The sequence below is a fragment of the Pezoporus flaviventris genome, unplaced genomic scaffold (assembly GCF_033815535.1).
Source record: "Pezoporus flaviventris isolate CSIRO_AGI_PZ_B2104156 unplaced genomic scaffold, CSIRO_AGI_Pfla_v1 ptg000002l, whole genome shotgun sequence".
NCBI classification, from domain to species: domain Eukaryota; kingdom Metazoa; phylum Chordata; class Aves; order Psittaciformes; family Psittacidae; genus Pezoporus; species Pezoporus flaviventris.
This window is the reverse complement of record NW_026892550.1, coordinates 73,914,078-73,986,166: the sequence shown is the minus strand read 5'-3', so window position 1 is coordinate 73,986,166 and position 72,089 is coordinate 73,914,078. Positions and strand designations below refer to the sequence as shown.

Sequence of the window (72,089 nt, the reverse complement as noted above, 5' to 3'; positions counted from 1 at the left end):
CCAGACGTTGGCCCAAAGCACATAGTCCTCAAAGATCTTGGGTTGTGGTGTTTGTTCTTACCTTCCGCATCCCCTGGAGCTGGTTGGTGGATTTGTGCTTGCAGGTGCCCATCAATGTTGTCATTAAACTCAAATAAGCCAAATGACCCTGTGGCGTTGAGGAGCAGGTTTCTGTTTTGCGTATTTCCCACATGTTTAAAACCACAGTACCTGTAAAGTAACAACAACAAAGTGTTAGAAAATGTCTTCTGTATTTTTCTTCTCAGATCTACTTGTTCAGTTCCGAAATACTAATGCATTATCCAAACAGGAGCAGCATCCTTCCCTGCTGCTTTCCGAGGAGGTGTGCTTGCTTTCGTGCTTAGAGCTGATTGTCACTGAGCTTAGTTGAGGAGGATGCACAGGGTATCACAGGACCAGCTCCTCTTTTGTTTCCAGTTTGCTTTCACATACAGAAAGTAAAGTCAGAGGTGGAATGACTTCTTTTCCACAAGAGAACAAAAGGGAGAAGCCTCTCTCAGCTGGATCTTTCTGCACCATACTTGAGGCACAGAGCTGGAGAAGATGTGGTATAAAGCACAAGCCTGTTCTCTGTTTTTGAATGGCAGGATAATTGACTGGTGTTTATTACAGTTGGAAATGGGTAAATACTATGTGTAGTCTTTAAGGAGTTTTATCTGCCTCAAACAGAACTTGGGATGCCTTTGGCCTGAATTTCTCCCTCTGCTGAAAGAGATGTTTATGGCAGAAAATAGTTCATCTGTTGTTCCTCCTTTGTTCCCCAGACTTTTGAGGATCACAGGCATCTGTTTCTAACCCTTTAAATGAACCAAAACAGACTCCCAGTTTAACTATGTCTTTTAAACTTGTAAGAAATGATGTTCTGATCTTTTCTTCACCTGAGGATGTCTCTCCATCCTATTCTTAGCAGGAGTGGAAAGAATCAGATACTCATATTGAGAGTTAGATATTTCTTGTGCTTTGTGTGGTTGGACTGAAGAAATGATTGAAGTGACTTCTAGGTTAGGACATGCATGCATGTCCAGAAGATAAATGGAGCATGAAACATGAAGTTCCCCTTTTTGTCTCTGTAAGTAGTGAGTGTCTCTGCAAGTATGTCTTAGCTTGACAGTGAGTCTTTCCTGCTCATCTTAGATAGATACCTTTATTGGCCCTGAGAATCTTATGTAGGTCTTGTGCATAGAGGTGTTAAAAGCAGGAGACACTGAGGAAATCTGAGAATGCCTACTGGGGCAGAGGTGTATGTCAGTGTTGCGGGGGGGACAAGTGTCCTGCAGAGAAAGTCAGGAGAGTAGGATGTTGACAGAAGCACCTGGGTTGTGTGGGAAAAGCTGTGACCTAAAGGACTCAGTCAGGTGTTGCCAGCAGCATGTAAAAGTTATTGTTAACTGAATCCTTAACAGAAGTGCTAATGTGCCAGACAGCATCCCAGACTCCTAGGGTCAGGAAACAGCAGGGGTAGTATTTCCTGTTGGTATCAATCTTGAATAGTTTTAGATAAGTAGCTGTGAAAGCAGAGGAATCCACGTGTTGCAGAAATGCTGGTATGCTCCAAGTAGGGGTCCTTTAATGTCTACCTTTAATGTACCTTGTTAATTCAGTCCCTATCTCCTTTTTCTGTGAGTTACACAGCTTCTGTTCCATACCTGGCTTAAACTGTTTCTCTGAACTGGCAACTTGGGCTTGATTTCACAAAAGGTCTGGTGCAAGGGGTCCGCCAAAGATATGACATAGCCAGAAAGAGCAGAAATGACAGACATGTAAGAAACCAAAGATGGGCAGCCTCTAAGGCTGCGAATCACAGTGGAAGCCCCCACAGAGACGTGCCTGGGTGGGCATGGTGAGGGTACCCAAAGCTGGCTTGAGTTCAGCTCATCTCGTTCTCCATCCTCTTGAAATAGAACTGGTGCAGGGCAGCAGCTCACCCACATCCAGTACCTGTATCTCTGGTCTGTTTCTAGAAGAACTGCCTAAGGAAGATGATTGAATATAATTTTCCCTTAAAATTATCAATACAGGTTCAGTTTCCATATTCTTTATGATAACAACCACTGTGTTCTTGAGAAGCCACAGGTCCATAAGGTCTTCTCTTTTCAAAACCCTGAATAACATGGATGTTATTCAGCCTGAGGGTGAGGTTAAAATAACCTAATAATGCTGGAAGGGGCTGTTGTTTGGTCCTGTCAGAGACAAAAGAATAAAGGATGACATAAAGGTAGCATCAGGTGTGTGCATATGATGCTTTAAGCTTATGTTCAGACTGATTTTCAGCTGCAGGGTGTTACTAGTGCTGAGGTTTCTGCACTGGTTTCTCTTATTCATGATGAGAGATGCATTTCTGTATGTACTAGAATTCAACCTCCGTGTATGCTCATGGTGGTTTATATTGAGCATAAATTCTCTGATCCTAAAAAAACCTTGTCATTAATGACAAAAGCTGTGGTCACTGAGTGCTTGGATGCACACAGTTTCCTGTGCTCTAATAGTGCAGCTACCTCATGGAGACAAAAGTATAGTGTGTATAAATTGCCTTTTATCACCAGCTTGTCCTGTTTATTTTTCCGTGAAAAGGTTAGGACAGCTGAAATAAGTACTTGAGGGTGAAACAAGGCCAACTCCATCAGGCCCCTGTGTTATTCTCCACATCCCAGTTACACTCAGCAGCACCATAAAACTTTTCCATTTTGAAAAGGTGCTTAAGTTCTGCACTCAGCAGCCCCAAACGCCAATAATTTTCTGCTTCTGGCTGTCACTCGATACAGCAAATAGGGTGTGTTTACAGTGGCACGCGGGAAGTCACACATAGAGCACATTCCTTGGAATCCTCTTTGTTTTATCAGTGCGGAAAAACCCACAAAGATTTGTATTATTGCACCTGAATAAATAGTGCTCTGCAACACTTTCCCATGGAAGTCAGTGCCTGTGACTTGTGAGGAGCCATTCATGGGCTTTGTCCCTGCTGGTTCTGTGGACAACAACAGTCTTGGCGCCCATGCCATCTGACCCAGTGTCACCGAGTGCATGTTTTGGGTACTGATCTTGAAAGGCCAGCTGCTGGCCACCAGTAGTTTTTTGTGCAGCACTGTTTTTCCAGCAAGCAGGAGTTGCAACTACCAGCATAGTTTTAGTAGCATAGACTTGCCAAATTCTCCAAATATTTTAATTTCATTGTAATGCATAATAGCAGGTGTACAGTGTGGTTGCCAGTTTCTGCTTGCTGGCTAGGAGAGTAAATGAGCCTTTGCAAAATGAGAATGGGATTTAATTGATATTTTCAGAAATGGCTAATAGCAAGCTGAGCACAAGATTCACCTCTTAGCAATTGCAGTTTGGTTGCTCTATTTCCATGTGGTCACCAGAGAGAGGAGAATGCCTTCCTTGGAAGTTACTCTCAGCTGCCTGGAATGATAAGAAATGTGTTACTTGAGAAACACGGTTTCCATATCATCCCTCATGTCTTGACTTCAGGTCTTTCTCTTTTATTTTTAAACTCCCCTACCCCCTTTGAGTAACTATTCCTATTTGGGTAAAAAACACTCCTTGTGTAGTTTTACCATGGCTGGTCTTCTTTAATTTAGAAGTCTGAGCAGACACAAAAGCCAGATTTCCATATCCTTGGCTGTGGAGCCTTTTGGGGCTTATATGATTTGACTACTGCTGAGCTGAAGTCTGATTTGGGAGCCAAACTTCTTTTTTGTCTACACTGTTCTCATAGAGACCAGACTTTTGCACTAAGCAGGGTATATTGCCAGAACATGAAATTGCACCTCCTGCACACTGTTATGGAAGAAGTCTCAAAATTACTGCCTTCAAGCAGGTCAACTGCTTGTGCAGACAGATTGAGGTTACTATAAAGATGTTCTCAGACCTATATGTGACTGTGTATATGTTCAGCCTAGTGAGAGAGGATATGTTATTTAGAAAGGAAGGGGAAAGGGAGGTATCATCCCTCACCTCAGATCTGTCTTAATTCCTCTGAAACTAATGAATGTCTTGTGATTTCTCTTTGGACAAACCATTCTCAGTACAGTTTCTTCAGAGGAACTGTAGGGTTTCCTCAGGCCAAGGGCTGGAAGTGGCCTCCTGCACCTTAACAAGCCTGGATGGAGCTAAGTGAAAATGTCAGTTTGTCTGCACTTCTTTTGAAATGGCTGTATAATGTCCAGTCCCAGAGGACATAAACTATCCTTTCTCAAAGGGTGATCACAAGCCTTACGTGTTAGTGCTCAGTCTGTTTTTCTGGTTCTGCCTCACTCTTGGAATGTAGCTTTTGGATTTATTTATTTGTGTATTTAAGACTTGTTAAATATCACAAGTTTAAATGGCATAAGCAAAGCCCCTGAGGGTTTCACAGTCACCAAGTCAAGAGCAGAGAACTTGTTAACATGGAGAAATTTGTTCAGTAGAGCCATGGATTCAAAGCTGGTGAACAGATTGCTGCAGCCCTGCAACAGAATGATTTCTTTTCCTGCACTGATTGTCAATGACAGGATGTTTTGGGGGATGATCTCACTAATGTCAGCCTCTTAAGGAGAGCAATGTAGCCCCCAAATCTGGACTATCAATCATGATTGGTGGTAGACAATGCAGGCCTTTTACAGTACCAGAGGATGTTGTTACACTGCAGGGTACAGAAGCTGTTTACACACTGTGGGACAGATTTTAAATTCACAAGGCCAGGGTGAGCTCTCACTGAAGGCAATGAAGCTTTTGCTGGATTTTCTTTCTGGAACACTTTAGGTCATCTGCTTTTGCCAGATGCCAGAAGCAGAACTGATCTTCAAGGACAGCAAACTTTTCCCAATCCCTTTTAATCAGCAGCTCCTTTAAGCCGCCATATCGAACTGTTAGAGCAGGTCCAGAGGAGGCCACATGGATGATCAGGGGCTGGAGCACCTCCCATATGAAGACAGGCTGAGCAAGTTGGGGCTGTTCAGCCTGGAGAAGTGAAGCTGCATGGAGACCTCAGAGCAGCCTTCCAGTATCTGAAGGAGGCCTATAGGGAAACTTGAGAGGGACTCTTCAATCAGGGACCATAGTGATAGGATGAAGGATAATGGGTTTAAACTGAAACAGGGGAAGTTCAGGTTATATCTAAGGAAGAAGTTCTCTGCTGTCAGGGTGGTGAGGCACTGGCACAGGTTGCCCAAAGAAGTGGTAAATGCTCCATCCCTAGCAGTGTTCAAGGCCAGGCTGGACATAGCCTTGGGCGACACAGTCTAGTGTGAGGCATCCCTGCCTATGGCAGGGGGTTGGAACTGGGTGATCTCAAAGTCCTTTCTAACCCAACCCATTCTGTGATTCTGTTGTCCAGATATAAGTCATGTGTTGCCTGGCTATTACCACAGGCAGAAGCACAGCTGCCCATTGATCTGTGCATTGGCTGTTGGTGATGGATGTAGCTCTTGGGCAGTGCCACTGGCTGGCTGGATGCCACCTGTGGCTTCTGAGAGCCATTTCCAGTCAGGATAAAACTGCATACACAGTTCTGCAATTTCAGTTGTGCACACATTTCTCTTGGCCACATACCAGGAAACTGAGTCAAAATCTGCCATATACTTAAAACTGTACACTGTTGCCCAGAAGCTGTGGTGATTCATATTGTCTGAGTGTGTAGGTCCTCCTTTTCTTTTATCTGCCGAGATCTGAGGTTTATGTTCCATTTGGGTTTAGCTTGAAGACATCGCTTTGGAGTGTTCCCTCAATCAAAAATGCAGTTTACACAGTTTTCAGCAGTTTTCTCCAAAGGGAGCATCCAGGATTTCTCTCCTACATGCCTTGCAGTATTTGTGTTTGGGGAAGGATGTGGAGTCTTTATGCTCAGTTTCTGAGGACTTTCATGTTTCCTGAATAATCCTTTTTCTCTGCAACATTTCAGAATGACCATGCTGACAGCTGGACTGGGAACTGCAGCCAATGTTGTGTGTAGCAGGTGAGTAACATAGACAGCAGTGGTGTGACTTTTCTAAGGCTAAAACCCTTTTTTTTTTCCTGGCTGCACATTTTTATTGACCTGCCCATGTGCCAGGACAGACACAGAACCCCACTCCTGCAGGTGAGAACAGACCATTAGTATTGCTAGAATGTCTGAGGAAATGCTTGGAGATCCATCTGATTCATCTTGGAGGTCAGGGAAGTCTGACAAAGAGGTTGATCACTTCAATTTAAGCATCCTCCAGAAATATCTGGGGGCTGGGTACTTGGCTTGGGTATTTCTTTAACAAAACAAGGGACTTAACTTTTAACAGCCAGGGATAATTCTTGTGTTTACATAGCAGAGCATTTCATCAAATGCCAAATTCTTTAAAAAAAAACAAAAAACTACAGGTTTAAAATGTGCTTATGCCAGAATTCATGGCCGACGGGGAGAGAGATTGGAGAGGAGATGAATTCCCAGCAAGATGGCTACCATCAGCTCTAAGTTAAGAAAGGTTTGGACATTTGGTCTTGTCACTCCCCAGGAGCCCAGAGAGGCAGCGATTTCTTCCTGGGATGCTGGGGTTTCTCTTCAGGTCCAGGCCAGAACTGCTGTGCAGCTGTGCTGAGGGACATGGTGCTCTGAGCTGCAGGAGGCCAATCCCTGTGACTGCCTGAGCTGCAGCTTTTCCAGATCCCTGATATATAATGAGAATAACCAGTGTACTCCTCTGTAAGATACTGCTCTAATCAGTGTGTTTAACCCGGGTTGTCAGTGTGCCTGATACCTGCTGCCATCAGGGAGAATAACTCTTCCCTGCTTTGTGTATTTCCAGGATCTGTTTCCCTAAAGGTGTACTGTTCTGTAGCTGGAAGGTAGTCAGACATAGCTGGACTGAGATGTGCTGTGACAGAAGCACATCTAAACAGGCAGGAGGAGATATGGACAGAAATGGTTGTCCGACTGTCTTCCTCGTTACCATGTTCAGAGCAGAGCTTGCCTGCAGAAGAAGCACCATCATGAGGTGGGTACCTCATGATCTGTTTCTCTGTATTACATCTTTTCATAGCCTGAGTGTTATTCTAGCTTGCTAGCCCTTTTCATCCTTTTTAGACTTTTCAATCTAAGAAATTGATTCTCTTCTCCATTTGTCCTTTTATCCTGCTGCCTCAGTTGCTTCACACAGCCCCTGCAAGATAGGGCTGAGCATTGGGATTTGGATGTGTTACTGACCACCAGTGTGAGCCTGCAAGCTGAGAAGCTGCAATAGAGCACAGCCTGAGCAATGTAGTAGAGTTGGAGATGCTTTAACTGCTCTTCTCACTTGCTGTGGTTCTTGGCACATAGCAAATGTGGAGATTTGGTGACTGAGACTGTAGCTTTCCTTCTTTGCAGAGCAGATGCTTGTGGCTCCCTGTGGAGCATCCTTCTACTCTCAAAAACAGCTGGACTGAAGCACCAGAGAATACTGCCAGTGAATCTTAGAAGTATAGAATGTCCCTGGAAGTGTTCACAAACCATGTAGATGAGGCCCTTAGTGATATGGTTTAGTGGTGGCCTTGGCACTGCTGGGGTAGTGGTTGGACTTGTGATCTTAAAGGTCTTTTTTCAACCCAGTTGATTCTGTGATTCTAAGCTTAACAAACTACAGGGAATTGTTGCTGCCATGAGCCATTACTTTTCACATAGTGGCAAATAAAGACCTTTTTTGTCGCAATTTACCTCTTTTTGGAAGCCTTCCGTACATAAAATAAAAGACTGTTGCAGTTACGAGTGCTATTTATGAATTTTTGTCACCACTTCATCTTGTGAAAAATTAAATGGAAATGTTGAGACTTTTAGAGAAAATGATTGTCCAAGCTCCCATGGGTGAGCATGGAGCTTTCCTTGGAAGCTCCCTGGAGCTGTGTCCCAGGGCTGGGATCAGGTCACTTGCGGTACCTTGTGTCTGGGTTTCGGCTGGGATAGAGTTAATCCAGCCTCAGAGGATGTGCACACCTGAAATGGCTCAGTGTGTGACTACACTGAGATCCCATTTCTCATGGCAGGTATTGACTCAGAATGTGTTATGTGTCTACTAATGATGTAAACTAATTTAAATGATCCCAGACAGAAATTGAGGATTTCTGTGGCTTGCTGCACGGTTTCAGAGCCAGCTGTGACATTCAGTGACCTCTATGAAAGTTGTGTATCTTGAGCTTTCCTTAGATTCCAGTGTTGTGCATACCAAGGGGAAAAAAATGTAATTGGAAATATGATTTATCAAGAATTTAAAACAGTTTCATGTCCCCAAGCCTTCATACTTTTTTAAAATTCCATATTTGCAAATGCACAAATACCTTTCTAGATGTTTTTCTTCCCTTTAAATTTAATGTATAATTGAAAAAATATTTTAATCTACCACAAATAATTTGCATACATGAATTATATGCCAAAAATAGTCTGCATAAGGTCAGGCTGTACATTTATTTCTTCATGCCGTGTTATATCGCCATATATGCCACAATGGGACAGAACAAAGATAGATTGGCACAGACTTTCAGGAGAGGGCTGCCCCCATTTTTAACCCCCCATTGAACTGCAGGTGAGAATTTCAGCAAGCAAACATCAGGAAAATGGCAGGTTTGCATTATAGAGATGTACAAGTACTGGTCTGCATGTGGAGTTAGTTTTCTAGAAGCAAAATTGCACCTGCAGAAGAGGATCACAGTTCTCCCTGACCCACTGTGCTGCTGGCTTAAGGAGTTGCACAGAGGAGTTGCACAAAGTAAGTGACAAGTCTTTGAAAACCTGCTGAGGCCCTCCTGGAAATTGTGCTCTTTCAGAGCTCCCCTCTCCTCTGAGAGCTATTGTGGGATAAGTATTGCTGTCTGCTCTGATGCATTTTTGGGGGGTAGTTTTCTCTGCCCTCGCTCTGGCTGACAAATTAAAATGTTTTCCTGGCAGTGGATTGACTCAGTATAATTTATGGCTGGGGCTGCCTAGGCCCTGACTTTTGCTTGCTCTTCATCAGGTTCATCCTGTTTGTTTGCTGACTTGTACGACTGAAAATCTCAGATTTCCTTCCCTTCCCCACTTCCCCTGAAAACTTCTTGTAAATCGTAGAATCGCAAACTGATTTGGGTTGGAAAGGACCTTAAGATCATCCAGTTCCAAACCTCCTCACACTAGACTATGTTGCCCAAGGCTCTGTCCAACCTGGTCTTGAACACTGCCAGGGATGGAGCATTCACCACTTCTTTAGGCAACCTGTGCCAATGCCTCACCACCCTTACAGTAAAGAGCTTCCTCCTTATACCTAACCTGAACTTACCCTGTTTAAGTTTGAACCCATTGCCCCTTGTCCTAATGCTACAAATCACTCTGTTGGCTTAGAAAACAATGGAATGTTCAAAGGTTTTTTCAAAAGACCAACTTAGGGATAAAAGGAAGAATTAAACTTATGAAGGATAGGAAGAGGATTGGCTGAGAGGCACCAGAAACAGGTATAGGGACTGGTGAGATATTTGTGAATTTTGTGATCAATTTTGACCTACTCAGTGTTAAAAAAGTAGTCAGGAATGCATGTCTAGATGGTTCTGTTGGTTAAAATAGCTACATTTTGGTGTTGTGAAAGTATATAATGATCTATATTAATGGGTGTAACATGACCAGTATTAATGCCCACTAAAGTGAGCAGAATGGCTTCCTTGAAGCTCAGGTGTGAACCCCTGCCCAGTGAAAGCCTCATGCTGTGCTTTATAGAGCAGGAGCACAAGGAAACACAGTGGCCTCCAAATAATCCCTCCAAGTAATGCCGCTGGGACTTACCCTACTGAATGGGTGCACTACTGCCTATACTATAAAATATAAAGTTACAGTGTGCTTAAAGAGACTGGAAGAGATAAGTGTTAGAAAGTTACCTGAAATCATACGAGTTTCAGAACAGAATCATCTCACTGAAAATTGTAGATAGCTTCCCTAGTGATTTGATATGACACTGTTTGAAGTTGGAAGAGATGTATTGACATTAAGCCATCTGACAGAAGCAGCAGCTACCTCCCTCTCACCCACAGAGTTCCTTCTAGGAAAAGTGCTGCCTTTCTATTTGCGGAGTGAAATACTTAAAATGTTAGGCTTGAGGTAGGAACTTGAGGCCAGTGCACAAGTGCTAACGAATTAAGTATGGTATGTGAGGAGCCTAATGGAGTCTGGAGGTCAAGTCAAGTATAGTGTTTGCATTCTGGAAGCACTTTAAGAAGCACAAACTTCTTTTCATGGTTCATAGGAAGAAACTTGGGGTTCCATCTGTTTCATGCCAGAACTGAAATAAGCTCTAAAGCTCTCCTTTGTAATTCTCCAAAGGCATTCTGTGAGAAAATGATTTGGAAAATCCTCCATATCTTGGATCTCCAGCTGAACTGTTAACTAAATTACATTTGGAAGACAAACTTCCACTTTTAATCCCAGCCATCCACCCAAAGCAATTCAAATTGCACAGAGCAGGGTTCGTTTTCTTTGGTTTTGTGTCTGGTGATCAATGAAATGGGCTCAGTTTGACTGTCAGATTTCACCAGAGACAGGCAGGGTTGGCGATTAGGAAACGGGTTTATTTTACAAGTGCCCACCAAAAAATGGAATATGTGAGTGAGAGCAAGAATTCATGCCGAAGTTGCAAAATCCATTGCTGTGCTAGAAAATATCTGCTTTTCCTAGGAAGTTTTGTCCTTGATTAATTATTAGCAGATAGGGATTTAGGAGAAGACCAATGCAGTCCTTTCTGTAATACTTATATGAACACATAGAAACTTGAAAGATGGAATTTCTGACCTTTTTTTTTAATATGTGGAGTAGTATAGGAGTAATGATTTTCATTAAACTGTAGTGATTCTTTGTGGTTAGAATTCAGCCATGTGTTTCTCATGATGGAACAAACACAAACACAACGGAAGGCCACAACTAATCACTTTCCAACTTTATTTATCAAATTACTGTGATTACAGAAACCATTTTCCAAGCACATAATCGTGAAGTTTGTTTAAAAATTACTCTTAAATGCTTCCCTGCATGTTCTACATGTGTTCTCTGTTTCTAACTTCCAATGTCATATGTCACTAGCAAGTCAGGGTAAGACAGACCAGCTATCATCTGTGTATAGATATATCTCTGGCTGCATCACCATTAGCCTTCAGAACTTGAGATCAGAAATTCATGCAAACATCAGAACATAAATCAGCTATTTGGCAGGAATACCAAGTAACACAACCATGTCAAAGCTTTATTAAGCATATTTGTTAAGAATCAATGTTTCAGTATGTTGTCAAAGCACAAATAGGGCATAGTTAACAGGAGGCTCATTGTTGAGATATCTCTGTGTGTCATTGCCAAGATAAGGCGAGAAGGTTGGGAGGCTGGTGGCCACTGCTTTTGGCTCAGCTACTGGGATGTGTCTTTGTCACCATGCTGAGGTGTGAGGCCTGATCACACCTGTCACCATGTCTGTGGCTTGGATGAGACCTTGGGGTGAAGGCTGCAAACCACATCATGGGGATGGAAACTTGTTTGTCAGACTTTCCCATCGCCCCTGGGGAAATGTTTAGATGCTCAGGAACAGAAAAAGTTGCAAATGGGTGCCTCGGGAGCCACAGGTCTAAGTTTATGGGTTGTGTAACAGCATAAAACCGTGGTGATTTGGGGCTGATTGACACTATTAACAGAGCATTATTGTGTTTGGATGGCATGGTGCAACCCTGAGCACTGCAACCTATGTGCAGGTAGGTTTTGTTTCTGCACAGAATGTTTCTGTGACACAATTTCCTGGTGTGCTCTGCACCGAGCTGAAGGGACTATTGCCTTCAGAGCAGGACAGGGCCGTCATGCTCACTGTGCCTGAGCAGTGTATTGACTGTGAGGCCCCTGGGCTTCCTGGGGAGGTGTTCTTTCCCCCTGCTGCAGGCAGGAAGCCTGCCTGTGGAATCACATTCCTTCACACGGTGCATTCGTGAGCCAGCCTGGAGCAGGCAAAGCACATGCTCCCAAGTCACCAGCTGTGGAGATGTAGTACCTGCTGTGCTTCAGCAGCCAATTACTCAAAGCCATAATATTTTTGCTTCTGAAATGAGCTACTTTATGAATTATACAAAAGGAAATGATCAGTGTTGACAGCTGATTCTTTTAAATGGGTGTAATCAAAAACATCATTAAAAATAGGCCTGAAATTCACCATTCCATAGAGCTGACTCTCATCAAGTTTTGAAATGCTATTAGCATTAGTAGATCTTCCGTAAGATTTGGAATTTTCCAGGTATGGCCATGTCTTACTCAATAAGTCTCAATTTCTTCTCCTCAGAAATAATTATGATTGCTGGGCACTGCACCAAGATTTGCAGATTATTTTGAAGATGTCCTGATCAGCCGATTAGGGCATGAATGTTTTCAACTTTATTTTGTAGGTACAGCACCCTTGTTAATGATCAACTTTGTTTCAATCCTGACTATTAGTTAAAAAAAGAATCAGCCTTGATCTCTTCAAAGACATCTGTGCATTGCTGTGGAACTGAACATAACTGAGGTATTGTTCACCTCTGGTTTTAGCTTTATGGTGATGAGAGTTTTTATCCTGTAGAGGTGCAAAGAATTTTTTGAAAGCTTCAGTAAGGGGGACCCAGCTCACTTTGATAACAGCCTTGCTTCTTCTGTGTTCACTTGCTCCATGAAAATACTACAGGATCTGATGTATGTGTTTGTGAGACTGTTGATAGGTCAGTCCTTCCCCATCCTCTTCAACTGCAAAGATGTTCTGCACATGGTACACTTAGCTGTGACTTGTTCAGAGCTTTCCTCAACCTTTCATTTTCCTGGGAAATTGTGTGGATATTGTTGAAGTAACAGTATTGGCACTGTTTTGAGGAGTCTCCTGAAAGTAGCTTTTCCTCATCTCTTTGAGGGTTCCTTCCCCCCACCTGCCCCCATTTACTCACAGCATTTGTTAAGTCATATTTTATTTATTGGCCTTTCCATGAAGCTAATGACAAAGAGTCTATTTTGCTCAATAATGCAGAAAAAGCATTTCTACCATCTCTCAAAAATACCTCATGAGCATAGCAAAGGATGAATGCTGGAAGATGGGGGGTGCCTGGAAACTCAAAGGCATCAACCAACATTGGGTTTTGTAAGGGCCTATGAGAGAACAGGAGGAAGAGCTCAGGAGAAACACAACAGTGTTTGCCTGAGGGTAGATAATGGAGCCTTGAAACTAGACTGTGAACCATTCAGTCAAAATACCTTCACTTCATGGGCATGTTTCCTTATGGTTTTTTTCCCTTTCCACACTGAATGGCTGTTTTCTGTCTCTCTCTCTCCATGCTGTGGGACATGAGCCCTTCTCTGTTTCTAGTTGTGAGTGCAGCCCTCAGGGTTGTTCACATAGCCTAAATGCAAGTTTGCATGTTGGTCCAAACCTGAAGGGACTGCCTGTTGGACTTGAAGCTTTGATAGGAAGGACAGACAGAACTGCAGATATCTTTGAGATGGTTTGCTCTCAAAATTTACCATCTACTTAGTTAGCTTAGTTGGGATTCATAGATTTTATTTTCTATTGTCTTGTCAAAACTGGACAGACAAGTGCGAGAGAAAGAAAAGCCTCAATTTGCATTGAGTCAAGCTACATTCCAGTTCAGTATCATGGCTGGATGAATATTAGAAAGGGAAGCTTGTACTGGTGACCAGTGGCAAGTACTCAGCTTCTGGAAAACTCCAAGCCATGTTATAGGTAATGTGTTTTACAGCATTTATCAGCAGTAACAATATGATTCATCCCACTCAGCAAGAAAAATGCATTCCCTGTATGAAATTAACTGTCCATTCTTTATTGCAGCTTGCAGAAGTTTTCCAGCTTCATAATTTCCTTCTATTTTTATCTTAGATTGGTCTAATTTTGCCTTTACAATCTGCCAGCCTTTTCTCACAATTATCTGCTCTTTAAAGAGATGCACCCTTTTTTATATATGTGGAAAAATACCTGTTACTTTCCTCATGAAAATCCATGTTTGTTGTAGCCCTGGTTTAATAATTCAAACCCTGTTTACTGTACAGTACTTTAAGTAATATTTAATAGCCCTGTTTGTGAAAACCTGTGTTACATGGGGAAATGCAGTTAGGGCAGCTGAAGATATGAACATGACTAATAGAAATTCTCACAAATAACAAAAAAAAAGTCAACATAAACTGAATGTTGGCTGGCACTTGACTGTGTATCAAGAGGGTATCAAGATGTGTAGAAAACTTAAAAGGCAGTGGCTTATAAAATATGGCTTTCAGACTTCAGTGATCCTAGCTCAGGAACCTATGCACCATTCCCCAACTTAAAGGTCTTTAGGCTTAAGGTTTTTCCTGACTAATCTGTTTTGGGTTTTTTTTTCGTAGAATCGTGCAATGGTTTAGGTTGGAAAGGACCTCAAGGTCATCTAGTTCTAATCCCCTCCTATGGGAAGGACGCCTCACACTGGACCATGTTGCCCACAGCTCTGTCCAGCCTGGCCTTGAACACTGCCAGGGTTGGAGCAGGGAAGATGGCAAGTGGTGGTACTTGAAAGGCAAATCTTTGTTTCTCCGGACCTCCAGCACTGCCTGTGTAGAGTCTTCTGTGCCTTTGAGCATCCGTGTGCTTCCTGTGAAACATCACCAGTTCATACCTGTGTCTTGCAAATATCATGTGAAAGGAACATTATGATCCATTCAGATAATAGAAAGGTGAGATAACATCTGTCAGTCTGTCTTAAGTGAATAATCAGGACCACATGTGAAAAGACTCTGAGACTTCTAAAATCTCCATAGTTGATCAGGAGGAAAAACAAGTCATTATAATTATTGTTATTCCATATTTGCATGGCTGCTCTTGGCCTTTCCCTTTTTTTTTTTTTTTTTGCGAACTCCCAGAAGTTGCAGTGAGGGCTGGTGCTTGCTGTTGGCTGGGGCTCCACTAGCTAGAGCCTGGCACTGGGCTGCTCATCTTTCAGCTAGCATTGATGCCCAAGCTGACTGCAGCAGCCAGTGAGATAGAATCATAGAATCAACTAGGTTGGAAAAGACATTTAAAATCATGAAGCCCAAACTTTAAACACCATCACTGTGAGGAAAGTAGGAAAAGAGCTTCTTCCGGCTTCCAGTCTCCGTCCACTCAGAGGAGTGGTCCTTGCTGCCCGCCAGGTATGCATGGTGTGATCTGGCTGCGGACTATCCTTGTGACACAGGCTTGCCAGGTGGGAATAGGGCACAGCTTTCCTGCTGGAAAGGAGGCAAAGCAGACACTTTTTTATCAAGTTTTTATGGTCTGAGTAGGTTTCATATTATCAATACTACATTAAATTCTGCAGCAGCAAACAAGAAAGTGCTTAGATAAAAGTGGTTATTGTCTCTTGTGTTGGATTATAGCAACTGATCTGCCTGTTGTAATGATAATTCAGAAGGACTTTGTGTCCCATAAAGTTTATGGTTTGATTTGAATGTTTGTATTAGATATTGCACTTCAAAATCATCAAAGTGTGTTTCTGGGAGAGTTTGTCTAGGCTTTTTTTCCAGAACATTTGTGGGGCTTTTTGGATGGAGATTGCCAAGACTTCTCTTTGTAGAGAAATCGCTGTGACTGGCACTTTTATGCTTATAAAAACCTGTGGATGGCAATGCTTCTCAAAGTGAGGAACCCCGCTCCATAGTGGGAAGGGGCCTGGGAGATGTCAGGAGGGAAGCTGATTTCGCCACCAGCCGAGGAATCTCATGCAGGACTCAGCACAAAACTTGACTTCCTTAAGCTTTCATGGATATTTAATTAAATCCTTAAAAATTACACCAGAGAGTGGATGTTGTTTACTGAATGCAGCTGAGCAGGACGCAGTGAGGCCATGGAAGAGAAGCACCAGACCTTGTGCTACCATAACCTCAGACATTTCTTAACAATTGATAAGCTACAAGGGTGGATAATGCCCTGCAGAGTCTGTTTGATGGCTGTCTGATCACGTTAGATGGCTTTTCATGATATAACAAAGGAATATATTGTATAAGTGATTAGAGCTACTCAGTGAAGTGGTGATATTTTTACTGAGCTGAAGCTGTAGACATCCTTGCAAATTATCAGGTCCTTCCTAAACAGGATTATTGCTTGTTTTTAGCAGTGCAACATTTCATAGAATCACAGAATGGTTTGGGTTGTGTCCTGGGTTCAGCAGTAGCAGTCATGTTTCTCCTCCTTGGTAGCTGGTGCAGTGCAATGTTTTGACTTTCGGCTCGGGAACAGAGCTGATAGAGATGTTTTGGTTTGGCCAAGGACTTTGTGAGCCTCATGCTCTGCCAGGGAGGAGGGGAAGCTGGGAGGAAGCAGAGACAGGACACCTGACCCAAACTGACCAAAGAGCTATTCCATACCACAGCACGTCATGCCCAGGATGTAACTGGGAGTTAGCCGGAAGGGCTGGGAGACTGCAGGGTTGGAGGAGGTATCGGTCGGAGCTTGGTCGGGCTTGGGGGGCGAGTTATCGGTCAGCGGGTGGTGAGGTGATGTATTCTCTTCCCTTGTTATTTCCTTTATCATTATTATCATTGGTGGTAGCAGTAGTGATTTGTGTTATACCTTAGTTACTAAACTGTTCTTATCTCAACCCGTGGGAGTTGCATTCTTTTGATTCTCCTCTCCGTCCCTCCGAGAGCAGGGGGAGGGCAAGAAAGGGGGGGAAGTGAGCGAACGAATTACCTGACTGGGTTTAAACCACGACAGGTTGGAAAGAACCTTAAGATCATCCAGTTCCAACCCCCTGCCATGGGCAGGGATGCCTCACACTAGACCATATAGTCCAATGCCCTGTCCAACCTGACCTTGAGCACTGCCAGGGATGGGACAGTGTCGTGGTTTAAGCCCAGCCGGTAACTCAGAACCACACAGCTGCCCACTCACTACTCACCCCTTTCCTCCCCCCACTCCCAGAGGGGTGGGGAGGAGAATCGAAAGAATGTAACTCCCGTGGGTTGAGATAAGAACAGTCCAGTAACTAAGGTATAACACAAATCACTGCTGCTACCACCAATAGGAATAATGATAAGGGAAATAACAAGGGAAGAGAATACAACCACTCACCACCCACCAACCGATACCCAGCCCGACCACGCAGTGATCTCGCCCTTCTGGGTAACTGCCCCCAGTTTATATACTGGGCATGATGTGCTGTGGTATGGAATACCCCTTTGGCTAGTTTGGGTCAGGTGTCCTGTCTCTGCTTCCTCCCAGCTTCTCCTCCTCCCTGGCAGAGCATGAGACTCAGAAAGTCCTTGGTCATAGTAAACATTACTTAGAAACAACTAAAACCATTAGTGTTATCAGTGCTGTTCCCAGGCTGAAGGTCAAAAACACAGCTACTAAGAAGGAGAAAAATGACTGCTACTGCTGAATCATGCAGACAGCCACAGCTTCTTCGGGCAACCTGTTCCAGTGCCTCACCACCCTCACATGAAAGGACTTCTTCCTTATATCTAACCTGAACTTCCCCTGTTTAAATTTAAACCCATCACCCCTTGTCCTATTGCTACAGTCCCTGATGAAGAGTCCCTCTCCAGCATCCAAAATAGCTTAAGCATTCAGCTCTTGTTATGGCCTCTCCACACACGTGTTCAGAGGTAAATCTAACCCATCCATGTAACAAGGTTTCTTATTTGTGGAAGAAAAGCAATCAGGATTTTGAGATGAAAATTTACAGGTCAAAGGTTATGAATCAGTGTCTTGAGGGAATAAAAATACTGTATAAGGAAAATTGCTGGTGGGTCAAATATATTGTTACGTGCAATTACCTTGAAACCTGGAGTCCAGGTTTCTATTACAGAAAGATATCTCAAACAAATGGGGAACGTGTAACAGGTGTTCATATATATAGAAAAGACTATTCATAATTACAGCTTTTAATACAGATATTGCATGTGTTCCATGTGTATAATTTATACCAGAAAAAAAAATACTAATTCTTTTATTCACTGTAATGAATAAATAAATTAGGAAGCCAATAATATTTTTTTAAAAAAATCATTAAACTGATTAGCATTTAAAGTTGAGTTAAAAATGTATTCTAAATAAGTAAATATTTGTATTGTGGGGATTCATGTTTGAATTCTCTAAGCAAAGAAAGTAATTTATATATCATTAATGAGTTAGTTTTGCGGTAAAAGCAAATGCTAAAGGCATGCCTATGTAGTAATGCTGTTCTTCAGTGGAAAATAACTGAATGGTCATAATACTCATGCTCATCATTAACTTACTCAGTTGCTTTTGCACTGGGTGAATAACCAATTCCACATCATCGAGAACATGTGAGTGCACACATCAACTTCAGTGTGCACTCACAGCCCAGAAATACCCTGTGTCCTGGCCTGCTCAGAAGGAACATGACCAGCAGGTCAAAGAAGGTGATCCTGCCTCTCGTAAGACCCCACTTCAGCACTCTGTGCAGTTCCTCAACATAAGAAGGACACGGAGCTGTTGGAGCAAGCCCAGAGGAGGCTACAAGGATGATCAGGGGCTGGAGCACCTCCCATACAAAGACATGCTGAGAAGGTCAGGGCTGTTCAGCTTGGAGAAGAGAAGCTGCTTGGAGATCTCGTAGCAGCTTCCAGTATCTGAAGGGGGCCTATAAGGATGCTAGAGAGGACTCTTCGTCAGGGAATATAGAAATAGGACAAGGGGTGATGGGTTCAAAAATGAAACAACGGAAATTCAGGTTAGATCTAAGGAAGAAGTTCCTTACTGTAAGGATTGTGAGGCACTAGCACAGGTTGCCCGAAGAAGTGGTGAATGCTCCATCCCTGGCAGTGTTCAAGGCCAGGCTGGACAGAGCCTTGAGCGACATGGTCTAGTGTGAGGCATCCCTGCCCATGGCAGGGGGTTGGAACTGGATATCTTAAGGTCCTTTCCAACCCAAACCATTCTGTGATCATGCAATGTAAAATAACAACAGCATGTCAAGGGGCTATTGCTCAGGGGATCTTCATCTGTTAGAGCCCATGTTCATAAGAGCTTGAATTTGAAATTCTAATGTGCCACACCACATGATGACTTTTTTTGCATGGTATTGTGTGTATTTGGCATTTCTGAGTTGTATGACATGGTTCCTAGATGATGTAATGGTCATTTAGGAACATTCAAGGGTATTGAGGTGATCAAGAAAGTAGAACAGTCCTCCAGACATAAACTCCCAGTGCTGGGCAGCTCAACCGCAATCTGTATAACCTTGTGGCTGCAAAAAGCTTCAGATAATTCCAGTTCCACTTTGATCAAAACTCAAAAGTGTTAGCCAGTTAAGCACCTAGCCTCGTATGGAATCAAAGCTTCATGTTAGTCAATGGGATAAAGTGTTTAAGACTTGTCCTGTACTAGAACCCTCAGGTTCCTCACAATTAATTATTTTCATTTTTTATAACCCTGGAAGATGGAACTATTTCAGGATCATGTAGCTGAGTTCTAATATGAGGGTGCTAGCCCATAAACAGAAAAACTGGTGATGAACAAACTTGTATATGTTCACTTCAAGGCTTATTTGAATGGTGAGACAGAAGAACTCTGGGAGTTGCACACTAGTCAGCTGCATGGAAGAAACAAACAACTCTAACCAAGTAGAGAATTGCGGATAATAGCATTTGTTTCCAGGTGTATCAGACTCAGATGGTTTCTCCTAGGAAAAATCATGCCTCGTAAAACTTTCAGTTAATAGACCTGTAGATAAAGTTGGCTCAGAGTAATTTAGTTTGATTTTTTGGAACTTTTCCCCCAGCAAATAGCCATATGACTAGAAGCCAAGGGCTTTTATTAAACATGAAGTGATTGTACAGCTAGTTACAGAGCCAGGAGAAGGGCATGCGATCTTTATGGGAGCCACACTAACTCCAGCATGACATTCCCAAATACGCAGAGTTCATTATCCCTCCCAGGAAGAAGGTTGATTTTTCTGAGCTCCTGTCTGTGAGAGGAAGAGCTGAATTGGTGGCAAGCTTCAGTATTGCTCTTTGAGCCTCTTTCTTTGCCTCACTAGCACTGAAATGGGAGGGAGACTTGAAGGTTGTGTGTTTGGTGGTTTTGGAGGAACCATGGATGGTGGTGCAATGTGAAACCTCCTCATGTTCTCTGAGGTTGTGAAAAGGAGGGAGCTAGTCCGACACGGGTTTCCCCTGAATGCTACAAAGTAACCAGATGAATTGGTAACTTGAGAGTGGGTAACCCCCTGCTGGCTGGAATGGGGAGGAGCAGTGCCCTGGCCTGCAAAGTCTTGCTCGTCGGTTTGCAGCTGAGTCGAGGGGAAATGTGTGCAGTCAATTCCAGTCTTTCAGGCGAGGAATTAGTTCTTCATCTCTTGGAGGTTTTTTAGCTGTGAAGCTGAGGTGCATTACTTTTTCTTGGGCTGAAATCTGCTTGTGTCAGAGAGAAGAATAAATTTATGAGAAACAACTTTTTCATAGAGATCTGATGAAATTGCCCATTCAGCGTCTGGTGCACGGACTTAATTCCTGAGGAATAGAAGCATTTCACTAGAGAACTTTGTCACACTCTAGGCAGTCTAAACACAATATGAGACAGTGTGAGGCTGAGCATCAAAACAGGACAAAGGCATTCCAACTTGTGGAGGTAAGAGAACCTCTGGCTCTGAAGAGCCATGTGTTATTTGGGTAGCTGTTACAGGTATCCTGAATTTTCAGCGCTGTCCTCCTGGGCTCCAGCTGCCCTAAGGTGCTGGCTCTGAGTTAAGTTGTATTCAGAAGCAGATGCATCGGGCTTATTCAGAGCTTGGGTAGGCAGAGCACGCTGAATTTGCCCTTGTATCATTTTTCTTCCTTTAGTTACTGGTACAGTGTTCAGCTGGAGACTGGTAATTACTAGCATCACCAGACCAATTGTATTGCTTTGCCTGTCATTTGTTCTTTCCATTGAATACCTGTGGCTTCTTTGTGAATGACGCTGGCAAGAGGTTGCAGTTTCATCCTTGGTGGAGCCCAGTGGTGCCAGCACAGTGCCATGAGCTTAGAGAAAACACCAGGGGATGTCTGAACAGCAATTCTGCTAATGCCAGTTCTTCAGATAGCCCGATGATAGCTGCCTCAGGTGTGCTGACAACCTAGGGTTGTGCACTAGCTATGTAAGAAATGCTAAATGTTGATTGAGCCAACAAAATGCAGCTTTGATTGTGTTGGCAAATACCAAAGACAGAGCAGACTGTTGACACCAGCAGTTGAAACACAGCCTTAGGCATGCCAGGATGACAGTGTTTGTGAAGATTGGCTTGTCCTAAACATTGTGGTTTATGAAAACCAGCAGCAGCACCTACAAAAGACACACACAATTAACCTGCAAAGTTTTGTGGCAACTTAGTTTGCAACCAGTATGCACTTAGCCTAGTTTTGTTGTAGTTTTCATAGTCGGTGCCTTGGTAACTGTTTTACAGCTTTGTGCTGTAAAATGTACAGAATATGATTTGCCTTCCTGATGAATATTTTGGTAGTAGGCACTTCATTTCCTTAGATTACCCCCTACTGTGTCTTCATTCTCACTTTCTCCTTCTGTTTCCTTGATCTTTAGGGGAAGAAGGGAGAAGTGACTTTGTATTTAAAAGTGAAAATGTGGTAACTCCTTTTTTACTTCGGTCGTGTTTCATTGTGCTGAAGCACCAGTATCTGTTTTATCAACCCTCTGAGCAAAGTGCTCATTCCCCTCCTGGCTTCCACACGAGGGGTTCTGGGAGGCAAAGAAGCTTGTTTTGTGCTCTGAGAAATGCCAAACCCACACTGCCTAGACATTAGAGGTCTGCAAATGCTGCAGGCCAAGTTCTGTTCATAAGGATATGTAAGGGTAAGTTCTGTGTTCTTTCCCTGGACCTCTGATATGCTCTCTGAAAACTGTGTTGGCTCTCCAGGAGTATCTGTCTGTGACCTCCCCCTTTACATCTGTGCCCTCTCAACTGCTGGCAGATGTGCCAAACTGTGATGTAGAGACCAGGGTGTTACAAGGACATTAATTTATTGAAAATCATCACATAGGTCTTACAAAAAGCCAAAAGAAAGATCAAAGCATTTACTATTAATTTGAAACTGCATAAGAAACACCTCATCAGTGACAGAATAACATCTATTCAGGAATGCTGCTTGGTAGATGGATCTTGTGGGATGGACTTGCTTTTCACACTGCTTCAAGATTCACTGGAGGTTGGTATCGTGGGCCATGTTCCTTCTGATTTCATGTAAAACAAAGTTGCAAATGTTTGCTTTATCTCGGGGGGGGGGTGAGGGGGAGGGAAGTTATACTAAATTTAGAATCATAGAATGGTTTGTGTTGGAAGAGACTGTAAAGATCATCTAGTTCCATCCCCATGGGCAGGGACACCTATATAACGTCCCAATATTTGATTTTGTCATGTGAATTGATTGTTTTGCCAAAGAAGAAGAATGCTGTAGTTGAGCATGGTGCAACCCTGTAGTTGAGCAAGGTGTAAAGCAGCAAAGAAATGAGCTAGAGGCAGGGGCTGGGGGGAAAAGTCTTTTAAACTCTTGCAAAAGGACTGTGATGGAAGTTACTAACTTCAACCTTTACATCCTCTAGGGTGATTAGTGAATAACCTAAAATGCTAATTGATCTGAGTGGGAAGTGGAAAGCCCCTGTAATCCAATTAACCACAGAGCACTGGATGCCTCCTTGTCAGTGCAAAAGCAACTCCAACACATGCTCAGCTGTTACTCTTTCACAACCAGTACTACAGTTGTGACTCCCAGGCTCCTGCCAGCAAAAACATCCGCTGGGTTCATTTTGCCACCAAATATTTTTACACTTCTGCGCTAATAAATATAAACTCCCCTAGCTGGAACAGACAAACACAAAGATGTCTATTCTGTTGATGACTGCATTTTATTCCCTGACATGTAAGAATCTGTGACAGTTGATGCAAACAATGGAAGAGAAACAGGTGGTCATGAGCCTTCTGTGGAACACAGACGGATAACATATTAGGGAGTACCCAAAATGTTCTGGTATTATATGTGCAGTGCCTTCATATGGAGTTGCTGCTTTGCTGTGTGCCATGGAGCTGTTGGAGCAAGTCCAGAAGAGGCCATGGGGATGATCGGGGCTGGAGCACCTCCCATACAAAGACAGGCTGACAAGGTTGGGGCTGTTCAGCTGTATGGAGACCTCATAGCAGCCTTCCAGTACGTGAAAAGGGCCTACAAGGATACTGGAGAAGGACTCTTCATCAGGGAATATAGCAACAGGACAAGGGGTGATGGGTTCAAAAATGAAACAACAGAAATTCAGGTTAGATCTAAGGAAGAAGTTCTTTACTGTGAGGGTGGTGAGGCACTGACACAGGTTGCCCGAAGAAGTGGTGAATGTTCCATCCCTGGCAGTGTTCAAGCCCAGGTTGGGCAGAGCCTTGGGTGACCTGGTCTAGTTTGAGGCATCCCTACCCATGGCAGGGGATTGGAACTGGATGCTTAAGGTCCTTTCCAATCCGAACCATTCTATGATTCTATGATTCCATGATTATGTGACTGATGAGGGGCTGAGGGTGCCCTGGCCCAATGCTCCAGTGTTTTGCCGTAGGCAGGAACATTGTTTAGCTGAAAGGTTGGTGCAGTGGCAAGTTCTTGTTTGGATGGACCTGCCTTCAAGGCTTCATCTCAACTCTCTTTAAGAACATGCCAAGCATTTAAGTATTGAAAATATACTTGTTTTCAACACTCTGGAAGGCTTACACAGCTGAGCTCTCAGATATTTATGTTTGACGTCAATGGGAATGTTGCCTGGATGTAGGATTAGAACCACCTTGCTGTGCTCTGCTCTGAGCATCAGTGAGGAGCTGTGTACGTACCTGCTGACCCACTGCAGTCTCCCGCAGGCCTGATGCCATGGTTGTGATATCAAATGCCCTTACAGCAGCATTTGATGAACTGCTGCAAAGGAATGTGCATCCCACACGTTGTCATAACAGTGCTGGTTTGTAGGTAAGGCCGTTTCTGCTGACATGGGACAAGTGCATTTGGGCAGCATCACGGGCTGTGTTTCTGTTTGGGGTCCGTAATGCTGGTGTCTTATTTCTTGTTTGTATTTCTGTGGCACCCCATCAAGGGCCAGGGCTCTTGAGAGCTGTGTGTTGTAAAAACTTGGGTTTGTGTGGCCAAGAGGAAGAATCCGTGCTCAAACTGAACAGAGCTCTTGATACACTGGGCTGGATTAACCAGTTGACAGGCTTACTATGTAAGCAAGCAAGATAGAAATGTCTGAGGGAGAGGAGCTGAGTTGAAGAGGAAGGTTGCTGAGGCAAAGGTGAGCGTCCACAGGTAATTCCAGATGAACACCTAGATGACCTTAAGGTCCTTTCCAACCCTAACTATTTTATGATTCTATGATTACAGTCTTGTGGTGTGCTAAGAATTGCTGAGCCACTCTGCCAGAATCTTAGGGAATACACAGCATTTACCACACTGACACTGCCTAGAAACTAGTGTGTTCCTTCTGAATGTACCCATATGGTCATTTTCATTTCCTACCTTTTCCAAGCACTGGAGCTTCCTCTCCAGTATTTTGTGTCGGATAATGACAGGCTGGGTAAAAGGCTTAGGAATATTAGGCCAGGCTATGTTCTCTTCTCCTAATCTGTAATATGAGACATTCATAGCCTGTCTCTGCATTAGGTGGGTTTTTACCCACTAATTTGATAATAAAAAAGTTAAGGAATAAGAAGTTCTTGGCTTCTGTGATGACAGGTTAAACAGGTATCTCTGATAACTCACTTCCAGACAAGTGCAGGGAGTCAAAGGACATAGGAAATACAGGTGGGAGCTTTTTCTTCTTCTCGTTGTTTGCCAGTGATTGATAGACAGATGTCTGGGCATCTGCTTGCTTTATGCAATTAAAACAAATGCTGGACCAAATCAGAAACAAAAATGTGGTCTTGGTGTCTGCTTGAGTTCTCACCACAGGCCAGCTGGGTTCACCCCTTAGTTTCTAACAGCAAGTGCCATTTTTCTACTCTCTAGTGGCCAGCTTGAAGGTGTTTTTGTCAGGTAGTATGATTTGAAAGTACTGCATTTGAGACAATGGATTTCTATCAGTTTATATCTATTGCAGATGAATAGGTATTACGTATAACTGCTTTTACCTGTGAAGAGGGATGAGCTGTATTTATCTTGTCACTTGTGTCTATGAGATGTTAAAAACATTTGTCTACAAGAGGTCTTTTCAATCCACCATCACACTTCAAACAGTAGGGCAGCCTTCATAGCAGCCTTCCAGTATCTGAATAGGGCCTACAAGGGTGCTGGAGAGGGACTCTTCATCAGGGACTGTAGGGATAGAATAAGGGGTGATGGGTTTAAACTGAAACAGGGGAAGGTCAGGTTAGATATAAGGAAGAAATTCTTTACTGTGAGGGCTGTGAGGCACTAGCACAAGTTGCCCAAAGAAGTGGTGAATGCTCCATCCTTGTCAGTGTTGAAGGCCAGGTTGGGCAGAGCCTTGGGTGACATGGTCTAGTGTGAGGCGTCCCTGCCCATGGCAGGGGGGTTGGAACTGGATGATCTTAAGGTCCTTTCCAACACAAACCATTCTATGATTCTATGATCACTGTCCCCCACTCAGGTGAGTGTTGTCTTTACTGCAGTAATGGTAATGCACATACAAATTGGTGTAATGAGATCAGACTAAGCTACTCTGTGATTATGGTTTACATAGAATCAGTACCTTTTACTTCTCTAACATGTCTTATAGGACTTTCCACTTTGGAAAAAAACAGTTTTCTGTTTAAATCTGACTGCTATAATTGTAGCTAAATCCAGTGCTCTGATTTAGTGTGATTATATTTCTCAAACACAGATGTTCTAGAAATTTGCATTTTGTTGACATCAATATTTCATTTTATTTTCATAAAGCTCAATTTAATTTTTCTGAGGACTTACCTAAATAAGAACATGTGTGTAGCTAAGCTGTGTTCCTCCCGCAGCCTCTTGGAATTGTTCATTGCTTCTGGGTGGTCACTATCCTTAATGGGTGTTTTTATACAGTGGGGTATATAGTGGGAGCTGTCTTATATAAATGAGAATACAATAGAATCCTGTTTGCAATTAAGATGTTTGAACTGTCTCACTGCAGTTGTCCATCTCTTCCTGTGGTCAGCACAAGGAAATTGATCTGTTGTTACAGTTACAATTTGGAATATGTTTCAACACAGAAATAAAAACTTTACTTTGAGGAAAGGGGAAGCATTCATCTTGTGAGGCCTGAGAACTCCAAATTTGAGCATGGATGGCAAGCGCCATATCTTAAACCCTTTAATACTGAGAGGAAATACATGAAAAGCTGCATTATGCATTTTGCTTTTTATCAGTCCCTACTTCTTTTCTGTCAAGATAAGCAGAGTCCAGTTTTGTTTCAGGGCCAGACAGCCAAGGCTGTTCCTTGTGCTGTCATCCTAAAAGATGCTGCTGCTGCATCCGTCCATGCTTACTCCACCTCAAGCATCTTTGCAAACGAAGACATGCTGCAGTGCAGATCTGTGACAATGCCCCCAAACTCAGATGCTGGTTTCACAGTATCACACACAGTATCACAGTATGTTAGAGATTGGAAGGGACCTCAAAAGATCATCTAGTCCAATCCCCCTGCCGGAGCAGGAACACCTAGATAAGGTTACACAGGAATGTGTCCAGGCAAGTTTTGAATGTCTCCAGGGAAGGAGACTCCACAACCTCCCTGGGCAGCCTGTTCCAGTGTTCTGTCACCCTCACTGAGAAGAAGTTTCTTCTCAAGTTTAAGTGGAACCTCTTGTGTTCCAGTTTGTACCCATTACCCCTTGTCCTATCATTGTTTGGGCCAGTGCCATGTGAATGGTTCTAATAAAAACCAAACCTGCCTAAATATCGGTGCTTGAAGTTTGCCAAACCACGTTGCATAATGTCATTTACTGTTTGGTTTTGAAATAGTTGAAGTGTTGATGAGTCCTTCCAGATCCACTCTTACTGAGTGCCGTAGCAGGAACCCCCCTGGTTCATATTTTGGTTTAGGGGTTCCGAATCTCAGAGCTATACCTGTGGAGATGGAATCCATTTTTGGAGGTGCTACTCTGCTTTGAAATGCAGTTGTCCCTGATAATGTAGTGGGATAGAGGAATGCTCAGAGATGACGTTGATGTTGTGTATTTCTGTCTTCAAAAGGTTGAGATCAGTTTGACCTTATGCCTCGTTTGGAGCATGCAATACACCTCATGTAAGCTGTGATCATCTCATTTCAGGGCATGATGTTAGTTCATTTCTTACATGGTTTCAAAAGTCAAAACTTGAACTAATTGCAGATATGAACCAACTCTATTTTTATACTACTGCTTGTCTCTTACTGGTGCCATAGATTGAATGCCACAGTGTCTGTGGGGAACAAAGACTGCAGCTGCCGTATCACTGCATCCTGAATGAGTTCAGACTGGGAAGTTGAGAGAAAAATGGGTTGGGATTAAATGCCTGCCCTAGACAGAGGATGTGTTTTACCACTTTTGATGTGTTTTCAAGATCTGAGCTCTTGCTCAGCACCAAGCTGCTTTTGGAAGGGATCTGCCGAAGCACTTTTCTCCATCTGCTCTCATTGGGAAGATTGAGAATTCTTTTCTTTTGATGTGATCTTTCAGCAGTTATTCATTCGTTCAGAGTACATGACTTTAATGGCCTGTGCACATACAGTAAGTGCAGGCATTCAAAATATTTATCTGTGCATCATACAGTTAGGCATTTAGAAACATAAATTACTATGGAGCATAACCCCAACCCGCTTGTCATGAAATGATAACCACTAATAGAAAGTATATGGCAGTTCCCCATGGCAGATGTTCCTGTCGAGCAGCTGTACTATGAGCTGTGGGTACAGAACCTTAGAGATTGGCAGGAACAGTAACTTCAACCCATAAACTTGTTAACTTCAAGAAGTGAAGATTCAGTTCTAGATTGCCGGGTTTTATAACTTTACGGAATGTAAAGGATAGGCTTGGTAATGGGTGACTTTGTGAATAAAAGGTTGAACAGCAAATCTGCCCTTATAAAAAAGGAAGTCTGTCTCCAGACTTCATTTAGATCTGCAAACAGCAATAGAGGTCTGAGTTGCTTCTAGCCCAGCTCACTTCTTACCTCTGCTTCACCTTGAATATGCAAAATGAGGATGTGGAGTAAAAGAGAGGGGTTTTTTTTTTCTCCTCTACTCTTATGTCCTCAACATAAGAAGGACATGGAGCTGTTGGAGCAAGTTCAGAGGAGGCTGCGAGGATGTTCAGGGGCTGGAGCACCTCCTGTATGAAGACAGGATGAGAAAGTTGGGGCTGTTCAGCCTGGAGAAGAGAAGGCTGCGTGCAGACCTCATAGCAACCTTCCAGTATCTGAAGGGGGCCTACAAGGATGCTGGAGAGGGAATCTTCATCAGGGACTGTAATGATAGTACAAGGGTTAATGAATTAAAATTAAGCAGAAGTTCAGGTTAGATCTAATGAAGAAGTTATTTACTGGTGAAGCGGTGAGGCACTGGCACAGGCTGCCCAAAGAAGTGGTGAATGCTCCATCCCTGGCAGTGTTTAAGGCCAGGTTGCACAGAGCCTTGGGTGACATGGTCTAGTGTGAGACATCCCTGACCATGGCAGGGGGGCTGGAACTGGATGATCTTAAGGTCCTTTCCAACACAAACCATTCCGTGATTCTGTAAAAAAATAGCAGATGTTTGTTGGGGTTTGTTGATTTGTTTGGTTATGTGATTGTTTCCAGTGGCATGTGGACATAGGCACCAACCCTGTGTCTGTAACTGAGTTTGGTGTCATTCAAACCAAGCATTTTGTAGTAATAACAGATAATTTTTCTTCCCTTCTTAAGAGCAGAAGCACATACTCAGCCTCTGTAAGGTGATTTGTCCTTGCCTTTGGTAAGCTGTTTTTTGCTAGCTAAGATTGGATCTATGTGTTGTTTTAAAGAAGAATAGAGGACTTCTGCTCTTCCTGGGGATGGCAGCTCCCTGTGCTCCTTGGCATGGGACTGGCAGAGGGTGGATGGATCCTCTCCCTGCCCTGCTTGTGGTGCAGCAGGTGAGTCCTTGGGGAAGCTGGAAGGATGAGGTGTCTCTGCAATAGATGACATGTGATTTATCTCCCCGTTAGTGAGCAGGAACGGCAGCCTGCAGAAAGCCATTCCCCACCAGCCTCTCTTGCTTCCCTGCTTTGAGCTTCCTGGCCTCCCTTTGCTGCTCTAGCTGTTGGCAGATGAGAGCTGGCAAGGTGTTCTGCTGCATGCATGATTAGCAACGCTCTTTGCAGACTTTGCTATGTCTTCCTGGACTCCTGGGTTTGGAAAGTGCTCAGAGCAGACACAGGGCACGATTGGCATCATTTTCATAAAACCCCATTTTATTTCATGCATCTGTGGAATTCACTGAACCTAAGTAATTTGTGCTGTGTAGCTACATTAAAGTCACTGGAATGCTAAAACAGTGAATTTGACATGTAAATGGCATGTGAAGCTGATGGTGACCACTCCTGCCTTTCCCGCATTTGCTACCCAGACCCAACTGAAATCCTTCTAATAGCTGAAGTGTGGAGATGCAATTTCATGCTTGGTAACTGCAGATTATCAACTAATTTAAATCCTAAGCATCTTTGAAAACAACAGCTGATCCTGGTGTGACAGTGTTCTCTTGAGCTCAAGGAGACCTGTGCCGCCTCCTCCTCGTGCCTGTTCCATACAGTGCCCCCACATTGTGCTTGAGTCACCCACAAGTCATGGAGCACAAGGACTGGCCACCATGCATGTGTATGGTGAGGTGGGGGAGTCACATCCACACACTAAGGCATTTGAGTTTTCTTATTATTAAAGGAAATTTCTCATTAGGTTCAGTGCACCTTCATTAAAACTTTAGTGCTCAATCCATAGTTATTTTGCAAACCAATCTGTTCCTCTGATCCAGGGCACCCTGTCTGTGCTGCATGTGCTCTGTTTCCCCAGGGGATGCAGCCTTCAGATCATCAGTCCTAGGGATGGGGTACTGAATTATGCCAATCTTGTTATTTTCATGCTCTACACATCCTCTGTGTTCACCCATGGAACGAGTCATAGAATCACAGAATGGTTTGGGTTGGAAAGGACCTTAAGATTATCCAGTTCCACCCCCCCCTGCCATCAGCAGGGACACCTCACACAAGACCATGTCACCCAAGGCTCTGTCCAGCCTGGCCTTGAACACTGCCAGAGATGGAGTATTCACCACTTCTTTGGGCAACCTGTGCCAGTGCCTCACCACCTCACCAGTAAATAACTTCTTCCTTAGATCTAACCTGAACTTCTTCTGTTTAATTTTAATTCATCAACCCTTGTCCTATCACTACAGTCCCTGATGAAGAGTCCCAGCACCATTTTTCTCTCCTTATTGATACCAGTGAGCAAATATTTGCTGTCTTTACACCTAAAAGAAAGCTTGTTATTGAAAAGTAAATTGCATGAGCAGTAATAGAAATGTAGCACAATTACCAGGCTGCAGACAAAATGTAGGGTAATTTGTGACACAGCTCCTGTTAAAAATCTCTATTATAAAAATTGTTTGATTTCTACATGCAAGTATTGAGGGTATGGAATACTACTGACAGAAAGAAGTGACTAAGCATGTAATGAATCTAAGGAGAGATCAAACTGACATCTTCTTACAACATAACCTTGATAACTAACTGCATTTCTGAGTGGGTCACAGAGGTATTGGGAGTCTTGGCTTAGGAGGGATTCACACTTGCTCTCAAGAAGAAAGCAGTGGGGAATAACAGGCTTTTACTTGATATGTTACTGATGGTCTGCTTTGCCTAGTGAAAGAGTAGAAATAGTTCAGAGGAGCTGAAGCATGAATGCAAGGGGTTTTTTAATGCCAAAGGAAAAATAAACTGAAGAAATGGAGGAGAAAAGGGTTTCATTAAATGTGAAGATTATTAGCAGAAGATTTGTCAGCATAAAAATGCAACCATCTAACTGGCAGGAGGTGCTGATGTATTATGTAGGATCAGGCTGAGGTTCAGAGTAGCTGTGGTCTGTTTTAAGGTGTTTATAAATACATATAGGCCCTTAGAGACAGATTCTTGTGTGTATTTTCAAGGTTACTCATTCTTTCTGAAAACTTGTTTCAATAAATGGGCTTGGGAAAAAAGTCAAGAAAGTATCACCAGAAGCTTGAGGGGTAAAAGAGCTTCAGAGCTTCTACCTGTGAAGTGCTGCCCTGAAAGGGACATGTGGATGCTGAGCTCAGTTTGGAAGGAGATCCCAAATTCCTGCATACTTTGTTAACTGTAGTTACTCTAGGGGTACGGCTTTCAGAAGCTGTGAAATGTAAAATAAATTACCACCAATTCTGCTGCTTGCTTTTTTTTTTAAATGAACACATTCTTCTCAGATTGAAATATAATGATGGGCCTGATGTGCTCCGAATGTTTTATTTAGTCAAACTGAAAATTATATTCTCCTCAAGCTGCTTTAAAGCCAACATAAAAAAACCAAAACCTAATTATAGCAGCAGTGTGGAGGAGGTCTGCTGGTATATTGTACAATACATTTTGGCAGCTGCTTTTTACTGGAAGGTTGGCAAGACTCACATAGAAATGTTTGGAAGTGCTTAAAATGGGCAAATACAAAATCTGTAGCTGTTGCTACAGATAAATGTGCAGATACAGCTATGCTCTGCATAGCTGGAAGAGACAAAAGAACCTGTGCATTGGGTTGGGCCAGGGTCATAGCCATGGTTAATAGCATATCCTCAGCTGGACTCTGAAGCTATTTTCAGAAGCTTTGCTGGACCTGTAGAGAAGGATTATTTGTCACATAGTAAAACTGTCCAAAAACATTGAGTAGGTGAGAGGCATTTCAGATGTTTCTAATTTTAAAGATTTGGTGTGGTAGGTTCACTGTTATCGTCAATAGGCCAATGGCACGTGGGACAACTAGAACAGGGAACAAACTCCATCCTTAACCCCTTCCTTCCTGCCACAGCTATTGCCAGGTATATTCAGAGTCCCCAGACTTTACTGCTGAAAAGACCAAGCAATGAGGTTCTAAGTATGTGAGCTGCACAGCCACTGTGAATGCACAGGCACACCAAGCTGAGAGAGCATGTGGAAGAGCAAAAGGATGGGAGGGACAAGAGAGAGCTCTCTCTGCACTGGGTTTTCAAAGTCACAAACTGTCACAGGCCATCTGGGCTCTGCGGGAACTGGTTCTCTGTGTAAATGCTCTGTGTGTGGAGGAAGATCTAGCTCACCTCTCCCTCAACTCTGCCCTTTTGTACCAGTTGTCTTGCTTTTGCCCTTGTCTAGTACTGACACTGTGTCCCATAGCTACTGCCTCTTGCTCCATTGGCTGGGAGCAGCCTCACCTGGACCCCAGGGGGAGCTGGCTCCCACTTCTCAGGCTGCAGCACACTTAGGTGAAGCATGCCAAAGAGATGCCTCAGTCTCCTCACCTTATCTTTTGGGTAGGGCACAATGTGATGGAGGCCTCTGACTTGCCGGTTCTTGTATGTTTTCTTTGGGTAAGTGGCCGGAATGGAGGCCAGGGACAGGCAGAGGATCTGCAGCTGGGTCAGCCCATGATTCACATGACGGTGTGGGAGCAGAACTGCTATCACTTTATCTCTGGAGCGAAGGACCTGAGGAACAGCATGCATGGGCTGCTTCTGGCGTGAGAGAGAACAAGCACGTGGCTGCTGACGCACAGGATTGCATGCACAGAGGCAGCACCTCTGCCTCTTCAATATGATTTAAGTCTTACCAAAGCATCTTGTTGCAATCCTAAGTGCAGTTTTGGACTAGTCGAACAATAAGGAGAATTTCTAGAATATTAAGAACTCTGTTGCATCTGGTGTATTCCCAGGAAGGAGGAAGCATGTGGCTTTGGCTTCTTTGGGTGTGGTGCTTGATGTCCACACTGGAGAGGCATGGTTTTGACTCTTAAAAAAAGAAACAGAAAGGAAGGGAAGATGGCAATCCATATTTGGGGTGTTCTGGAGCAGGTTTGAGAGAATACTGAAAAGAAATAGGCTTCCCTGAAGCCTGGTTAAAGGAAAATTGGAGCCTGTCAAGGTAGCCCCAAATCACTTTTCTTTAGAAGGCTGCCAAACTGAAAGGTGAGCCAGTTGAGGACTTGAGTTTAAAAGGAGTAAAGATGCTCCTGATGATGAAACTGTGAATGGTTGATGGGATTTTCACCTTAATAAGTTGCGGTGTTTCCCAAAAAACCTTTGGTGCTAGATCTTTTGTCTAATGGTGCCGTGTGTGGATAAGGAAAATTGGAATGAATTAAATTCTGTATACTAGCTGTCATAGTTCAGAAGAAAACTTTTAATAGATAACTTTTTCTGGGAGATTAATAATTGTGTTATGAAGAAGCAGCAAATATTTTTATGATGACCCAAGTTTTATCATGTGTGATTTTGGCACCAGTGCTGAATTGCACATAGGTATTCACTCACTCAGCTAATGCTCATTTGCATCAACTGACAGTGAATCAGACTTGAGGGGAATAAAATTTGCTTTGATTCATCTGCCTGCTGGTATGAATTCCAGAAGCTTTTACCAGAATTTCAACAGACATATGAGAGAACTATCCCAGGTGTCCTCTTATTTTTTGGTTTTATTAACATTATTATTCTAAGAGTATAATAACTTAGAAGACACTGTTCATTAGGATTACTACACTGCTTAGTAGGGACTGAGGAACCCACTTCTTATTTGTAATAAGGTGTTTGGTCATGATTGAGCAGCACAAGAACTACAGCCAGAACCAGAGCTGCTTTAGGGATCTTGGGTTGTATTCCTTCATTGTTTGAGAATGGATGTTTGACAGAATTTTTAATGACTGTGCATTAATATTTGTGGGTTTCATGGAAAAAATGCATTTTGGGAGGTCTTTAACTGACATTTCAAATTCTTTTGTATATTACAGCAAATTCTTAGGTTTTTTTTTTCGTTTTTCTTTTGGTTTTTTTTTTTTTGACAGGCTGATCCATGCAGCATCTCACCGGTACATACTTGGCAAAAAGGGACAGCTCAGGTTATATTTAAAGATTTGTGTTCTATCCAAATAATAAATGTAGAAGTACTAGTACCTACAATTGCTTGTTTAGGTTACAAATTTAGGTTCAGCTGACTGAAATCAGTCTCAGAGATGAAAAGAAGTGTCAATAGAAGTATTCCAGCACTGGTTTTATGGTTTTGTCTTGGTCTGTTAGAAGCCAGGCTGCAGTCTGTTGCTAGATACTTGATCTATGCTCTCACTTTAGCCTGTGCACACTTCAGTTTGATTCCCATTTGCTGGCTTCATATAGAAATGATGCATTTGTTTCAGTTTTAACCCTCAGGAGCATATATTACTGAAATTATTTAGTGTCATTGCTGACATTATTTAGTATTATTTAGTGAAATTATTACTTTATTTAGTGTTTATTACCCAAATTACATCATGACTCCAATACTTTCAGTTCCTCCCCCACAAGTGATGTTCTTCCCCTAACCTTCCAGCACTTTGCCTTTTGTCAATACAAGCAACTCCAACATTAGAATAATAGTTGAGGAAGAAAATGATGTCTTCAGGAGCAATGTTGGGTCATGATGTGTGAGCTATCATGTTAGCGTGGAGAGGCAGAAGCATAGGTTTTATTTCCTGTGTTTTGTGGCTGTGTTTTAGAAAGTTATGTGTCCCTGCCCAGGCTGCATCACAAGGCTTTTTTCTTATTAATACACAATTTATTTAGACATAATATTTTTAACACAAATGCACTCGATCTTGTTCACAGATGAAGGGTACTTATTCTAGTTTTGCTCTGCAGGACTCCTATGAGTGGTGAACTGCTGGGCATTTTCCTCCCTAAGATCCTATTAAAGCTATTGTAGCACTCTTTTTAATAGCTTCAACAGCTTGTCAGCTGCAGCATTACATTGGTTAAAGAGTTAGCAATTTAACTAGAATCAGAGAAAGTGTTTTGAATTCTCAACTTGGAATCCAGATGGGTGAGAAGTTGCAGAAGTTGTGATCAATGTGATTTATAGATGTTTAGATGTTGAACACTGACTTTTGAGGAGCAGTATAAACCAAAGTATGTTTATACTAACAATTCTTTGATGTGAAAATCTATTCAGAAGGTGCTACGGCACTGTCAGAAAACATCATCACGAACATCCCAATGTGTAATTCCACAGGAGGCATTTCCTGCTGTTGCTTCATGAGATTACACTTTGTCTGTTGTACTGCAGGGAATGCCTGGCATGGTACAGTGTTCAATGAACTTTTCAAAGAGCTGAATTGGTTCTTAAAAGAAAGGAGACTAGGATCAGGTCAGTTGGTCTCAGCTAGCTATGTTAGGATCAGCTTGGCAACAATTTTCAATCAGAAAATGGAACTTCTTCCTAAATAAGACAGTTTTGAGAAGCACTCGGGATCTGATAGCACTGGTTTGGTATATTTTGATTTCAGCCCTGCTGTTTATTTGGATGCTTCCTCTTCTCCCTACAGTATTTGTGTTGCAGTGGCAGTTCAGTGTTGAACAAGTGCCCTTTACACAGGAGCACAGCTATTACAGTATGTCAACCTGTGCTCATGCCTGGCGTGAAGCACCCTAAAGATCCACATGTGTACTTATGAATGCATGAAAAAAGCATGAGAAAAGAACTTACTTGGGTGCTTGCAGTCCCATTGCAACTTTGCAGCAGCTGAGAAAATTTGGGCTGTTCAACTTGGAGAAGAGAAACTGCATGGAGACCTCATAGCAGCCTTCCAATATCTGAAAGGGGCCTACCAGGATGCTAGAGAGGGACTCTTCATCAGGGACTGTAGTGACAGGACAAGGGGTGATGGGTTCAAACAGAAACAGGGGAAGTTCAGGTTAGATGTAAGAAACAGGTTCTTTACTGGGAGGGTGGTGAGGCACTGGCACAGGCTGCCCAGAGAAGCGGTGAATGCTCCATCCTTGTCAGTGTTGAAGGCCAGGTTGAGCAGAGCCTTGGGTGACATGGTCTAGTGTGAGGCATCCCTGCCCATAGCAGGGGAGTGGAACTTTAAGGTCCTTTCAAACCCAAACCATTCTATGTTTCTATATCCAGGCAGGCTCTCGTTTATGGTAAATCCGAGAAGCTTGCTCCACTCCTGTGAAGACCCCTGTGGTTACTGTCAAGCAGTTTTGACCCTGGAAACCCAGACCCTGCCTCACCATCTTGTTGAGCTTCCAAGGACATCATATATATATCATATCCTGTCATCCCCATTACTGTATCTTCCCTGTTGAACCTCCACTGCAAGGCAGTGTGTGAGGAGTGAGAATTTGTCCATGTCCTGTCCATGCACAGACACATCCTCCCAGGGGCCTGGAGGGCTGTGAGAAGGATGAGCCATGCTGCCCATCTTCCCTTGGTAAGTAAAACCCCCCAAAATGCCAGCACTTTTGGCAGCACCCACCAGTGTTTGGGTGCAATATAATTTTATAATCTCTCATGCATCTTGGCTTATTCTGTGGCGCTCCTGACATAAAAAGCAGCTGCTAAAATTTGTGTAATGTGGATTGTAGTGTGTGGGCAGACAAATCAAAGCAAATCAAAGTAAAGTCAGAATAATCCATCAGGAACAAATGGTGTTAGTGACATGAGAGGAAAGGGACATGTGGAAAGTGACTGTATAGTTTCAGATGTGTTTCTATAAGCCATTGGACATTTGGAAGCATTTCTGATTGAATCATTGCTTTTTAAACTGGAGCTCAGAATGCTTTGGCTATCTGCTTGTCTTTTCAGATGTAGAATTGTCCTGCTTTCAGCAGTAGCAGTCATTTTTCTCCTTCTTAGTAGCTGGTGCAGTGCTGTGTTTTTGACCTTCAGCCTGGGAACAGCACTGATAACACCAATGTTTTTAGTTGTTTCTAAGTAATGTTTACTCTGACCAAGGACTTTCTGAGTCTCATGCTCTGGCAGGGAGGAGAGGAAGCCAGGAGGAAGCAGAGACAGGACACCTGACCTAAATTAGCCAAAGAGGTATTCCATACCACAGCACATCATGCCCAGTATATAAACTGGGGGCAGTTATCCGGAAGGGCAGATCGCTGCTCTGGTCAGGCTGGGTATTGGTCGGTGGGTGGTGAGTGGTTGTATTCTCTTCCCTTGTTATTTCCCTTATCATTATTATTGTTGGTGGTAGCAGTAGTGATTTGTGTTACACCTTAGTTACTGGACTGTTCTTATCTCAACCCATGGGAGTTACATTCTTTCGATTCTCCTCCCCATCCCTCTGGGAGTAGTGGGAGGAAGAAGAATGAAGGGAATGGGCGAGCAGCTGTGTGGTTCTGAGTTACCGACTGGGCTTAAACCACAACAAGAGCTTTTATTTTAAGCTGTATTTCATGCAGAAGTGATTGGCTGAGGAGTTTTACTGGTAGAAGCAGGCAGGGTATGCATTGGCAATCCTGCCGACAAGGAGATTTCAGTGGAATTGCTAGTGAAATACAGATAGATCATTTTATCAAGCAGATTTGTGGTCTGTGCATGCTTTTTTACTGTGTAAGGGATAGACCACACAAGACAACTTAAGAAGACATCAAATGTGTGGAGTTGGTGCAGGCTGAAGGGATGAGACACATGGATGGAAGTTGGTAAGGACAGGTTCTGTAACTGTCATTTAGCTGTTGACTGCTGAGTCCCTGACATCAGTTCAAGTTTTCAAGTGTCCTTGTGTGAGGAGGCGATGTGGGTCTGTTTCCTTGTGTATTTGAAAGCCTTTTTCATAGAATCACAGACTGGTTTGGATTGGAAAGGACCTTAGGATCATCTAGCTCCAAACCCGTGCCATGGGCAGGGTCACCTCACACTAGAGCATATTGCCCAAGGCTCTGTCCAACCTGGCCTTGAACACTGCCAGGGATGGAGTATTTACCACTTCTTTGGGGCTTTAGATTTCCCCTAAGAAACCTTCTCTTCACAGCTAATAGAGGCTAGATGCTTGGTGGGGGGAGACTTAATCAATTTAAGATATGTTTCTGTATAGGACTAATATATGGTAGCATATGTCTCTGCTCTTTCCCTTCACTATTCCTTTTCCAGTCATGCATCATTTTCATGGAGAAACAGCAGTGTTCCATAAATAGATTCTTAGGTAGTGACTTCTGTCCTGCTGACACGTTTAATTAACATGAGGCTTTGGGTATTCTGTTGCACTGTGCTCTGATGAAGGAGCCAAACAGAAGCACAGCAGAGAAGTTTTCTCCAGCTTTGATGTTGGAGAACTGCTGTCTTTGGAAGAACCTCTGAGTAAATCAGAGATGTGAAAGAAAAGCCCTCAGAACCAGTCCTCTGGAGAGGACTTCCCACTGGCTTCCTCACTTCTCTTCTAGAAAGGATTTGTTTTCCACTTCTGCAGTGAAACCAGTTGGCAGCACAACACATGCTGCAGTTTTTGATTGTAGCTTGCCTACAAGTACATGCTCTGGGGAGATGGAGTGTTAAAATTTGGATGTGGGCAGGAAATGTTTGTGGCAAATATCTCAGGGTAAATAACATAAAAAAATTGCCAAAGATATTTAAGCCTTACCCTTATTTCCTGTGCTCTTAAGACTGCAGCTGTGATAAGTCTCCTCTCGCACTTCAGCGCCATTCATGATGCCAGTGTTCAGTTTTCTCTATTCTCATTTTGTCAAGTAAACAATAATTGACGGGAGAAAAGTCTCCAGCCCCAGGAGCTGCACATGGAAGTCATTAAAGATGTGACTGTCGAGCACCTTCTTTGTCTGAGACTATAAATGCATGTGAGTCCATGAAATAGGTTTGATTCAGTCCACCAAAATTATAGGCTAGCTGTAGTTTTGGGGTTCTTTTTATTGATGGCAGTTTTCATGTGGTCACAGTACATAGTCATATGATATACAATCAGATTAACTGCTGACTTATGCCTTACATAAGCCTTATAAATCCATATGCGTACCTTTCAGATGCTAGGCAGAGACATCTTTGAGATGTATTAAGGAGGCCATTTTCTGAGAGAAAATATACACATGGGACTAAATCCTACTGACATAATATTTTAGGAGAAATTACAGCAAAGATGTGCTTGACAAGACCCTATAGCTATTTATAGGCAGTTCTGTCAAATGTAGAGTAAACTTGTCTAGTTTTTCCTTCCAACCACATTTGCTGCAGGATTCTTCTGTTTAATTGTGGGCTGCTGAAGTTTTGCATGAAGACATCTGCACAGTGGCACCACCCTGTAATTACATGGGGAGGGATCTCCACCCTTTGATTGTGCCAGTGGATGTACTCAGTGGGTGTTGTGAGTGTGGTGGGAGGGATCACAGAATCATAGAACGGTTTGGGTTGGAGAGGGCCTTAAGATCATCCAGTTCCAAACCCCTGCCACGGGCCAGGATGCCTTACACTAGACCATGTCACCCAAGGCTCTGTCCAACCTGGCCTTGAACACTGCCAGGGGTGGAGCATTTACCACTTTTTTGGATAACCTGTGCCAGTGCCTCACCATCCTCACAGTAAAGAACTTCTTCCTTATATCTAACCTAAACTTCCCCAGTTTCAGTCTAATCCATGAACAACTTCTGCAATGCATCAGTAGTGTGTTAGGTGTTAGTAAAAGCTCCTGACCCTGAGGAGTTTGCAAACTTCCAAGTCCTTTCAGAGCCTTTCACTGCCCCCTATCTCCTCACAGATCCCAGCCTGTCCCCCTGGCTACTGAGTCTATAAGGGATCCTATGGAAAAGTGCAAATCTCTCCCTGGCCTCTTGAAGCACTGCCAGTGTTAAGTACACACAGGGCATACAGCTGAGGTTGAAGTCCTGGGGCTGCCAGGTCGATTTTATAAATGTTTCAGTAAAAAGCATTCTGAAAAAGAAAAAAAAAAAAAAAGAAAGAAAAGCAAGTCTGGGAATTACTAGTTCAATTCAGCAGCTGGAGGCATGACATTTGTTGCAGTCAAATCTGGTCAGATGTCCTTGGCAAATACCAGGAAGGAGTGTTCTTTAAACAAGTGGGTTGCTTCAAAAGGTTACTGCTTACCAAAAAAAAAGAGGGGAAAGTTGTTAGGATGCAAATCCTTCTCTTGTCTTGGAGAAGTGGTTGGAAGTTGGAAGGGAAGAGCTGCAGGTGGGTGTGCGGGAAAGGGTTGGGAGCATGCATCACAGTTGGGCTTCATCTTGAATCAGAGGTGCCTTTGAGAAGTTTTACACCCTGAGCAGATCATCCAGAGTCAGGCAGATTTACATCTAACCCTATTTTTAATTAGGATTTCAAAATCAACCGTCTTCTGTGCCCTGTGGCAGGAAAAACTGAGTATGCTTCTATATGATCAAAACCATCTAAGCTTTCATACATTAAAAGCAAAATGCTCTTGCTTGGCTTTGATTTTACTTCCTGTGCTATGTTTCTCCTTTTAGTTCATTTTTTTGGGGGGGGGGGGGGGGGGTTCAACCTTTGTGGAGGCTTGAGGACTTTGGTGGATGTTTGAGCTGGTTTTTAAGTTCAGTGCAGCTGTCTAGGGCCAGGGATCTTAGATTTGTTTTGATTGACTTCGGCAAAGCTGTTTTTTATTATATAAACCTTGACCCATTGATGAATGCTTATTCTGTCTGGCTGGAATTTCTGCAGTGGTCCTTCAGGTCTCATAACTTAAGGAGAGTTGAAGTGTGTATGTGATCACCCAGCAAATGTTCACAAACCCCACAGCAACTACTAGAAGCTGCTGTCATTGTACTTGGAGTTCAACCCTCTTGGGGTTTATGCCTCAGAGTGTGTTCCTCCTGTGGTTTGTGATTTCTGCTGGATCTCTCCTTTGCCTTTCTTGTCTGTTGGTTTCAGCAGAACCAGCATCAAGAGAAGTGACATCAGCTTTAGTGAACCATGCCCGTTTGTACCTTGGTCTGAATAAATTCAGGAAAAGAGCTTGTTCTGCTTCCTTTGCAGCAGGAAGCGGCTGTAGATGCTAGTGCTGGTTGGCCTCTCTGCACCTGCCAAGCACAGCTCCTTTTCCAGCTGCCCAAAAGGCTACGGAGTAGCAGGGGGAGGCTTCAGAAAAGCAAATGCTTATGTCAGCAGGATCACTGCCTTGAAGTTGTTATTATGGAAGTAAAGATGACTCCAGAGCACAGAGGGTGATGTATTCATGTCAGTCCTTGCCGTTCCAGGGGAAGACTGTGAAATTCCATGCAACTTGTTGCTTTTTTGAGGAGTTTGTTGAATCTCATGTAGCTAGGGATTCTCATACAGAACAAGGACATTCTGCTATCACAGTGAATTGTGTGTATGTATCTGATGCGGGGAGAACTTATCTAGGTAGCAGAGTCACTTCACATAAATCCTTCGAGAAGATTTTTGCCCAGGAGCAGAAGTCTGACATAGCCCTGGCCCCATGGTTTGCCTCAATGACAGGAGCTGCAGGCTGTCAAAACATGATTGCCCAGGCACTGGGACATGCTGGGGTGAGCACAGGTTTCTATCTGCTGAGCACAAAATAATGCTGAGTTCCATAAATTTGCCGACCAAGCCTCCACATTTTGTGGGACGTATCTTTGGTGTGGGACAGGCAGCTTGGATCACCCTGCTGGGTGGGGAACCCCCCATCAGAGCCCTGTACAGTGCCCAGTCAGACCCCTTCTCTTTTCCAGCAGCAAGGAAGGATGTTTTCCTCATTTACCTTCCCAGGCTGTTTCTGATGGGCAGGCTGTGTGACCTGCTCCATTTGCACTGCCAGCATGCTCAAATAGCAGCTTTAGACACATCTCAAAGTCAAGCTGTTCATCTAATCCCAAAGCTACATGTGAGTCCTGTTTTATAATCCCCCCAAGAAAACGAATTTAACACCGAGAGGTTCTGCAGCCATTATCAGTGCCCAAGGGGTGGCACAGATTGTGTTTTACTGTTAGGTCAACGGAAAATAGGAAAATATTTGGAATTTGGAAAGTTATTTGCTTGTATTTTTCTATGTAATTGTAAGAGGTCTTTCCTTTTCAAGGCCAGGTTGGACATGGTCTAGTGTGAGGAGTCCTTGCCCATGGCAAGGGGATTGGAACTGAATGATCTTAAGGTCCTTTCCAACCCAAACCATTCTGTGAGCCAATGATTCTCTTTTTTTTTTTCTGTCAAAAGAAAACAAAATAACACAAAACACTTAAACACACCTCCCCTCCTCTCCCCCCCCCCCCCAAGTTCAAAGACATGCGAATTAATCCTTTATTATTTTTACAGTCTCTTTTTTTCCACTGGAAAACAACTTCTATAAACAGACTTGTAAGAAGAAAGCCACTAAGAACTGGTGGGAGGAAGTGTTCCTCAGATTCGACCTGCAGTCAGACCGGAGGTCTGGGTTCCCACACCACATATGTCCCTCTGCCCCAGCCATACAGAGCCACTTCCAAGGCAAACAAGCAGCAATTTTGAAGTAGCACCTCAAGAGGAATGAGGCCAACAAAACCCAGCCCCTAAAGGTTCCCACTGCACAGGATTTATTTTGCTTTCCCTGACCCATTTGCACAGGCTTTGAGCAGTTCCTTTCACTGACTTTAAGGCATACCCTTATTATTATAGTTCCTCATGCCTCACTTCTTATTTATTCATAAATTAGGTGTTTGCCAGAGAAAATACTTTCATGCCCTTCTGATGGAGCAGGTACAGAAGAGTGAGCTGCAAAAAAATCACCACCTCAAAACCTTTAAGCAATATTTATGGACTTTTGAAAATTGAGATTCTTGGGGGAAAAAAACAGCTGCTTTTCTTTTCACATCTTTCCAGGCTGAAAGCTTTTGCTAGTTGATAGAATCATAGAATCATAGAATCGTTAGGGTTGGAAAGGACCTTAAGATCATCTAGTTCCAACCCCCCTGCTGTGGGCAGAGACAGCTTACGCTAAATCGTATCACCCAAGGCCTCGTCCAACCTGGTCTTGAACGCTGCCAGGGATGGAGCATTCACAACCTCCCTGGGCAGCCTATTCCAGTGCCTCACCACCCTAACAGGAAAGAATTTCCTTCTTATATCCAACCTAAACTTCCCCTGTTTAAGTTTTAACCCGTTACCCCTTGTCCTGTCACTACAGTCTCTAATGAAGAGTCTCCAGCATCCCTATAGAGATTGGTTTACCTGTCTAATAATTACACAGCTTTTGTGTGTTTTAGCAGGATAAATAGAAATGTATGTTTTCAATGAATTACCTAGGAAAACAACTTGTATTTCCACATTTCTTTCTGCACGTTCATCTCCTATGGTACCGTGGGTGAGTGTGGAACCTGTGTTTCCTTCTGCAATCTCAGAACTGACCATCTCTTCAGCTGTACTTGCAGTAGCTTCTGCTCTCTGACCCACAACACATCCTTTAGCTCACAGGGAAGTGTTAATCCAAAACCTTCATAGCCTAGCTTTAAAAAACCCTAGTTTAGGAGATGCTTGAGCTGCAGGCTGGTGGGGTTCAGGATACTGTGTTGAGGAAGCAGCTTTATGCACCAACCTCATTGCTATCTTACCAGACATCTACTGTTAGTCCTTTCAGGGACAGGAGCAGATTTTGGTGGATTTGAGTCTTCTGTTTTCTTGTTTTGTGACCCAAGGACAGATCTTTCCCAGAATCAGACCACTATCTTTACCATCAGCCAGCAAATCCTCTCTAACAAGTAGTGTTTTGCCTTCATGTGTCCTTGTTGTGGAAGGGCTGTAGTGCTTGTAAAGACTTCCTAGGATGCACTTGGTTCTCTGGGATTTTATATAGACATGATACAGAGCAAGATCATTTCTCTGCTGCAAGTGAACACGTCGTGTGGCCACAGTAGTCTTGATCCACAGAAGATGCCTTCCCTGCCTCAGTTACTTTGGTAAAGCATCAGCTGTTAATGATGATTTGGAATATATGTGTGTATGTATGTGTATGTATCTGTTGACATGCAAGAACCACTAACTGCTACTGACAGTGAAAAATGTGGCTATCAAACACACTCTAAGCTGATGTATTTGAAGTGCAATAAGAGGAGAAGCTGGTGGTGCTTTTTTCCTTCCGGTTTCTTTCAGTGCCACTCAGAAGTGGGACAGATACTAAAAAAATGGCAAAACCCTCCAGGAATTCAGCTCTTTGGCCATTCCTGGGTGCTCTTCCTTTGGCTTTCTCTTGTCATGTTCTGAGTTTTGGCTTCTGAATTTATTAAAGGCTTGTAGCTCTTCAGGAGCTTTTTAAAAAAGCTGTCTTCCCAAAAGGTTTCAGGAACCATCTGCATTCTCTTTTTTGATAGGTCTTCATTAAAAAGCAACCACCCATTTCCCTAATCCTACACTTCAGTTCAGGTGGGATGAGGGGTCCTGCACTGGATTTTTTGTTGGTTTGTTTTATTTTTTCTTTTCTTTCTTATTTCTTTCTTTCTCTTCTTCCCCTCCACCTTTTCTTACGCAGAATCACAGACTGGTTTGGGTTGGAAAGGACCATCTAGTTCTAACCCCCTGCCATGGGCAGGGATGCCTCACACTGGACCAGTTGCCCAGGGCTCTGTCCAACCTGCCCTTAAACACTGCCAGGGATGCAGCATTCACCACTTCTTAGGGCAACCTGTGCCAGTGCCTCACCACCCTCACAGTAAAGAACTTCTTCCTTATATCTATACATATATACATGCAGGCAACTGCCTTTACTCTTCTGCTTCTTTTCTACTCATGGTTCTGAGGTCTCTTGGTTCTGCTGAGAGCATTACCTACAGTACCTGTCCCTCACTGACCCCAGGAAAACATACCCTCTTCCACATGAGCAAAATCCAAAGGCTGTGGCTACCTTCTTGCTGCTAATGCTGACTCCTTTCATCTGCCTGAACAAATTTTAGGTTCTGTGCACATTTCTTGTTTTAGTAAGCTCCTTTATTTTCACACTAGTAGAATTAATCTAAACTCCCACTCTCATCAGGCTGTTCTCAGCCAGAATATTGTTTTCAAACTGAGTCAACACCCTGTTTACATAGATAATCAAATTCACAGTCTTCAGAGCTTCTTCCAGTCAGAGCAGTGAACAGTGAGGGACTGGGAAGTACATGTTTCACATACACATTGCTTCTTCTGAAGGGGAATCAGATTTATTTTTTCCCTTTCTGAAGAGTTGAAACCTGGAACATCTGCCTCTTGGCCAGCCATTATTTCCCACAAACACTGCTTCCCAGGTTCAAACCAGCTCAGTTAGGTTACTGCATGTGCATGCCTGTTGATGCCTGCCTGCCCAGGCCCATGTACAGGGCACACAAGGAGCTGTTGAACAAGTCAGACTCCACTGTGGACCTGGGATGTGCCCACCAGGCATTTTCTGTAGCTTGGTTGCTTGTTTAAATCATTGTAGTAAGTGGGCTGCTTTTCTTACATCCTCAAAGTGCAGCAGTCTGTGGGGAAAAAAACAAAACCAAACCAAATTTGTACATGCTTTGGTGTCCCAGGTTTGTATCTGGCAGTGCTCTCAGTGGCTGGAATCCAGCATTTAGGGGCTGAGCTGGGAAAGCTTATGGAGATGCTATCTAACTCCTGTGGTCAGAGCTTGAAGATACTTGAAGGAAGGAAAAAAACCCAAGGCAAACATAAATTTTATGTTTGTGTGAGTGTGTGTAAGGATCTCTTATTTTCTGGTTGTTTTTTTTTCATTTGCATTTACCTTTACACCACATCCTGCTGCTTTTGGAGAGATGAGAAGAAAGCAGAGTAAAGGCTGCTGTGATCCTCTGTGCTTGTTATCTAAGTCCTCTTCTTTTATTCTTTTGTTCAGTAGTGGGCAACAGTTGAAGGTAAAAAAAGGTAAAAGTTGGATTTCTTTCCCTTCCCTGAGAAGGAAACTGTGGTTATGTCAGACATATTCCAAGTTTTAGGAATGTCTCAAAGTTAGCATAAGAAAGAGAATGGTGTTTCCAGATGAAAATACAGGAGTGTGTGCAGAGCATGTTGTAGGCTTGCTTTACTGGGGGTTCAATCTCTCTACTGAAAGGACGACGTATTTCTGCTGTACCTTGCCTTCTTCACCCCAAATCAACTTGTGCAGAAGGTAAATCCCAACCTGCAAGCCTGTGGGTTTTTTATGCTATTTTCACACCCAGATAGCCAGACGAACAGGGCAGCAATTTGTCCTTGCTTGTAAAGCAGAAATGGTAATAGCATCTGGTTTCAAGATGGGGTCCTTTCTCTGACTACCATTGTCCACTGGTATTTCTATTAGATGTAACATGATCTACAGGTGGCAAATAAGGCCAAAAATTGCACAACAGAAATAAATTCCTACTCATTAAAAATATATTTCAACTGGTAATATATTTTATGCCTGTCCCTTTCAGCCCAGCTGTGCTTGTTCCCCTGAGTCCCTGCCTGTGATATTGGCCATATGAAGAGCTTCCTCAGTGAATTAGTGACTGACTCCTAAATACTGTCTGTCTTTACTTTCCTGTCATCAACCCCCAGTCTGGCATGCTGTGAAAGTTGTTTCAAGACTGTTTCACCAGACAGCAAGGCTGGCCTCTTTATATATTCTCTCTCTTCAGCTACACTGCACTTGGACACATCTTCACTGCAATCATTTCAGTCAGTCTCTTCTCCCAGGTAACAAGTGACAGGACAAGAGGTAACAGCCTGAAGCTGCACCAGTGAAGGTTTAGGTTGGATATTAGGAAGAATTTCTTCACTGAAAGTGTAGTCGGACATTGGAACAGGCTGCCCAGGGCACTGGTAGAGTCACCATTCCTGGAAGTGTTCACAAACCGTGTAGATGAGGCCCTTAGTGACATGGTTTAGTGGTGGCCTTGGCAGTGCTGGGGGAATGGCTGGACTTGATCATCTTAAAGGTGTTTTCCAACCTGGTTGATTTTACATTTCTATGATTTGTACGCCCCAGTGCAGCAAAGCCCTTTGGATGAAGTTATAAAACATCTGTAATTAGTGTGTGGGGCGTGCCTACAAACTATGATGAGGAGGTGGTGAAAGAAATGCCTGTATTAAAATGTTTTCTTCCAGGGTAGGAATGTTCTGAGTTAAGGAGAGAGGAAAGATCAGGAGATCTGGCAGCTTTCATACGATAATGTGTACTTTTTAGACCCTAGAAAGTACATGTTGAATTTTCCCCCTTCCAGGGATGCTAATTGGTCTTACAATGTGAATCCTTGCTGTACACTTTAGAATCATACTGTATACTAAAGTATACTGCTGTATACTTTAGAATCATAGAATGTGTTGGAAAGGATGTTAAGATCATCCAATTCCAAACTCCTGCCATGAGCAGAGATGCCTCACACTAGACCATATCGTACAAGGCTCTGTCCAGCCTGGCCTTGAACACTGCCAGGGATCCAAATTACCTGAACTTTTAGTAATTTTTGAGGAAAAAAAAAAGTAAAAACAAGCATTCAACTTAAACAGCTCAGTGCTTCCGAGTTTTACCTGTGCTGGAAGTATTCAGAAGATGATCTTTGTTCCATGTTTGTCCCCATCTAAATGTCCTCCTTCCAATGTTTCTAACTGATGGGTTTAAACTGAAACAGCGGAAGTTCATATTAGATATAAGGAGGAAGTTTTTTTACTCTGGGGTTGGTGAGGGATTGGCAAGGTTGCCCAAAGAAAAAAAAGGGGGTAATGCTCCATCGCTGTCAGTGTTCAAGGCCAGGTTGAACAGAGCCTTGCATGACATGGTGTAGTATGAGGCATCTCTGCCCATGGCAGGAGTTTGGAACTGGATGATCTTAACATCCTTTCCAACACAAACCATTCTATAATAGCATAGGACACAGTTTGGGGTTGGGTGAAGCCAGTGTAAATTTCACTTATTTTGATGCTTGCTTATGGGAGAAACACACTTCCTGGAATGGTAGGGCTGCTCGCTGAAAACGAAACGGTAATGGCAACAGATTTGTGCAAATGCTCCATTCTTCTCAGGGGCAAAAAGCTACGGCACAGCTAAGAATTTTAGAATAACTTAAGAAAATTCAAGCTGATTCATAGTTTAATGAGTGAATGCTTAGAGATGATACGAAATGAGTTCAGGATGAGGAAAAAGGCAAACAATATTGATGGATGAGAAGGATCAAAGGCCTTTAGCTTTGAGAGAGGCCTCAAAAATGTACCTTTAATACAGAAGTGGTTTTTTTTATATATATTCTGGTTGCTCTCTTGAAGTTAGTAAAGCAATTTTGATTGTAGTCTCTATGCTTATCTATAGTTACATGTTGATTCATAGCTGATAATAGATGAATGTTTTGCTAGAAGATTAATTTTATAAGCAGAAGAGCCTTGCAAGGTAGCCCTCTGGTTAACATTGCAAATAATACTGGAACATCTGCCATCTTTTTTAAATAATTACATCATACTGCACAAGTCAAGGTGCTGTATTCAAGTGTTAACGCGGGAGTCACGGACAACGCAGAGACGATCAATGTGATCAAGAGATTGCCAAATTTATTACAAAGCCTTAACTCCTTATATACCATTTCTTACATGCACTTACAGTGATTTGGCATATTATGATTGGATACATGTCTTGAAGACCCTTAGTGACTAACATATAATTGGTTAAGCACAGGGGTGAGAACTTGACCTTGAAAGCTTGCCAACAGTCCACAGTTCTCATTAACTCAGTGAATTCCAGCTTCTTCTTATCTTGCTTGCTTAAGCTTCTTTGGGCCTCTCATGGCCTTGCTGTATCTTTCAGGGTTATTCAGAGTTTATGTACTAATTATGCATTCTCCTGTGAGAACACTGTCTCCACATCTCCCCTTTTTTGTTTTATATATGTTTTGGGTGACCCTACTTGAGCAGGGGATTTGGGCTAGATCATATCATGGCAACTACAGGCTGCTGGGCCTGCCCCTTTTTTCTGCTGTATGGCTCTCTGATAACAGGGGAGGCCATCCTTCACATCAAGGTCTGACATGGCATGTGTCCCCACCACTCCATGCCTGTTGGGTTGCAGCCAACAGCAGAGCTAAAGGTTCTTCTTGGTGGCAAACACAGAGGCCAACCAAGTCTTGCCCTTGGCTGTGGTAGCAGGCATTTTGTCAGCCTCAGTCCTTGCACCTTGTTGTCAGTGCAGAGTTTAACCTGCTTCATCCAGTAACAAGTCGCTACTATGGCAAGGCACACACAAATTTACATTAGCAGAGTAACTATTACAGGGTGCAGCAGCATGTTGAAGATGCTGATGGCAGCGAGGGACCAGCCAAAGAAATTTCTTACCAGTGGAATTCTCCCACCCTCTTAATTTGTTCCATCACCTGCTTTATAACACTACCATTGTATTAGAATCTTTCCAGCTTTTGCCTTAGCATTTCCTAGCAGCTACTGCAAATTTCTGTACTCTAACATCTCTTTTACAAGTGACAAATCTATATAATACAAGGTGTAGTTCCTCATTAGCTACTGGCTAGTAAATACAGGTGGTTTTATACACAGAATCACAGCCTCTAATAATAGCTACTTTACAAGCACACATATTCAGGATGTTACTTTTCAGTTGCCCCCAAGTGATGTTTTGCAATCATTCGTTTTTCTCTTCCTCTATCTCATTCTGCTTGGGGTATTCAGGGTCAGCTCCTGTAGCTGAGGCATCAGGTTTTTCCATTTGTCTGTCCAGCTCATGGCAAGGCTTGACAAAGTTTGCAGGCAGTGGCCATGGACCTGTAGGCAGGAGGACACAAATATACCCCCTCCCCCAGGTTATCAGTTCTTGAGAAGCAGACAGGTTAAACTGCACATTGTTAACAGTAGAGGAGTTTGCTGCATCATTGTCTCTTTTTTTTTTTTTCTGCCACCCTGATGCTTCTTAGGTGACGGCCCATAAAGCTTGTGGTTGCACTACCCCTCTCGCTTTTTCAGTTAGCAGTTCTTATTTCAACTGATCTATCTATTCTTCCAAGTCTTGGATTCACTCCCAGGTTACCTTAAACATACTAAGCAAGGCTCCTACCATGCACCCACTGTGTTGCAGGTGCTCTTTAGGCTTTGTCTGTGGTGTCTCTACAAACTGCCTCAATACCTCAATAGATTGAGAGGTTGGGTTTTGGTTTGTTTGTTTGTTTTGTTTGTTTGTTTGCTTTGTTGTTTTTGGTTTGTTTTTTGTTTGGTTTTTTTTTTTCTTCACTCCTCGTCTCTGGTGTCCATCCTGGCCATTCCGCGGGTGGAGCTGAATCGGAGGTCAGCTTTTTTTTTTGCTTTTTTTTTTTTTTTTTTTTTTTCCAAAAGTCGCTCACCCTGCTTTGCACAGCTACAAATGCTGGCCTGCTCGGCAGCAGCTATAAAAGCCCTGCTGGCAACCGCACTTTTGCATTAACCCTTTCTTGCCCGAAATGTTAAACTGCTACCTGTTAAAAACTTTTACATGAACCCAACAACAAAAAATACACAGAACATCGTCTGCCCTCATCGCACACACACACGTATGGGATCACACAAACACACTCCACACAACTACAATATTTGAAGCACAAAATCCAGACAATCATTACTCCCACTACAGTCCCACGTACAGAACATGGCACAAGGACCCTGTGGAGACTAACAGGAAACCAGCTCCGAGAAGCATCATTGCAGTATGAGGTGGCAGGCTCATCCTTAGCAGGCGTCCCCGCAGAGGCTCTGCCTCCCCCACATCGTATGAGGCTTGGGCTTTTATACTGACCAAAATGCACACTCATTCCGACACAGGTGGCCAGCCTATGTTGGAAGAAGTGACCAGCAATATCTATAAAGGTCTCCAAAGGTCGACAGAAACGTGGACATACTTATATTTACCAAATTCTAGTACATGAGTATCACAGAGAGACTGTATTAAATGAGTTGTATAAGGGATCCCAAGTCCACGGTCTGTCACAGTATGCCCAATACCCCTGATAAGAGCATAAAAGAGACCTTCCCACCACCAGAAAATCACACAATACGTCTGTATCCCATGCTGATCTCGCTTCCCTGGAGGCTGGGGGGGGGGGGGGGGGGGGTGGTGTTCTGTTGTTTTTTGTTTTTTTTTTTTACTTTAACGTAAAAAAAAGGTTGCTCGCTTTACTTTAAGAAAGGCTGAAAACATCCATAAAATGGATGTCCTGAGCTCAAATTTCAATTCGTTGAATCACTGACAAGGGGGGTGTCCTGGGGTGATGCTGACTCTTCCCAGGGTTTCACCCATCGAGCTGGCACCCACTGCAAACTGGAATCTGTAATTTACACACATATAACCTCAACCTGTTAGTTTTACTTCCACAGGACCTTTCCAAATGTCGGTTTCCAAATCCTTGTACTGGTGTACTGGACAAGAATACCTGGAATTTTAGTCATATAACCTGAACCTAATGCCTGGCCATGTATTATAGCAGGGAAGTCATTAAAGTCTCCTGTCAATAGCACAAAAAAATCATAACATATGCAGCTTGAGTATAAGAGGATTTTAACCCATGTGTGGTCACCGCTTGTCAGGCCTCCTTAACTATTTTGAGATCAAAAACTTCCCACTTTTACCCCCCTGCTGTGCAGTAAACACAGGATATGCAGAGAGGCCCACTGCAGAAAATTCACCAGTAATAATCGCATCTTTGATTAACCCGTGCCAACGGTGTCCAGGATTTGTGCCCCCCGATACCTCTCCCACCCCCTCCCCCTGTTTGCCTTCTTTAAGGAAGGGGTTTTGCGGAGGATAAGGTGGAGGCACCAATAGAGATGTGTCAATCCGAGTCTCGAGGGCTTCAAGCTTTTTCATCAATTGTTGCAGCTGAGCGTCTCCAAGGCCAGTGAGTAGTTGCTGATGAGCTGAACAGACCGACCCGGGAGATGACGAGTCAGAGTCTGGAAGCAGAGGATATAAATCTGGCTCGGATTCAGGGGACTCGGAGTCTGATCCTAGGTCGAACTCAGGGTCTCCGTTGTTCGCAGCTATGCCTTTCTTGTCAGGTGTCTCTCGTTCGGTATGTGGCCATCTGCAGACCTGGCTCTTGCTTTCATCGGCTTGGGGCGTTGATTTTTTCGGCGCCATTCCAGGTACCACAGGAGGTGCAAAAGTCATAGCTGCAGCACTATGATGGGGGTGAGGGGAGACAGCCCCTTCTGGAGCTGTGGCGGCAAATACAGAAGCTACCGCAGCCCTTTCCAATTTCATCTCTTTCAAAGTCTCAAACACCCACCTCCAAAGTGTAGAGTGTTTCTGTGCACCTTTGGTCCCTTTACTAACCTTGCCATCACGGGACCACTTTAACAGCCTCTGTAAGGCGGCACTATCATATTGCAGTCCTCTCTTAGAGAGAATGTGTTGGAGGAGCTTCACCACTGCCTGTTCCTCTTTGGATAGTGAGTGCCCCATCTCCTCCCTGGCTGCTCACCTGATCAGGGTGAAATTCCCAAAGTTTTGCAGATATCTGACTTCCCAGCACCGGGGCAGCACTGACTTCCCGCCGGCTCTCCGCCCCCTCCTTTTCGTCGGACCTTCAAACTCATCTTTGTCGAGTTACCGATCGGAGGGTTCCTGTGCGGGCACCACTTGTTGACGCGGGAGTCACGGACAACGCAGAGACGATCAATGTGATCAAGAGATTGCCAAACTTATTACAAAGCCTTAACTCCTTATATACCATTTCTTACATGCACTTACAGTGATTTGGCATATTATGATTGGATACATGTCTTGAAGACCCTTAGTGACTAACATATAATTAGTTAAGCACAGGGGTGAGAACTTGACCTTGAAAGCTTGCCAACAGTCCACAGTTCTCATTAACTCAGTGAATTCCAGCTTCTTCTTATCTTGCTTGCTTAAGCTTCTTTGGGCCTCTCATGGCCTTGCTGTATCTTTCAGGGTTATTCAGAGTTTATGTACTAGTTATGCATTCTCCCGTGAGAACACTGTCTCCACGTTCAAGGTTCATTTTAAACCGGCTGTTCTGAAGAACGATGAATCCCTGTTCAAGATGCAGGACATAGACTTACTGATGTCTAAGCATACAGTTGCCTTGCTCTTGCTGTATGCTGGGGACAGTCTTTGTGTTCCAATTGCCTCATCTCTGTCCTTACCTGGCTCCCTAGGCATACAAATCAGATGTTCAAATCAGAGGGTGCTGGGGATGGAGAGGAGATTGTCCTATGTATCACAGGAGACTCTCGTGGCTCTTCTATCATCAGCGTTGATGGTACAGAGTTACCAAATGAGTGACATGTTCTTTGATGAAATTAAATATGAAATTGGAAAAGAAACTGTATATCAAGTATAACAAAGGCTTTCCAGATAAACCATTACACTCTAGAAATCTGATGCTGCTAAAATAAAGGCTGTTTTTGAAAGAGTTTCAGATGGTATTGTTTCCATTTCCCCCACATCCAAAAAGGAGTATCACTTGATTTCAGTTGGTAAAAAATAAGCATGTACAGCTGTCCTGTGTTCAGCAGTAGCAGTCATTTTTCTCCTTCTTGGTAGCTGGTGCAGTGCAGTGTTTTGACTTTCGGCTTGGAACAGAGCTGATAACAAGGATGTTTTGGTTTGGCCAAGGACCTTGTGAGCCTCATGCTCTGCCAGGGAGGAGGGGAAGCCAGGAGGAAGCAGGCAGGACACCTGACCCAAACTGACCAAAGAGGTATTCCTTACCACAGCACATCATGCCCAGGATGTAACTGGGAGTTAGCCAGAAGGGCTGGGAGACTGCGGGGTTGGAGGAGGTATGGGTCGGTGCTTGGTCAGGCTGGGGGGGGCAAGTTATCGGTCAGCTGGTGGTGAGATGTTGTATTCTCTTCCCTTGTTGTTTCCTTTATCGTTGTTATTATTGGTGGTAGCAGTGGTGATTTGTGTTATACCTTAGTTACTAAACTGTTCTTATCTCAACCCGTGGGAGTTGCATTCTTTTCGATTCTCCTCTCCGTCCCTCCGGGAGTAGGGGGAGGGAAAGAAGGAGGGGAGTGAGCGAACGAGTTACCTGACTGGGTTTAAACCACGACAACAGCTTACAAATTCATGTATATCACCTACCTAATAACCTCTACACTCAGCATTTAGTTTTTCTCACATGGATCCCAGGATGCAAGAACCTTTCTGTCTTGCAAGTCCACACTCATCACACTTGTTCTTTTAGCTTTTTGTGTTGTGGTAGGCCGTAAAAAACAATTGCCTTCTACTAACCCATGGTCTGTTCAGTTGGAAAATAAAGAAAACAAATGGTAAAGGAACAGAGAAGGATTAAAGAGTAAATGAGAGTAAAAAGCAAGGTTTCTCAGCAGCAAGCGATGTAGAAGTCACACTACTTTAGTAAGCTTTAGTTCTAGGCACAGATTTTTGTTCTGCTGTTTGTTTGCTTGTATTTAAATGATCAGATTTTTGTTCTGCAACCCATTAGCTGTTAGGAACAAAACAATACAGTGGTCGTTTGGCAAGAGAGAGGGCTAGTGCAGTCTGCTTGTTTCTGCTTGGTTCTCTAGTCGTAGCACAGAGCAGAGAGGTGTATGGTAACCATTTTCCAGTTGTCATCTTTCCAAACAGCTGAAAATCTGCTGTGAATATTAAGTTGAATAAGTTTTAGTTTGGCTGTAGAGGTGCATCCCAAATCTAATTGCATTTTCACTCTTCTTTTTTGAGTCTAGTGATTACTGCATGGACAGTAGCATTGTAGAATAGCCAGACAGAGTCACCCTTGTGCAAACTAGGTGTCCAACAGCATTAGACTGCTTCAGGATTGTGTGTGGGGCTGGCAGAGATGGCCTGGGACCTGCAGGAAGACCTTTCCCAAGTGGCAGCAGGAGACATGGGGAATGCACAAGGGCATATTGCGTTCACACTGCATTTGTATATGGTTTTTACTGCAATGCTGCCAAGCTTGTGTTAAGAATATGCCTTAATATGCCATAATTTAGGTGTCTTAACTCCTAACAGAAGCCTGGTCCAGGTAAAGTTGAAAATGTTTATATAGTCTCTAAATATGTTTCTATAGAGAAATCAGCACACATATCTATGTTTCTGTTCTTCATTTGTGGCCACCTTCATGTTTTCACAGAGGTGTCCTTTCTGATTTCACGAGGACACACACACACAAAAAAATTCACAAATCTTCCTTTGTGATGGAAATACTCGTTTGTATTGCCAGGAGGTGTCTGCACACATTGTCTCTGTGCACAGACTGACAACAGATGACTTGAAAGTCTGCTTCAGTGGGAAGAAAAGACCTTTACCTCGAAAAACTGACCTGAGGTATTTATCTTGACTTTGTTTTCATTTATTTGCATGTAGGAGATCTACCAAGAAAGACATACTTTTTTTTTTTTATGTAGGGAGATAGCTTATGGAAGTGATTTTCACTGAAAGGCAAACATAACAGATCAGAATTAGTTGTAGAGGATAGCTTTAAGAAGGGTCTCTGCCATATTTATTTGGTTCAGAGCATAAAATTTAACAAGGACATTACAACCATTGCCTCTCTCTGCATCTCTCACTACCCTGAGGAGTCTGTAAGTAGCAATATGGATGCCAGAGAGGGACTCTTCATCAGGGATAATGAGTTTGAAACAGGGGAAGTTCAGGTTAAGTATAAGGAAGAAGTTCTTTACGATGAGGGTGGTGAGGAACTGGAACAGGTTGCTCAGAGAAGTAGCAAATGCTCCATCCCTGCCAGCGTTCAATGTCAGGCTGAACAGGGCCTTAGGCAGCATGGTCCAGTGTCCTTTCCAACCCAAACAATTCTATGATTCTGGGACATGCTCTGATCAGTGTTAGCATGCCTCCTGAGTGCCATCAGCCACATTGCTGCAGGCAGCAATTGCTGGAACGTTTCCAGCTTTGACTGCTCTCCACAGAGTCTGTGGAGGATGTTTTGCTTTGAAAGTGGGCCACCTGCAAAAGTCTTCCGGTGGCATGTAAGATTGTGTGTTACCTGTGACTAACAGGAAACATCATTGATGAACTTCTTCCTGAATAATTTGTTTTCTTTAAAACTCATCCTGTGCCTGAGTCTGAGAGATGTGTGTGCACTTCTTTTGGTGAAGGCCAAATTGAAGAGGCTTGGTGCAGCCAAGCTTGCAGTCTGAGTGAGGCCTGCGATCGTGCTTGGCACTAAAGCAGTGTGTGCTACTGCAGGCAGGTGCTATTCAGCAGGGGGAAGGAGATGGTACACATCTTAGAAGGGCAGAAGTGTCAATAACTAGCAGCAGCGTCATGTGCAGTCGCTATCTCCTGGTGGAAAGATGTCCAGTACAAGGGAGTTAATGCCTTTTGTCCATCTTCTAAGAGTGGTTTTCAGCAATGTAAATCACTGCAAATACTGTTGAGTCAAATTCTGGCATGTGTTCTAGAGGGAGAAAGCAGAAATGGTTTTTGGAAGGGACAAGTGGGCTGGTGAAGGTTTTGCATGATTCATTCACAGGACAGCGGATGTCAGCAATGAGGCAGAGATACTGAAGCCTCTCAGCACTGCCTGAGGTGGGAAGTAACACACCTGATTTTCTGCTTTGAATTGCCAGGATGGATCAGACAGTATCTGTTTATGACCAAATTAAGAACAGGAGTGAACACAACATTGTGCCTGCTTTGCATATGATGGCCTTTCTACATATTAGGATTTTATTAGTGACTCATGTATAAGCCTTTTTCAATTATTGTTGTCATATCTAATAGGAAACATCTCTGCTGTATCCAGTAGGTGTGCTTCGTCCTGGTTATTCTGAGTTGAAAAAGTTTCATCTGATGTATGCTTCAACCTCTTCTTCCTTCCCTTGTGTCAAAACTAGGGTACACTGCAAGCTTCATAGACAGCTTAGTGTATTCATTCCTTTTAGTGGTATAATATAGCTGCAGGTGATAATTTGTTTAACCTCTTTGTTAAAAAAAGGGGGGGGGGTATATACTTATATATGGGGTTTTATAGCTAGAACATAACCCATGCAAAACTGCATTTGAATCTTACAGCTGAACATAAAGTGTATATGAAGTGTGCACAGTGCCAGGAGGGCTACTTTTGTTCTATTCATATACATAGGTAAGAATGTATGCATTCTAGTTAAGGAGGTTCTGTTACAATTATATATATATAGATATAGACATATTTATTTATATAACAATACCTAGATATGCTGAAGTCTTAGAACATTGGACACTGGCTAAAGAAAAAAATGTTTAGTTTATGATTAAATGATGTGGTTCTTGCTGCATTACATGTACAAACTGGCTTTTTGTAAAAGCCCCATCACCTCACAGAAAACCTCTATTGCATCAGGTAGGTATCTTCAGAGCAGCACATTTCATTTCCACCATGTCTGTCATGGTTAACGTTGAAAATGTTATTGGACAGAATGTTATTTGTTGGACAGGCACAAAGAAGCCCAAGACTTGGCTCGTACTGTACTGATTTCAAGAGTCTCATTGGCAGAGAACTTACCATGTCCCCTGAAAACCTTTTTCATTGAGTAGATAAGAAGATCCAGTTTCTGGGTTGAAGTTCAATTTGAACTTCACCTGCTGGCTTCTGTATTTGTAGCTGTGTGCCAGGTTAAATACAGCTTTAGAATTCAACAAGTTGTAATTATGTAGGCTGTCATCAAAAGTGTCTTCAGCCACTCCTCAGTAATCTGAAAAGAATTTTCTTACAGGTAATTGTACATTTAATAGTCATCCCTCATCTTGGTAGTGTTGTTCTTCTGCCTTTTTGTTTTCTACCCAGCTTCCCCAAAATGTGTGCTTTTTGTGAATGAGGATGATTTGACTGTATGTACTCATTTTGTGCCTTCATCTTCAGATCCCTTGTCAAGCTCTGAATCTAAGCCTTTTCATCACATCTTTCTTCCCTGGATACTTAGACATTTAGGCAGGTATAAAAATATCAGATTATAGATGGCATATCTAGTTCTCAGCCTGAAAGCCTGGCTGAGTAGTTGTGTCAAAAGTGATTGTTCCTAAAAGTCATCTTGTCAGTTTGAGTTGTTCCGAAATGCTGCCTTCTTAATGGCCAAGTTGGCTTGGGAAACAGCCTCACTCAGAGCTTTGTGAAGCCCTTACTCTTGGTCATGGTTACTCTTAGTCACTTGGGAGATTGTAAATTAGGGTTTTGCAGGGCAGGTTAGTGTCTTGTGCAGAGCTATCAAATTATCTTTCAAATATGGAAACCTGTACTTTGCTGCAGTACACTCTTTTCCTCAGCTGTTCTTCCTTTTTTTCTGAGGCAGTCAGAAGGTACTAAATTTGCTCTTAAGGATTCTCTGAATCAGATTCTTGTTCACAATGCGAAGTAAAAATACTGGATACGTAAGCTTATGTGATGTTCGTACTTTAAATCTGGTAGGTAATATCAGAGGCTCTCATATTTTATCTACATGTTTTGTCTGAGTACTTTTGCCATTTTATTGAATTGCCCTATCAAGGGAGTATTATTTATGTGATATAATCCTCATTTGATTCCTGTTTTAAATGAAAGGAATATGTCAGGCAGTCAGTTCTTAAGAGATCTGGAATCTGGATTGTAATTGAATCCATTCCCTCTCAGCTAATTTATGTACTCTGATGAGAAAGAAGCGTAATACAATTTGTTCAAAGAAAATGGAGAATGTTCAGTCTATGGAACCATACCAGAAAAGTTCTCTGAAGGAAGAACTGCCACAGAAGGGGAAGTTGGGCTCCCTTCTGTCTGATCAGCCTAGTGAAAGAGGATGAAATTAACATCTTGCAGTAGAGTTGTACTGTTTCAATTTTGTGTGAGCTCCTGCCCTGTGTTTTCATGAGCTTTCTGTGGCAGTGTGCTAGACATGATGGTTTTGATACTGTACACTGTAGCCTTCCATCCTGATGCTTGGCTTGTTGTTGATGGGGTTTCATTTCATCTTACTACTTACTGTGCACATTCTTCTCTAAAACAGAGGCAGGGAAGGAGCCATTTGCTGTAGAAGAGGGGTCCTAGATTTTCCCCTGAACTAAGGGCCTGAAATCACTGTCTTGGAAGCAGTAAAACTCCCTTGGTTTTGGCCTTGGCATGCATCAGTCTGAGCAGGGGAGGTCTGACATACAGTGTTTGTGGTGATGCACCTTATCTGCAACAGAAGGTAATCATGACACATGGGTATTTTCAGATACAGCATGTATGTATGTATTTACAAATTGGCAAGAACCATCCCATCAAGTTCTGCCCTTCTCCTTTTGTAGTTCAGCTGTGGTCTGTTCTGGCTGCAAGTGGGAGCAGCACTTGGCAGTCATTCAGTAACTGGGGTGGAATTCCCTCCCATTTTGTTGTCTGGTATATTCTAAGATAAATCTATAAAGACCTGTAGGCCAAATTGTGGCCAGCAATATGTTCCCAAGCATGGAGCATGAGGCAACTTCTCCCTTCCTTGCTGTATCTCACAGACCTGCAAGCAGTTTACAGAGGAGCCCTGCTCCTACCACACTTTCACAGGCAAGAGCTGAGAGGACTACAAGTCGAAACTTCATTTCAGGGCAAAAGTAGGAACATCCTGAGTTCCTAAAATGTGTAATCTCCAACCTTGGAAAGGATTAGGCAGACTCCACCCCCTCATTTGCAGGGATTACCATGCTGCTAGTAATATTACAGTGTAAAAGAATCCAGGGTTGAGAAAAAAAAAAAAAAATCATAGAATCACAGAATGGTTTGGGTTAGAAAGGACCATAAGATCATCCAGTTCCAACCCCCTGCCATGGCCTCACACTCGACCATTTTGCCCAAGGCTCTGTCCAACCTGGTCTTGAACACTGCCAGAGATGGAGCATTCACCACTTCTCTGGGCAGCCTGTTCCAGTGTCTTGACACCCTCAAAAGCTTTTCAACATCCCAGTTTCGTAAGGACTTTGCCATGGCTAATAGAGTAGGTTTCACTGGATCTCTTTGAAAAGAGATGCTGGTTTCAAGCAGTTTGACAAGGGCAATACTAAACTGTCTTTGGTTACAACAATGTTCTGTGTTTGTTGACCAATACTCAAATAATACCAAGCCAGTTGCTGCTGAGACTTTGGCGCAGTGGGAGGTGAAGGGTGTGAAACCAGGCAACCCAGGTGAAAAGATGCCAGTGAAGGCTGGTGTTGCCCCAGTCATATTGGCTGGAGAGGGACTCCAGCCATATTGTGGGGCAAATGTCCTTGCTGTTTATCTGTGACTCCAGAGTCCTTCCTTGTATAATGGTATTCATAGAATCATAGAATAGTTTGGGTTGGAAAGGACCTTATGATCATCTAGTTCCAACCCCTTGCCGTGGGGGTCACCATTCATCGTATATGAGCCTTAGTGTCATATTCACAGACAGGAGGGCCCGAGTTTGGAAGATTTTCTGTACCTCTGATACTGTTGCTTTCAGTGGTATTTACAGCTTAGTCACCTGCTAGGTTCCACTTATGCAGGTTGATTTCTCATTCTAGGCATCCAGGATTTCTTGTCATAGTCTTTAAATATTTTGGAGATGAAGTGAAGCCATGTGCTGACAGGAGGAGAAGGTCTGCAGAATCCAGGGGATTGTTCTTCACCACCACTTAGGTGTGCAGGGCAATGGAGACTGAGGGCAGGTAGAGAGAAGAGTACATTCAGACTTGACGTTTGCATGTGTGAAGAGAAGATTCCATTGTTGCCAACTGTCGTGGTTTAAACCCAGTCAGGTAACTTGTTCACTCACTCCCAGTGAGTGGTGCCGAGCTGACAACAATCGAGGAGGAACGGGGAGGAGGATCGAGAGAGTGCAACTCCTACGGGTTGAGACAAGAACAGTCCAGCAACAAATCACCACCACTACTATCAGCTAAAACAATGATAAGGGAAAATAACAAGGGAAGAGAATACGATACCACTGGCCAAGAAAAGCGAGTTCCACCCGGAAGCCCCTGTCCTTCCAGGTAACTCCCAGTTACCCCCACCCCGGGCATGACGTGCTGTGGTATGGAATACCTCCCCGGCTAGCCCGGGTCAGGCGCCCCATCTCTGCTTCCTCACGGCTTCCCCTCCTCCCTGGCAGAGCATGAGCCTCACAGAGTCCTTGGTCAGGGTAAACATCACTTAGCAACAACTGAAAACATCGGCTTCACCAACACTGTTCTCAAGCTAGAAGTCAAAACACAGCACTGCACCAGTTAACACAAAGGAAAAACATGACTGCTACTGCTGAACCCAGGACATTATCCACCCCTTATTCCATACCATTCACGTCGTGCTCAGATCCCACATTTTGAATACACCATCGCTCTCCCACATATATACATCCATATACATACAGACCAAGAGGAAAAAATCATTTTCTTAGTGCATGGACCAATCCCTATAATGCTGCCGAGTCCATTCGGTCCATGATGTTCAAAGTTCATTCTCTGTTGGGATGATGGCTGGAGGGAAGTCAGGGCCAGTTGCTGGTGACCTGGAGACATCTAGTTGATGGGCTATAAAAGCATTACACAGCAGGTGACAGCATACAATTGAGTTCACTGGCTGTTTTCCCCTAAAATCAAATCCCCTTGAGGTATACATCGCACTTCCCCATCTTCCCGCATTACCCACCAAGTATATCCAGGTCCCTGAGCAAAAGCAATCCCATGAGTGGGTTTGCCTTTACCTGAAGCAGGAATAACCCAGACTGTCTTCCCCAGCAAATTCTTCATATGAACCACGGGAACTTTGTCCCCCTCTACAATATGTAAAAGTTCTGACTGGGCTGGGCCGGCCCTGTTGGCAGATCCTCTGGTGTTGACCAACCAGGTGGCCTTTGGTAAATGTGTATCCCAATTTGAAAGTTCCCCCACCCATTGCTCTCAGTGTAGTTTTTAACAGCCCATTGTACCGTTCGATTTTCCCAGAGGCTGGTGCATGGTAGGGGATGTGATATACCCACTCAATGCCATGCTCTTTGGCCCAAATATCTATAAGGTTATTCTGGAAATGAGTCCCATTGTCTGACTCAATTCTCTCTGGGGTGCCGTGTCGCCACAAAATCTGTTTCTCAAGGCCCAGGATGGTGTTCCGGGCAGTGGCATGGGGCACAGCGTATGTTTCCAGCCACCCGGTGGTTGCTTCCACCATGGTAAGCACATGGCGCTTGCCTTGGCGGGCTGGTGGCAGTGTGATATAGTCAATCTGCCAGGCCTCCCCATATTTATACTTCAACCATCGTCCTCCATACCAAAGAGGCTTTAACCGCTTGGCTTGTTTAATTGCAGCACATGTTTCACACTCATGAATAACCTGGGCAATAGTGTCCATTGTTAAGTCCACCCCTCGGTCACAGGCCCATCTATATGTTGCATCTCTGCCCTGATGGCCTGAAGTGTCATGGGCCCACCGGGCCAAAAATAATTCACCTTTATGTTGCCAATCTAAGTCCATCTGAGTCACTTCAATCTTAGCCGCTTTATCCACTTGTTGGTTGTTCTGGTGTTCCTCAGTGGCCCGACTCTTGGGTACATGGGCATCTACATGACATACCTTCACCACCAGGTTCTGCACCCGGGCAGCAATATCTTTCCACAGTGCAGCAGCCCAGATGGGTTTACCTCTGCGTTGCCAGTTGCTCTGCTTCCATTGCTTCAACCACCCCCACAGGGCATTTGCCACCATCCATGAGTCAGTATAGAAATAAAGTACTGGCCACTTTTCTCGTTCAGCAATGTCCAGGGCCAGCTGGATGGCTTTCTCCTCGGCAAACTGACTTGATTCACCCTCTCCTTCAGCAGTTTCTGCAGCTTGTCGTCCAGGACTCCATACAGCTGCCTTCCATCTCCGATGCTTTCCCACAATACGGCAAGACCCATCAGTAAACAAGGCATACTGCTTTTCACTTTCTGACAGTTTATTATATGGTGGGGCCTCTTCAGCTCGCACCACCTCCTCCTCTGGTGACATTCCAAAATCTTTGCCCTCTGGCCAGTCCATGATGACTTCTAGAATGCCTGGACAACTGGGATTTCCTATTCGAGTTCGTGGTGTAATTAGTGCAGCCCATTTACTCCATGTAGCATCAGTTGCATGATGTGTAGAGGAGACCCTGCCTTTGAACATCCAGCCCAGCACGGGCAACCGGGGTGCCAGGAGGAGCTGTGCTTCAGTGCCAATGACTTCTGAAGCAGCTCGAACCCCTTCATAGGCTGCCAGTATCTCTTTCTCAGTTGGGGTATAGCTGGCCTCAGATCCTTTATATCCCCGACTCCAAAAGCCGACGGGTCGACCTCGAGTCTCCCCTGGAGCTTTCTGCCAGAGACTCCAGGTAGGACCGTTCTCCCCAGCTGCAGTGTACAGCACATTTTTTACATCTGGTCCGGTCCGGACTGGTCCAAGGGCTACTGCGTGAACTATCTCGCGTTTAATTTGCTCAAAGGCTTGTTGCTGCTCAGGGCCCCATTTAAAATCATTCTTCTTCCGGGTCACATGATAGAGAGGGCTTACAATCAAACTGTAATTTGGGATGTGCATTCTCCAGAACCCCACTGCACCCAAGAAAGCTTGCGTTTCTTTCTTATTAGTTGGTGGAGACATTGCTGTTATCTTGTTGATCACATCTGTGGGGATCTGTCTACGTCCATCTTGCCATTTTATTCCCAAAAATTGAATCTCCTGTGCAGGTCCCTTGACCTTACTCCGTTTTATGGCAAAACCAGCTTTCAGCAGGATTTGGATTATTTTCCTCCCTTTCTCAAAGACTTCTTCCGCTGTATCGCCCCACACAATAATGTCATCAATGTATTGCAGGTGTTCTGGAGCTTGCCCCTGTTCCAGTGCAGTCTGGATCAGTCCATGGCAAATGGTAGGGCTGTGTTTCCACCCCTGGGGCAGTTGGTTCCAAGTGAACTGGACACCCCTCCAAGTAAAAGCAAACTGTGGCCTGCACTCTGCTGCCAAAGGAATTGAGAAAAATGCATTGGCAATATCAATTGTGGCATACCACTTGGCTGCCTTTGACTCTAGTTCATACTGAAGTTCTAGCATGTCCGGTACGGCAGCACTTAATGTTGGTGTGACTTCATTCAGGCCACGATAGTCTACTGTTAGTCTCCATTCTCCATTAGACTTTCGCACTGGCCATATGGGGCTATTGAAGGGTGAGCGGGTCCTGCTGATCACTCCCTGACTCTCCAGTCTACAGATCAACTGATGGATGGGAATCACTGAGTCTCGGTTGGTGCGATATTGCTGCCGGTGCACTGTTGTGGTCGCAACTGGCACTTGTTGTTCTTCAACTTTCAGCAACCCCACAGCAGAGGGATCTTCTGAGAGACCAGGCAAGGTGGACAGCTGCTCAATTTCCTCAGTCTCCAAAGCAGCAATACCAAAAGCCCACCGGTACCCTTTTGGGTCTTTGAAGTACCCTCTCTTGAGGTAGTCTATGTCGAGGATGCATGGAGCCTCTGGACCAGTCACAATAGGGTGCTTTTGCCATTCCCTCCCAGTCAGGCTGATTTCAGCCTCCAGCACAGTCAACTCTTGGGATCCTCCTGTTACTCCAGAAATATAGATGGGTTCCACCCCTTGACAGCTTGATGGCATCAGGGTACACTGTGCACCGGTATCTACTAGAGCCTTATACTTCTGTGGGACTGATGTGCCAGGCCATCTGATCCACACAGTCCAGTAAATCCGATTGTCCCCTACCTCCACCTGGCTGGAGGCAGGGCCCCTCTAATGGTCGTCACAGCATTGGACACTTAAGTCGTGTTGAAAGGGATTATTCTTCATTATCACAGGAGCTGGAGTAAAATCAGCTCTTCCACTCCATCTGGGAAACTGCTCACCAGAGACTGAAGCCGTAGCTCTCATGGGACGATCAGTCTTGGCCCTTGCTCCCCTCTTCAGTTCACTCACCCGTTCCTCCAAAGCTGAAGTAGGTTTTCCATCCCACTTTGTCATGTCTTCTCCGTGATCCCACAGGTAAAACCATAGGGTACCCCGTGGCGTATACCTTCTGTATCTCCTCTCTTGAACAATAGGACGCCTTTTGTTAATAGCTGAGACGTGTGTTGGTACACGTGAGGAGCTGGATAAATCAGATACATCGTCCCTCAATTTTTCGAGGTCCTGGGACAGTTTTTTCACAGCTGAGATGATGGAAGGGGTGAGATTGTCTTTGAACTCTCGGAGTTTATGAACCATTTCATCCACTGTTAGTGGTACTATGTCATTCCAGGTCACTGTTGCCAATGAATGGGCATATGATGACGGTGCATTCCATGTAATTTTTCGCCACATGGGTCGTGTACATTCAACTTCATCTGGATCTATAGGTGTATCCCCGTTATTTGGCTTGATGTGATAGATCATCTCTACGATGGCTGATTCCCTCAGAGACTGGATGCCTTTGTCTATAGTAGTCCACTTGGCCGAACGACTCGTAACATCGTCCTTGTACGGAAACCTTTCTTTCACAGCTGCCAAGAGCCTCCTCCAAAGGCTGAGGGACTTTTTCTCTCTTGCAATTGCTTTGTCAATTCCCCCTTCTCTAGCAAGTGATCCCAGCTGCTTGGCTTCTGTACCTTCTAGTTCATGACCATCGGCCCCATTGTCCCAGCATCGGAGTAACCAGGTGATGATGTGCTCCCCTGGTTGACGGGTAAAATCTTTTCGCATATTCTGCAGCTCGGTTGAGGTCCGAGGTCGAGAAGTTACCTCTTATTCTTCTTCTTCGTCATGTGATGATGACTCCTGATCAGATTCTGGACCGGGTGGTGAATTCATTGGTTCTTCATCTCGCTTCACCCTTTTTGCCTCCTTTTTGCTTGTTCTCTTGCGTACAGGGGCAACTGATATTGGTACGAATTGGTCCTCTGGTTTGGCTGCAGTGATTATCACTGTGGTTTGAGTAGCGACTGTACTTGTTGCTGGGGGTGGTGTAGCTACTGTGCTTGGAGCTGGGGTAACCGCGCTGTCTGTTGCAGTTGAAGTTTGAGCAGCTGCTGTACTTGCCACTGGGGTAGCTGCGCAGTTCATTGCAGCCAAAGTTTGAGTAGCGACTGTCACTTTGCCCTCAAATCCGCCGACATTCTTTTCCTTTTGAAGGTGCTGGATAGTGTTGAACAAGGCCCTGTAAGCATAGGCCAAGCCCCAGCACGTTGCCGTGATTTGTCCATCTCTGGTATGGCCAGAATGACCACACACCTCATTTAAGTGTTTTACTAATTCTTCTGGATTTTGCAGTTGTTCGGTAGTGAAATTCCAAAGTACTGGAGGGGCCCACTGACCTAGATACTTGCCCATACTATCCCACACACCCTGCCACTCATGGCTGTCCAGCCTCAGGGAAAATCTCTCGGTCCTCCTACATCGTCGTTTGACCCCAGACAAGACCCAAACCTGAATCTGCTTAACTCTTGAAATCAGTAGTGGGCAAAACACACTCTGTATGCGTGTTAGCATGGTGATTCCCATCACCATCAGCAAACAAGTCTCAAGAGCATTAAAAGGCCATTCAAAAAATTCAAAACTCTCAAATGTAAATGGTCTGGGGGGACGACTAGGAGGGTAAAAGGATGTCTCCTTCACAGGTTGAGCACCTGAGGAGGAGAAAAAAGATGTGTAATTGCTAAGCACCTCCATCATATACCTCCCAAAGTATAAAGGTGGTGACCACACTGGGAACATAAGCCAGATCAGTTTCATGATCAATGATTCTATTGTATTACAAGTCATTACCATAAAGTACAATGGGATAAAAACCTTAGCCCAAGGCCCACACTTGAAAAACACTAATACAGCAAATACCGGATGGACGTAAGATATGATATACTGAAACTGTGAGATCAAGAGGAAAAACCTTGAGAGCCAATAAATCAGCATTGTGAGGAGTGACTATCAATCCAGTCAGATCTGTTCTTATCTCAACCCCTCGTGCCCCACGTTGGGCGCCAAAAAGAACTGTCGTGGTTTAAACCCAGTCAGGTAACTTGTTCACTCACTCCCAGTGAGTGGTGCCGAGCTGACAACAATCGAGGTCCGTGTCCGTCTCCCCCCCCCCCCCACCGGGGCTCTCCCCTTCCCCACTCCCGGAGGAACGGGGAGGAGGATCGAGAGAGTGCAACTCCTACGGGTTGAGACAAGAACAGTCCAGCAACAAATCACCACCGCTGCTATCAGCTAAAACAATGATAAGGGAAAATAACAAGGGAAGAGAATACGATACCACTGGCCAAGAAAAGCGAGTTCCACCCGGAAGCCCCTGTCCTTCCGGGTAACTCCCAGTTACCCCCACCCCGGGCATGACGTGCTGTGGTATGGAGTACCTCCCCGGCTAGCCCGGGTCAGGCGCCCCATCTCTGCTTCCTCACAGCTTCCCCTCCTCCCTGGCAGAGCATGAGCCTCACAGAGTCCTTGGTCAGGGTAAACATCACTTAGCAACAACCGAAAACATCGGCTTCACCAACACTGTTCTCAAGCTAGAAGTCAAAACACAGCACTGCACCAGTTAACACAAAGGAAAAACATGACTGCTACTGCTGAACCCAGGACACCAACTTTGTAAATGTTTCATTTGGAGATGTATGATTCCACATCCAGCTTGTATTTAAGTACAGCAAATATTACTTTTAATTTCTCTCTGTTTTTTTTTAATTCAGACTTCAATCTTGTAAGAAAGATAAGTCTTCTAAGAGAAAAGATTGGCTTTTGACAGCTTTGAGCAAACTATATGCTTTTGAACAGAGAAAAGGAAACTACAAAATGCTAAAATCTTAGGACAGGAAAAATTGTAATGTAAGGAAAAGGCTATTTTGTGCTCCTTGTCAGTTCAGTTGAACTATCACTGGAAAGAACAAAGCAGAACAGTAGGAAAAGCCTCTCAGAAAATAGAATTTGTCCTGGCACTTGTCTGGAATGTGATTTGGGTTAAGGCTTCTGTGTGCAATCTGAGAATCATAAATTATTCATGGCTGTTTACGTGTGAAGACAGTGTTATGATGCACAGACAGATGCATTCGGCAGCAGGACCTAAATGCAACAGCTATTTTTCCTCTTACTAATTGCCTGAAAATAAAGGGAACAGTTTTGCAGTGTTTTCCTGTGTATTCACGCATTCCGAGGGAGCTCTGCAGGCCACGAGATCAAATCCTAGACATCCTGCTTCACCAGATAGCCACGTAGTTTCCTACCAGCCTCAGTTCTCACTTAATGTGGACCAGAAATGATACTGAATTTATCTCTGCAATGATGACAGATATGTGCCAGTGCTGTCAGGCTTGTTTTTATCAAGCTCTTCTGAATCATCCTGTTGTTTGTGTTAGAGCTGTCAGTCCACCTGCTGCAAACCTAGCAACACCTCACGTGTGGAGGATGTGCTGAATACTCTCAAGCTGCAGTGTTAAAGGCCCCTTTAATGGCTTCCTGGTATGGCTGCATTGTCATTAATAATATTAGAAACAAGAACAGCTAATGGGTGAGGTCCTAAACAAGGGGCCTACTTAGTCATTCCTTTCACTACTTCTGTATTCAGGGAAACACTTAAAGCTTATGTTTACATGCTTTTCCAGGTCAGGGAACTGAATAAGGACCCTAGATTGGGGCATTAATTACAGAATGTATCTGCACACAGAATGGTAAGAAGAATGTAAGTTAAAACACAGTGCACCATGAAGGAATGAGTGTGTGAAGCATGGAGGGAGAGGCGTTGAGGCAGCACAGAGCCAAACACATCATGGCGATCCACTGTGCACCCTCAACACATCTGCTCTGACTCAGCAAGCAGAATTTCAGCCGTCATTGTGGTGGCCAACCTGGGTGTTGTTCATTAGTAATGGACATCAGAGGAAGATCTGTACTGAAGCTGTAGTGTCCCTGTAGCTCTAGGTTTGTACTGAAGCTTTGTACTGAAACTGTAGTGTCCCATAGCTTTGCAAGTACTTTTGGTTTGTTGTTTGGACACACAAACATCAGCCAGAGCGCTGTGTGCTGATCCTGCGGCAGCCTGTGGTTCCTGCCACACACACAGGTGCCTAAGAAACCACTTTTTCCTTCCAGTTAGACCAGGAAATAGCTGTGGCTACAGTCAGTATGTCCACATTTTTTAATGGATGGTTGTATGGAATAAGTAGGACTTTCTTCAGTTGCCAGCTACATCCTAGTGAAAATGATGGCAAAATTCTGCTTGTTGCGCTGGTAACTAATGGCATTGCTGTGCCATTACTGTAGAGCTGTGCTGGGTATTGCTGAACTGTGTGTTTGGGGCAAAGTTTAACTGGAGAACCACCACATCTTGCCATAAACAGGTTTTCTCTCTAATGCTGAGCAGGGTGAAGCCACAGCCCCTGTAATCAACAGCCCGTACCTGCACCTGGCCAAGGGTTGTTTCTTGATGATTATTAACTTGCAGGAAGGAGAATTAATACTGAAGGAGGGATCTGGTTTAACTCCTTAGGAAAACTTTCCCTAAAACTTCCAAAACTATTGTTTGGAAAAGTCGTAGCATCTTAAAAATGTTTGGGGAGGGGGGCAAAGGAGCAGGGGAAGACAACAACCCCTAGTGAGCTCAGGATAACTCAGTACTTACTGGCTTTTGTGGCTGCAATTTTCAAGCTCTACTTTCTGAGCTATGGCAATAATTAAAGGTCCAATGAAGGATGGTTGTACAACTGTGTTTCCCACACCCTTGGTGAGGTCTGAGCAATAAGGGTCTTGAAATAAACATTTGGTTGAAAAATTCCTCAGTACCCTGAACTGAATGTGCCTATCCCCCATGCTGCTGCAGCAGAGGTCTGCAAGTAATTTGATGGTGTACAAGAAAAGTATTTCCAGTTAAAAGTTCATGTTCAGTATCACCATGTTTTCCCTTATTTTCAGATTATTGTGATGCCTGCATGATGCTGTATCATTTCTTCATGCCACTGTATCTCAGCACTTAGAAGGTTTAAATCTACATCTCTTGAGGGGTATTAAGAAGGTAACGAAAGCAAACTCCTGGCCTCTAGCAGAGATCTGCCTGGATAATAATATCTTGCTCTGTGCTTCTCTTGGTTGCTAAAAAAAAGAAAGGGAGGGGGGACATACACAATCTTTTTGTTAGCTTGCACTGCAAAGTCCATATTCATGTTTGTAAAAATCTTTAGATGATGCACAATAGTGATTTTAATATCAAAATATCCTGAGGGCACACATGCTTATGGAGAGCAGAGGGAAGTCTAGCTGGGGAGTCAGTAAGCCTTCAGGAGGAAGCCTGAGGGATGTGTTTCATCCTCATCTACTTAAGACAGGGCAGCTTGATTCATGTCAACAGAGGAAAAGTAAAAGTAAAGCAAAAGTAAAGTACTGAGAACGTTAAAAACTTCATCAGGTTCTTTTGTCTTTTTTTTTTTCCCCTTGTCATCAACATATATATCCCTTCCTCAACATATATATCCCTTCTCTTCCTCCATGAAATAACCGTATGACTTTGTTTTCCTAATCTTTAGTTTTGTTTTTAATCTTTTCCTGATTTTCTTGGTCTCTGGCTTTCCTTAACTCCCTCTGCCTCCTTTTCCCTTCTCACTCACAGAGAGCTCAGAAAGTTGGCCATTCCTCTGGGAAGCCTTTTCACAATGTTTTGTGTTTTTAATGGAAACGAGGTTCTCTCATGGTGACAACCCCAATGCCAGCCTGTGGTGTAACAGTGGCACAGGGACAGAGGGTGACCCAGCTCTCTCCTGGGGGCTTCCCAGTGCTCCCCATCAGGTTGCTGCAGCTGTTCAGCGTAACTCCCGGAGCTTTTCATTCTCCCTTTTATACCAGGCTCAGTGACTGAGTGGCAGGGAGTTCCCGTGCTCCTCCAAGTGAGCCCAGAGGGTCTTGTTCAGTGCAATCGAAATCTCAGCCCCACTAAATTCTTCTGGTGCCTTTCCAGGGGCTAAAGTATGAGCCCAATTTAAGGGAATAATGTAATTCACCACAGCAGTAAAGACCATACATCTGCAGGTGATGACAACTTAACTGCAAGTACTCTATGGGTCCCACAGGCTATTTTTATTACATCTCCAAAAATTACCACAAGCTAGGAAAGCAGCTTAATACCTTTCACTGATAGGACGTTTTGGGAGGGTATGTTTTTCCTCTGCTATAGGCTGTCTTCCCTCCAGCTGGCCCCCTTTCTTGAGTAATGCCTGAAGGCTATGGATTTAGAAGGCTATTCCAGGCTGATCTAGTAACAAGGTTTGGATGTGGAAGCTGCTGTGTGCTGAGCCAAGATGGAGTCCCGGCTGTGCCAGAAATGCCTTGTTTAAACACTGTCTGGGTAGTGCACCTGCACCTATGTACTGGAGCTGCCACTAAGCAAAATCTTCCCCACTCCTGCTTCTCGTTATGACCCAGAGCAAACATTCTCTGCAGTGCACGGTATCTGGTCCACTGAGGTTTGTGGAATACTGATACCATGGTCTCTGAGATGTTCAGAAGCTCGGGGAAATAGTTGGAAATAAGGATTTATGGTCTTCTGCATGCAGGCAGATTGCACATGTAACCACTGAAAATATTTCCTGAAGAACAGCAGGAGAAGTGGTGGGAGAAGAATGAGCATTTAAGGCGGTGCCCTGGGTCCAGCTGTAGCACACAGTAACACAGTATGCTAGAGATTGGAAGGGACCTCAAAAGATCATCTAGTCCAATCCCCCTGCCGGAGCAGGAACACCTAGATAATGTTACACAGGAATGTGTCCAGGCAAGTTTTGAATGTCTCCAGGGAAGGAGACTCCACAACCTCCCTGGGCAGCATGTTCCAGTGTTCTGTCACCCTCACTGAGAAGAAGTTTCTTCTCAAGTTTAAGTGGAACCTCTTGTGTTCCAGTTTGTACCCATCACCCCTTGTCCTATCATTGTTTGCCACTGAGTAGAGCCTGGCTCCATCCTCGTGACACTCCCCCTTTATATATTTATATACACTAATAAGGTCACCCCTCAGTCTCCTCTTCTCCAAACTATAGAGACCCAGCTCCCTCAGTCTTTCCTCATAAGGGAGATGCTCCACTCCCTTAATCATCTTAGTTGCCCTGCGCTGGACTCTCTCCAGCAGGTCCCTGTCTTTCTTGAACTGAGGGGCCCAGAACTGGACACAATATTCCAGATGGGGTCTCACCAGGGCAGAGTAGAGGGGAAGGAGGACCTCTCTCGACCTACTAACCACCCCCCTTCTAATACACCCCCGGATGCCATTGGCCTTCTTGGCCACAAGGGCACAGTGTTGGCTCATGGTCATCCTGTCGTCCACTAGGACCCCCAGGTCCCTCTCCCCTACACTGCTCTGTG

General features: G+C 43.9%; 1 long non-coding RNA gene across 1 annotated transcript; it reads left to right on the top strand.

Annotated features, from left to right (window-relative positions):
• The first annotated feature begins 22,117 nt into the window (after positions 1-22,117).
• LOC133264021 (uncharacterized) lies at positions 22,118-69,761 on the top strand. Its single transcript, XR_009741592.1, has 3 exons — positions 22,118-22,173; positions 59,264-59,359; positions 69,660-69,761. It is a non-coding gene; the product is annotated as an uncharacterized LOC133264021 (long non-coding RNA).
• The last annotated feature ends 2,328 nt before the right edge of the window (positions 69,762-72,089 follow it).